We start from the raw sequence: 70,526 nt of genomic DNA, 5'->3' as shown, positions 1-70,526 counted from the left end.
AGAGAACAAGGTGTGCCCACGTCCTCCACTGACCCTCCCGTTCGCCTTGGATTATCTTTAACCCCTTCCTGGCCGCCGTTGCTTGGGTCTCACAGCTTTGCAGCCAGTGACAGGAAGAGAACTCCTGGCGCGAGGGCCTCGCTTGCCCCAGCCCCATATGTGTTCGCCCTGGATTATCTTTAACCCTTTCCTTGCCGACAGTGCTTCAATGCCTCTCACAGCTTTGCAGCCAGTGACAGGAAGAGAACTCCTGGCGCGAGGCCTCGCTTGCCCCAGCCCCATATGTGTTCGCCCTGGATTATCTTTAACCCTTTCCTTGCCGACAGTGCTTCAATGCCTCTCACAGCTTTCCAGCCAGTGACAGGAAGAGAACTCCTGGCGCGAGGGCCTCGCTTGCCCCCAGCTCCGTATCCAGTGACACTTCCTGAATCCTTCAAAGCCCCACTCTCATCCCCCAGGACAGCGCGCAGGCATTCCAGGCATTTCTCAGGGTGGCATTTAATGCAGCTTTGAGTCTCATATCTCAGCTCTTACTCCAACAACAAAACCGCCCATATTTTTAGCACTCGAGAGAAAGATGACCTGGAATATCTCTCATTCTCGCCTTTGTCCATTATGTCTGTGGCTACACGAGTGTATCTTCATTTTTGTCCTCACTTATTTTGTTCATTTGTTCCTTGAACACAGAACACATTCTAATGGAAAATCATTCTTGCATCATTTAACGTTTTTCGTTGCATATTTTTACATCATTTCTCTCCAACTCATGTTGCAAGTGTGTAATATTTCATATACCATTTATATACCATGTTGTTTCTTTTTGCATTTGTTCCATAGTAACAAACATAATACACATTACGCAAAGCAACCCTTTAGACGAAAATCGTGGATGTTATGTTAGAATATGCGTACAAAGCACAAATGATAGGAAATATTGACATGATATAAACACCCACCATTTACGCATCACACGTCACAAATGGAACTTCATCTTGGCGATTAAATTATGAGTGCAAAAATCATCTATCACAATACTGTTCATTTTAGCCATCCCAAAAGGATGAAAGGCTGAGCTCGAGCTGTTCAGCCCCTTGGCCTCCAGCCTACACATAGATCTGGGCCACTAAATTATTTATTTATTTGAAAGGTTTTATTTAGCGCTGACTGGACCTGTGGGTATCAGAGCACTTTACATGAGCATTAATCGTAACAGTAAAAAACAGCTGTTCAGTAGGATGAAAACATAGACGTCAGGATAAAAAACATTATTAAATTGACAAATATGCAAAAAGTTAATTACATGAGGAGGGGTTATCAAGAAAGATTATTTTACATAAAAACACTATTAAACTAACAAAAAGGCAATTTATATGAGTAGAGGCTATCAAGAGGAACTGTTTTTAGTAAGATGACGAAAACACAGTATACAGCTCATTGTTGAGGGCAGGGGGGAACCAAAGTTCGAGGCTGGTTGGCGGAAAGAAGAAAAAAAATGCTCGACCCCCTTCTTTAGGCTAACCCTGCTTACCAAGTGAGTGCGTAAATAGGTACGCCTTGAAGGCCACACGGAATGTTACAAGGCAGGGACTCCAGTGGTTAAAGCTTCTACCGCATTTATGAAAATCAATTTAAAGACAGCAGACCATGTGTGAGAGTGAGTGAAAGGCACTAAATGGCTGTGTAATATTTCAGTGTGTTTTGGTTCCTGTATTTCATGTTCTCTTACATGCCTTTGTCAATCTGCTCGAAAAATCCATCTCCTTGTAAGAAAAAGTGGAATGGGGGCACAGTCCTTGTTAATTGTACATGAATATTCCCCAAATGTTGCAATTTTATCCCCGTTTTAGATGTTTTGGGGCCAATTCACAAAGAGTAGGGTAATAACAACACAGGGACACACTCGGCGTCCGGACGTCGATGACGTTCATAACGTCACTCACGTGACGTGGCCGCTCCGGACCCGCCGTTTTCATCAGCCCACTGCCCACGTCCACAACTACAAGCGCGAGAGGTCTTCCTCTGTCTGTGTGCACCTGACAGAAGGCCACGGACTGGAAGGTCGGGCCCGAGGCTGCATTTATTGATGGCCAGTCTGAGCTGGGAAAGATTCCAGGGCCGACGAGGATGAGGAGTCCGCAAATTGTATCTGGTCAGCAGAACTAATTCTCCCAGGCAGATGAAGGGGCTGGGATGGGAGTTGCTGATGGGCTGCACCGCGAGCCTGGCCGGGTGGGAGAATGAGCTGTGCACAGTGCACCACCACCCTGGAGTATCACCCACACACCCGCAGGCAGTGGAACAGCGGGGCCATGATTCGGGTAAGCAAAGATGCAAATGTGGACAAAATGAAACTGTGTGGCTTTTTAGGCGGGGCTACTACTGAGGTGAATGCTCTTAGAGTGACCCAACAAGGGGACTCGGAGGAGGTCCATCATGGATTCATGGGGTGACACCATGATACCCGCACTGGGTGACACCAACCCTAGTGACGCCGCTGTGCTGAAGGAGAATAGGGCAGAGGTCTTCAAACATTTTTTGCTCTGAGCCCCCCTAAGTTAAATGTTTTGAAGTCGGCCCACACTCCAAAACTTTATAGCAACTATTGGGTGGGGCAGCTTTGAGTGCAGGCAGTGGGGCATGTGAGTTCATATCAGGGGTATTTTGTGTGTAGCTTATAATCCAAACTAAATGTGAAACTTATAAAACAGTGAAGGCATCAAACAAAAACAGACCTTGATCAACAAACACTGCTCCCCATAATTAGGTTGTTACGAGCCCCTGACACTCATGCACCCCAATGCAACAGCACCTTCTGCACTGATGATAGCTGCGAACCTGAGTAGCAGGCTGTCTCTTCTGCCTCTCTCACTCATTCCCCACCATGCCTGGCCATCGCTCCAATCTTGAAACAGGCTCTCTGTCCCTTTCAGAAAATTAGCTCCCATATATTGCCCTTCTCTTTGCAGAAAGAGTGCATTCGACTATAATGCTAGCAATGAATATGAGCCCCGATGCCCCTTTCGTAAAGTAAAACAGTTATATTTGTAAATCAGTGGGCCCCTCACACATCTGGGCCGAATGCCACTGCACCTGCTTCACTGATGATGCCTACTAGCTACTTATTTACTAGCGGGCCGCCTCTACTGCCCTTTGTTAAGAACATGGGTCCTCATTCTGCCCATCCCCCTCCACGCTATTTCTCTAAGGCCCTATCTATGGTTTCTCCTCTGCATCAGTATTCCCCTTCCTTGGGCCGTTGTTCCAAGACCCAAAGCAGCCAGGCACTGCAAGGTGCCTGGCCCTATTGCAAGCAAGGAACAATTGTAAAAAAGTCATCATTGTGGTTTCCTTGGCACTTCACATCCCTGAACCCGATGCCACTGCGTCTGCAGCACCAATGATACCTATCGGCTGTACTCTCTGTCCATTCCACTGGGCCACCTCTCCTAGACCAAAGACACAAAGTAGGCTGTCTGTCGCCTTGTGTAAAATAAAAAAAGGAAAATAAAGCTCCACATCACACATCTCTTACGTTTGGGTCCTGACCAGCAAGCCTTTAATGCAAGCTATGAAAATCTGCATGTAGCCAGAGGTGGAAGCAAGAGGACCCATGTGCCCATGTCTTTTTGATAAAAAAAAACCAGGTTCCATACTTTGTTAAAAAAAACATTCATACCATCCCTTAACGGTTAATGCGGCCCTTGAGGAGCTTCTTGCTGAAAGATAAAGAAGGGGGCTGGTCTCCTGTACTATAAAGCATAGGGAGGACAGAGAGCTAAAGAACAGACCTTCCTACTAGGATGCATGCAACCTGAAAGAAATGTAAATGTGTGCAATTGATTAGTCACCTAATGTAAATGCTGCTTGTTAGCCAACATAGGCCTTAATTGATGTAGTCTCTTGAAGCTTCATGGAGACAAAAATGTATTAATTTTGAGAGGTAAGGCAAGAAAGTTATGAGCCAAGTTCTGCAACGCATTCTTTTAATCGACAATTATAACATTGTTGGTACTAGGTACAGTCTAATTATGTATACAGTCTGATTATGTATTACTAAAATATATACTTTGAAAGCACTTGTTCTATGTTACACACTAAGGCCCAGATTTACCAAGCGATCATGCATCACAGCGCAGCAAGTAAAGTTGATGTGCTGCGGGAGAGAGCAGAACAACACCATATCTATTATGATGTGCTCGCCTGCTCTCTCCCTGCACTGGCGCACTTTATGCTGCCATGTGCCAATGCCAAAACCCTTTAGCCATAGTTCAAGGGTGTCTGCGTTGTGGTCAGCATAGATTTTGTACATGAAATTGTTTCTTCGTGTGCAAAAGCTATACTTTGTATATGTGCTATAGAATGCAGCACACATACAAAGAGGGAAAAACGAGTAGAAATTAAAACATTATTCATCATTACGGGTGCCACAACTATTTGTAGACAGAGATTTGTGTCACAACCCATGTGGAGTTGTAGTGGAACGTCCATGCACCACCCATGGAATGCTCCCTTGACGCAGAGTAACGCAAAGCAGCGCATTGCATAGCTTTGCTTTTCTTTTGGTTACAATCCAACACAAATGGCAATATGCATTGGATTGTAAATACCAACACAACACTTTGCATCTGCATTGTGTTAAAAAAGTAACACAAGCATTGGCATAGCCAATAGGTCTCGCCTTTGGGACCTTATAAGTATTTAATTCTGCAGCACAATATCTTTGGTGCAACATCAACTGTTGCATGGCCAAACACTTATAATGTCCCAAATGTGAGACCTATTGGCTATGCCAATGCTTGTTTGTTTTATTGTTCATAAAGGGCAGCAATGCCTTACCTGACAGATTGCAGACGCATTACAAATACAACCACAAATGGCAAGCTTAAAACGATGTATGCCATGGTGTAATTCCAAAATATTAAAACAAAACCTTCACATAATTAGTAAAAAGAAAACTCTGCCCTTCCATAAATCCAAAGTTTGCAATATTTAGGTGTGGGGTGAAACAGCGGGCCGAAGAGAAAACGGTAGTACAAGTGCACAAATGTTCTATGAATATCAGTAGATTGAAGAGGCCACTCTCCTCTGGTAGGGAACACAGATTAATGGGATTAGGGTGTGCAAAATTGCAAGATCTTTTCACAAAACATCATAGAAATTTTTCGAAATTACACTTTTTACATTTTTATTTGTTTATTTTCATTTTGACATAAGCAAGTACAGAGCAATCAGCACGGAGTGCCAAACAGTACAGTAGTTAAATTATATTCGTAATTAAATACATGAAATAAAACCGAAACAGAGGCATCATATTTGACAAGTACACGTGGGAAACATTATCGCAAGCTGCACAAGGCATCATTCATCAAGGACATGTTGGAAGAATTGAGTTCATAAAGATGGTAATGTAAGAGCGGCACAATTTACAGGCATATAGTGGCTCATGAGGTCAAGACGTGATCAGTGAGTGCCTTTAAATGGGATGCAGTGGGGATCTCGGAGACTTTTGTGATGTCTGTATTACGAGAGGGCAGCCAGGCTAAACAAGCAGGAAGTGGGATAATGGAGGGGGTACGGCACGTCGCGCCCTCTAAGGGGAGAGTGGCTTGCAGGCTGGCAAATGGTGTGCACTTTTGCGGCCGCTTTGATGTTCTCAGTGGCCGCGCGGCTCACTGAGAATATCAAAGTGGCTGCGAAATGATCACGCAGGCTGCCAAATGGTGCACGCGCCCGGCGCACATGCACTGTATTTGGAGGCCTGAAAAGCACTAGTTTGCACTTCCAAATCCCCCCGTTTACTAAAGCTCTCGCTGGTTACGTCAGTGAAGTGTGGTAAAGTGAAGGATTATGTGGTAAAATATATGTCCGAAAAAATTGGCAAATAAAAAAAAAGATGAAATATATGAATTTGAGAGAAGGAGCAAGTAACAAGAAACCGTCAGATATAATCGCAAGGGTTCAGCAAAGTGGTCTGATCCCTTGAAGGCATCAAAAGATTTTCACAAAGCTGTGATGTTGAAAAATGGCATACTAGAATATAGGAAGGATGTCAATTTGTCACAATGAGAAAGTTGATCATGTTAATTATACATAATGGGGACAATGTGTTTACAGATTAGAGGAGAGGTGAAAGTTTCAAGGAATAAAGGGGGGGGGGGGCTGAAGAGGAGATGCCGAATGTTCCTGTCATATAAAGTGCCTGAAACTGGCAGAGTGTGCGCAAGTGGCACCTCCAACAGCTGGCGACTGTGCCTCTGCTCCGTTACTGGGTGCTGTGATTTGCTTGCCTTTGAAGGGGGTTTCAGTAGCCACAGTCCCTCCACTTCTTGTCTGCAGTACTAGCCCCTTGCGTGCTAAACATTTTCAAGAACAGTACTGCACCTCCCAGAGTTGTATTCATTAAAGACATTAGCTGTTCTTCTGGTGAGTGGGCCAGACCTTTCAATGCCTTCCATTCCTCCATTATGAAGTCTCCTGCATCCTCTGTGGAATCAAGCTCAACCGTCGAGAACAGCCTGAGATCTTCTGATCTAGAAATCCAGAGGCTGCAGGGACCGCCGCGCCCATCATCAGTGCAAAAGATCATGCGGCACCTTGTGCTTCTCCCTCAGAGCATGAAGCCTGAAATGTGTCCTTCAGAACATTCCATGGACACTATTAGAACTATGCCTGAGATGATGGCAGTTACATTACCATCCCAACTGCAGCCTTTTGATGCAGACAAGTACTGTCGACGGGGTCAAAAAGTTGAGCGCTGATGTGGGTAAATGCCCAATTGATCTGTGGCATCCCTCACATTTTGAACAGGTGCAGCACCAAGGCTCTGATTGCACAGCACCTGGTGTGTGCGCATTCAGAATACATATTCAAACCTTTTTTGAAGAGGGTGGCACCTGTGTGCCTCTCTAGAGCATAGATGTTTAGGCTGTGGCTGGGGTGTTGCAAATACCTAATAAACAAGAGAGGGAGTGAAGAGGTGAAAACAGAGGTCAATCGCACTACTGAGGACATTCATTGGACGGTCATCGAACAGGTAAACAACGCGGAAGCGCTTTGTGAAAAGGAACAAGGCTGGGTGTTCCGCTTGGGAACGCATAGCTCAGGACTAGATGATGATATCCCCTGGGGACAACTCACGTAGGATCCCATCCTAGACCTGGTTCCAATTGCGATCGCAGCAAGACATTTTTGGATAACTATTTTTTGATAAACATATCTGTCATACATAGTAGGTGCCACCACACTAGGACCCCTGATGGGCATTTAAGTTGCCACATTTACATACCCTGGTGCACGCGTTATTTATTTATGTGCTCCTTCAGTGTACAGATTTAGTGACAATGTTTTCCCTAGGGATACTAATACATTTGGCATATAGGCGTCACAACCGAGTGGATGCGCTCTTATTTCGAAGTGATCCATCTTTTCCGCCCCCTCATTTTTCAAGGTCCACACAGTAGACATGCAGCAGACCAACCTTTTACTGCCCTCCTCCATCAGTTTAGACATGCCATCATAGTGGTTGAAAGCGGGTATCGCACTTGCCCGCACTCCCATGGTAAGGTGACCCACTGGTAGCGCCTTCATGCCCTTCAGGTCTGCGTTATTACAGGTCGGCGGAGCAACTCATTTTTCACAACTCTATGCCACACAAAACCATCATCATTTTGTGATCACATGTAATGTTGAATTTAGTGAGGGTCCAATGCTATTGATAAACTCACACACCGATGATGATTAATAAAAATTTATTGACGCGGCAGCTTGCGCGTTTCATTATTCTGGTTTCCGATTACAGGTGGCCATTCTGTGTAAGTTTACATTCTAGCAGAGGCATGGGCCGTCACATTGTAATAAGACGGACGTAGCCGATTCCACAGGAAGAGTGTGCCTTCACGGGTGGGCATTTTGGGTTATTTTGACTTTCTATCTCTTTTTATCCATTGCGCGCACGGAGAGGTAATGTCTAGGCCTGGGCGGCAAATTCCGTTCCGCTTGCGGAATTTGCAGAATTTCGCGTTCCGCGGAGAACGCAAATTTGCCCAAAAGTCTGCTTTCCACGATTTAGCTAAATTTTTTGCTTGTTCGCGTTCTCAAAATGCGTGTTCGCAAGATATTTCTCCCCGAGCACGCAAACAGCGATTGTGAACAGGAAAAAAGCATCGCGAACAAGCAATTCTGCGTGTTCGCGGAATTTCTGCGTGTTCACAGAGATTTTTTACCGTTTCGCGGAGATTTGCGTAACGCGATTACGCGAATTCCGCCCACCCCTAGTAATGTCCAGAGCAAGCGAGAAGCTTTGATGTAGTAAGTACGGCATAGCCAGCCCCCTTAGACAACACACATTTTTCTCAAGATTTTCCCTCTTCAGACACGATAAATATTGCAATAACTACTTTTCCATTTCCTGCAGTGTGTGACTATAAGCGCTCCTGCGATAATAGGTCATGGGGCTATAGTGTGGTAATAATAGTGTATGTTAAACTTGTTTTTCTACACTTTTACTTGTAGGGGAATCACGGTGCATTTCACCCGCATTTTACGATCAGGCAGTGGCTGCCTGAATTTAGGATATTGACCAACATACGGGTTTTTTAGAGTGTGGGTTTTATGTTGTGATGTTAAGTACTGTAAGTACTGGATTGTATGTCATTTTCATGGGCAGCACGGCACCCACTTAACATAGAAATTGCGGTGCACTAAGTGAAAAACATATCACACCTGTAAAACCTTCAACTTATACGGTGATGTCGTCCAGTAATTATTAAAGTACTGCAATTGACAATGTTTTTTATATCCTTCCAGATTAATTTAATCAACAATACCTGTCAGGGTACAGTATTGAATGCATGCTATTTGTGTGCATTATTCCTGCTTGATTGTTATAGCAGTACATATTATTGTTTTATTCTAAGAGTGGTGTAGGGATCATTCCTTTGGTCCTTATGAGAAAAGGGGATGGCTTCGAAACATGTACACTAGAGAGGTGGTAGCCCATCACAGCATACAACCTCCACTCCCCTTTTTTTAACAATACCAGCTAGAAGGAGTGTTAAATATTAGTTTTCCACATAGCCAGGTATTTTTTTACTTCAGTAGTCTCACTCTGATCCTTCCACTCTCACATTCGTTGGTCGTCGCACACCCCGTCCCACAGCGGGGCGCGAAGAACCCAATGATGAAGCATTTCACCAAGGGACTTTTTGGCGGGTCAGTGTTATTTTAACAACACATTGTGTTTCCCTATACATCGGTAGGGAACACACATTTCATGAACATTGGTAAGTATACTTTGGAAGGATGTTATCATTTGATGTATTTAGGGTGGATTCTTCGTGTTCCAAATAACAACAACCTGCCTGGTTACAGCTATTCTTAATGCATGAAAAACTAAAGAACACAAACTGCTGGTCTTTAAATTATAGCAGCATGAGCACGGATGCTGATATGGAATATTACTTCAGGGAGAATTGTGTCAGATCTTGTATATTCACTAACTCATCAACCTATACATTCCTCTAAGTTCATTACTTATTCTTTGTGTTATGGAAGGCTGCCCTGCTGCTGTTATGTTTTACTTATACTGTGCTGTGAAGCTTTTTTTTATTTTTTATTTTTAATATAGTCTTTATTGATTTTAGTGTAATAAACAAATATTTGTATAAATCAAAGAGCAGCTTACAGAGATCGAGATAAAAGTTTTTTGTACAGCATGTTATTGTTTGAGACCTCAAAAATAAATGCATATAGGTGAGACAAGAGACATGGATGGATAAGGCCATGTATACAATGTTTCCCTATGCCCCTCTCTAGGCCTTCTTAAATGACATGTACATCTTCGTCTCTTCCTGACTCAAGGCCCAGGTCCAGGCCATGTAGGTTTGCCATCCTGCCCATATCTTCTCCCATTTTCTGGGGCAGCACGTCCCTGGTATATTGGCTTTTCGTTAATCATGCACCAATCCAAGTCCCGCTCCCAATCACCCACCCGTGGAACTTCGACCCCACCCCCTAAAAACGTGATATGTGTCGCTTGGCTACTATGAGGCCCAATGAGAGCCAAAGCTTGGCATATTTTGGTGACGGTTCCTCTCCCCAAATGTACAGGATATATTTCTTAGCTGTTGTGGGGGGGGGGGGGGGTTCCTTAGTCACTTCCCCCATTATGTTCTGTAAGTTGATCCTGAAGGTTTGGATCTTCGGACATGACCACGGCGTGTGGAAGAAAATTCCCTCCATTCCGCAGCCTCTCAGACATAGGTCTGAGGCAACTTGCCCCATGCATCTAAGAGTTGTGCGTGGATAGTATGATTGACGGAATATGCTTAAAAAAATCAATCTAAACCCTGTTTGTATGGCAGCCTCCTGGAAGGTCCCCTTTGCCTCCTCCCACTCCCCGTCGTCCGAGTCTCCAATATCGTCCTCCCACTGGGCTCTTAGCTTTGCGAGGAGTTTGGGAGAGTCATTGCATATTTTTTTGTATATAAGAGAGACTGTCTTCCAGGGTAGTGCTTCCGTGAGGATTCTATCTTCCAGGAGGAAGTACTCTGGCAGGGGGTCTCCCCGGGGATATGTACTCTGAGGGCGTGTCGAAACTGAAGGTATCTAAAGGCCTCAATGTCAGTCAGTTCATTTTGGATACGTAGCTCTTCCCACGTAAGAATATTACCATTCTTCCAGATGTCTCCCAATGTGGAGATGCCTATTAAGTCTCATGGTTTAAACCCCGGTAAGTCACGTACATGTGAAAGTACATCGCTATACCAGAGTGGAGTCATTTTGGTAATCTTACCTTTCCATCCCAAGAAGGAAGTGGCGGTATGCTCTATTTGAGCAACTGTAAGTGTCTGGGGAAATACATTTCTACTACCGGGTGAACTGTATAAGATGGCTAGATATCCTCTGGGTCCCATGGAGAGTCTCTCTAATCTTTAATTCGGGTCGTTCCAGGGGGCAAACACCCAATCATTCACTATCGCCAATTCCACCACCTAATAGTACTTTTTGATGTCTGGAAGGCCAATGCCTCCGTCATACATCATGCATTAGTTTGGCTAGTGCAATCCGGGGTAGGGTCGCGTCCCATAACAATGAGCTGAGAAGGGATTCAGTGGTGAGGAAAAAGCTATCTGGCACTCGGTGTGGGGTGTTTTGCTAAATGTAAAGCCTACTAGGAAGCTTCATCATTTTAAACATCGCCGCTCACCCTAATACAAAGAGCGGCAAAGTCTTTCAATGTTTCACATCAGCCTTAAAGCATTCCAGGTGGGGGGCTCAATTCAATCGATAAAATAGGGCAGGACCCACAGTGACGTGAATATCTAAGTACTTAAAGTGGCCTGAAGACAAAGGCAGCTCCACACTTCTAGGAAGTGTGAGCATGGGACCAGATATCAGGTGCATGAGGGATTTTTTCCAATTTATCCTGTAGCCAGAGTACTGTCCGAATGTACGGAGAATGTGTATGAGACGGTTAATCATGGGGGGGAGAGGTTCGACACATAGATAAGGATGTCATCTGCATACAGAGAGATGCGCTCTTTCCTTCATTTTCCCCATGTGATTACCATTACAATCAGGTCCTGTCATACCTATGCCGCCAGGGGCTCCAGTGCCAGTGTGAATATTAAGGGGGAGAGGGGGCATCCCTGCCTGGTTCCTCTCCCCAGAGGGAAACTGCGTGAAGTGATATTATTTACCTTGACCTGGGCCGTTTGGGCCGTGTATAGCAGTCGCAGCCATCTCAGAAAGTTTGGTCCAAACCCTAGACGTTCGAGTGTTCCAAACATATATGTCCATTCGAGGGGGTTGAATGCCATAGAGGCATCCATGGACAGAACCATTGTGGATATTTTATCATTTCTAGAACCAGCCATTACTCCATACAGTCTGCGCAGATTTAGGCACGTTCCTCTCTTGGGCATAAAGCCCGACTGGTCTGGATGCACTAAAGTAGTTATGACTCTGCATAGCCTAGTAGCCAGGAGCTTGGCAAGGACCTTTACCTCCACATTAAGCAGAGATTTGGGTCGGTAAGAACTGCATCTCTCTGGTCGCTTCCCGGCCTTATGAATGACTACTATCGTAGACAGGCGTTGATCTGGAGGAAGCAATTGTGACTCCCTCGTCTCCCTTCACATATGAAGCAGGCGGGGCGCTAGTTTTGACACAAGACGTTTGTATAACTCGATAGGAAGGCCATTAGGTCTCATTTCCTTGCCTGAGTTCAGTGTTCATATTGCCTGTTCTACTTCAGATGGTTCGATGTCTGCTTCTAGATAGTCTCAGTGTTCCTCCGAGAGGGTCGGGATTTTATGTGATGTGAAGCTTGGTATAAAACTTTCTACTGCACAATGGGAAAAACAATTTGCATTGCTAGTGCTTGTTTTAATGATTGATATGAATAAAATAGTGAACACTCACAAAATATGTGAGCTACATTTACTTTTGGCTGCATGTGCGAAACAAGCAGTTTTTTTTAAATGAGCTGACAAGTGCATACATGCCAACATTTTAGACAAAGAAAGTGAGAGATTTTGAAAAAAGAATTGGGGAATAAATGTTCCCCATTGACTTCTATTGAAGCAGAGACAATTTCAGGCCTGTATGCGGGTAGTTCCATGTGATGTATAACACCTTCTGCCTATTCCAGTATTTAAGCCAATAGCAAATTGCATGCTGGGGTTTGAGCCCATAATGAAAGTGTTTAAAGTAAAACTACAAGCCCCACAATGCACCATCATGTTGGCTGAAATGTCAGGAATGGCTGACGGTTTCACATTTCATAGTTCCCCTGAGCAAAATAAATTCAGCTCCTGACTTTCTGCCTTTTTTCTTGTAGTCAATCACAGTTTAAACAGCCCAGTGGGGGAGAAGGTAGAGATACCCTTTTCTAATGCAAAAGAGGAGCATCTCACTGCTAATGGGCTAACATTAACATTCCTTGAAAATCCAGCAAGCTGAAAAAGATGTTACTGTGCGAGCAGCAGAAGCTGGCGATGTCTAAAGTGACACTAATAAAAAAAGAAAAACAGTGTGCTGGCATCCTCTTCCCAAACACAATGCGCAAATGTAAGGGAGATACCCTAATCTCTTGGAAAAGGGACGGGTATGCAAAGCATAAAATAAAACAAATTCCCCTTTCTCCTTGATTGAAAAGAAAGAACACATGTTGTAGAATAATACTACCTAAATGGATCTTGTATGAGATCTCTTAGACAGAGTAGGTATTAAATCCAACCTACCACATTTGAAATAAGGAACAAGATGTATACATTTATAAAAAATACTATGTAACATTAAACAGTACTTATTTGTGAACAAGAAAATGTAAATGAAACCGACTGTGTACTGTGAATATTATAAAAACATTTTATTATTAAAAAGTCTTTTAGTTAAAAACTCCATTGTCATGTATTTACAAACATATGACAGAATCATAAAGAGACAATTTTTACATTTAAGCATTAATATATCAAGACATAACAACAAATTCAAATTCATGAAGCAATTTATTAAGGGTTCTGGGAACACTGTCGACACGGCGTTTTGGTGACACTTCACCTTCTTCAGGACAAACTGATTTTTTAAAAATGTTATCCGAATAGATAAAAAACATCAAAATGAGTCTGTGTTTATAGCATATAATACGCAACTAATAATACACAAATAGTACTAATGTCTGTGTTGTAAACATGCCAATCTCTGTATCTCAACAATGTGCTTATATTACATGATTACTAAAGATATACCTAACTGATATCTAAAATAGAGATAAGCAAAGGATAAAAACATACCTAATAATACAAATGGAGAAACAACGTCTTGTTATCTCCTGTTTTCAATTGTCAAGGTCCCAAAGCAAGTGACCAGATATTTTGCATAAAATAATGTTAAAAGAAAAGGTATTCGTACAATGAATAAATCTAGAAGGTTTAACACTAACTCTATTTTATGAAAATCATCAGAGGAACCCACCTATATCGCTCATTTTTAATTTAGCTTGAACTCAAGGATGTGGTACATGTGTTGCACTTCAAATTTTCACTTTAAAAAGGTTCTATAATACAAAAAATGAAGCATCCATTACAATTGCTCACCTCCCTCTTGTCTCTTTTTAACTCACAATGGAGGGGTTTAGAGAAAAGGCGGACTTCAGCCGAAATTGTTTATATTAATTTATATATATTTGTGCTTAAACTAAAAAGCTTTATGGTTGCCCTTGACCAAATTTATACTGGAATGGTGGACCTCAGAGCAAAATTTTAATCAAAAATATATCAAAACTTATATTACTGGGCAACAGGTGGCGGAGCGTCATTCAAACATGCCCCCTACTTGCACCCCGTATCTTACCTGGCAACCCGAACGGTGTTGCCTGTATGTATCCTGGTTTTTCAATTTGCGATATACGACTCTGCCTTAGTCAGTTGTGGGCTAGTGCACGATATTATGGACTGCAACATAATGTCAACATTTATAGTTAGAGATATATTTTATTACATCTATTAATTGTTATTAAATATACTGATGCTCTCAACTCAACAGCATTTTGTTATCATTTTATAATTTCAGAGCATTTTAAAATTAGTCGCATCCATTTCTATCTCAACTCGCAGGCTGTTTATTTTATGTTACGCTTACGTAGTGTTGTTTTCGGTATTATGGTGCTGAACTGCACAATACTTATTAGTTGCAGTGGCGTGCCTTCAGCAGCACTGTGATGTGCTTTGTCTTGAACAGGTGCCGACCCTGAGGGCCGCTAGTGCTATTGATGTTATATGCACTAAGGCATCCAAAGGGCGAACTCCCTAAGATCCATAGAAGCCAACTTCCACCCCAGAAGTGGGTGCCCAATACCCATGCTTTGAAAACCAGCAAAAGCATTTGATCCCTTCAGACAATACGGCAAGAGTTCAGTAAACCTCAGAACACGCTCGAACGTGAGGTGCTCCATGAAAGGCGCAACTAGGGCAGAAAGCAGGGTATGCAAGAGTACTCAATCTAGAGCAAGCACAGGAGACGGCTACTATGCAGTTCACTCCAGTGGGACAAGTCATGCAAGTCACCCAGGACAACTTGGTTGCTCAACTCACTATTTTTACAAAAATAGCAGTGCAGCATCATTGGCCTCCATGCTGAACCTGCAGCATCAACTGGCAATGGATGTACACAAAGTCAATTATTTCCAAGCAGCAAAGACAAGCATGATCCAGATGAAATTTGAAAATATTGACTTCAGTTTTGAAGCCGGTGTGCACTGTATGACGAGCGGGAGCCGATCGTCTCAGAGACGGGGGATCCACAATCCCAGATGCAAATCCAGGATTAAACCTTCACTGCAGATCTTGCATCCCTAAGATTGAAACTTGAAGAGCTGGAGAACCGCTCTTTTGTTCAAATTTAGGATTAGTTGGTAAGAGAGCTAAGCCATGTACTATTATTGTCACCCTCCAAGATTCCATGCAAAAAAGATCAAAGTCTATCAAAATTTGTCCACATGAAGTCAATCTAAGTCAACACCAAATGTACTTTTTCTGTTTATCGTAATGTTTGTAATGACAGCTCACGCCGTAGATGGGAGTTGAAACAGAAGAGAAATGTCATCTCTCCGATGTCTAGACTCAACTGATGCACCGCGCTAAATTCAAAGTCCTATGAGATGGCTGCTCTTTATAACTTAACATCAACCCAAGTCCTTTCAATTGAAATACCCTACTCTCCGAATGCCAGTCCTTCCCGAAGCACAGCTAAGTGACCATTTTGAAAGATACCTGAATTTACCAAATTTGACCACTTTGACCTTTTATTCTTTTTGGATTTATCAAATTCCAACCAATGCCAGAACCGCCACAACAAGAAAAAAAACCTTGATTACATTTCTGAATCTTTGCCAAGCCATGGTCTACCTAATATCAATTATTGCAAAAGTGTATTTGTGCTTTTCATGTGGACACCATACCGCCTCAGGTGGGAATAATTTTCACAGAATAATCGGTGAGATACCCACCAAGCTCATCAATTTCAGTGCGACTTGACAGGCTCAATAAAATATACCTAGATGGACGTTAGATACAACTATTTTGTCACATCAGTAGAATAAAAATTGGTTACTTTTTTCTAATAGTGATAATAAAGCAGACCCTAAAATAGCATGGGAAGCTTCCAAGCAACAATCACAAGACTCCTTATCCCGAATAGGTCTTTTAAATTTAAGATAAAGGCATAACAGCTTTCACAACTTAAAGATAAATGAAAAGCTGCTACAAATAACGTATCTCAAGATAACTTACAGGTTTCATTTTCTAGATGGAAAAAGCAGAAATTAAACATAGAGAACTTTCTTTGCAAAGCGAGATACAGAACAATAGAACTTTAAGATGCAAAGAATCTGAAGGAGAGAAAGCAGGTCACGCCAAGTGAAAGCAAATCACAATTTGATCACTACGATCAGGGATCCTGACTCGAATCAACCAACTAGCAAAGTAATAGGTGAACTATTTTAACGGGAGAAGAGGAGTTAGTATTTCCATTAGTAGAACAATTTGTAGAGATAAGTGCCTACCTTCAAGAGTAGAGGATTTTATTGTCAGTTTTTGAGTCACAGCTGTTTTGGGCTTAATTTTTAGGTGAAAGCCTACCAGACAGTGCAGCTGTCTGGTTTGCTAACAACATCTTGGAGACATTTGGAAAGTTTCCCTGGGAATGCTTTCCGGCCATTGCTTGCTATTGGCTTTGTGGTTTGTAACTCACATTGCCAGCTTTATTTGTTTTAGGCTGCCCAGCCTGGGTTTGTCTCTTCCCTTGCCCGAACTTTATTTACTGTATTCTTCCACCAGTAATGGATTTATGTAAACAGGCCTTTAAATCTTGTTTTTATCTTGTCACATTTGCTGTGCAGGCAAAAACAGAGGTCAAATGTCATGCACCGTCTTCCAGGGAGCTTGGTGTTTACTTTTCTTTCTCTGACTTCAAAGTGAGAGGATTTATGTGACAATCATGCTTGCTACTGAGGGTGTGCTGGTCGGAGGGCTATAGGATGTTATTATTTTTTTCTAGCACACAACAAAATATATGTGTCTGTAAATGAACTGCACAGATATTTTAGAATATATCAGAATTAGGAAATCACAAATGAAGCTCATTTTGGGGAAATTCTGAAGTGTGGTGGAAACAAATATTTTAAAAGGATCAAAACAAATCAATTCACTAGGTGATGACATTTTGACACATTATCATTTGTGCGCTGTATTCTTTCATCAGTAAAACTGTATGTTTGTACAAATGTAATGGTAACTTCAATTGAAAATGTGTTCTCTGTAATAGCAGTATGCTGCCACACCATTTATACTCCACTTTACCCTACTCCATTCTACTCTGCACCACTCCATGCTACTCCATTCTACTCTGCACCACTCCACTCCACGCCACTGCACTCTACTCTGTACCACTCCACACTGCACCACTGCACTCTGATCTGCACCACTCCACTCTACAACTCTCTACACCAATGCAATCTATGCCACTACACTCTCTGCCGTTCTACTGTGCATCACTCCACACTACGCCACTGCACTCTACCCTGCACCACTCGACTTTGCAAAACTGCACTCTCCGTCACTGAACTCTACGCCACTGTGCTCCACACTGCACCACTCTACTCTATGCCACTCTATACCAATGCACTGCACACCACTACATGCGACATTGCTCCACTCTACGCCACTTCAAGCTAAACCAATACACTCTAAGCCACTCTAATCTACTATGCACTACTGCACTTTATGACACTGCAGTGTACAACATTCTACTGTATGCCACTGCACTCTACGCAACTCTATTCCACTCTGTGCCATTCCACTCTACGCCACTCCAATCTACCCTTTGCCACTCGACTCGACTCTTCGCCAACCTATTCTATGCTGTTGAACTCTATGCCACTCCACCCAATGACACTGCACTCTACGCCAATGCACTCTACACCACTTTACGCAAAACCAATGCACTCTATGCCAATGTACTCTATGCCAACCTGCTCTGTACCATTGCGCTGTGCGCCACTATATTCTACTCTGATACACTGTACTATACACCAATGCACTCTACTTTACTCTACTCTACATTACTGCACTCTACAACACTCTACTCTGCAACACTGCACTCTGCCACTGAACTCTAAGCCACTGTAATCTTCACCACTCTACTCTGCGACACTGGACTCTATGCTACTGCATTGTGTCACCTCACTCTACTCTGCACCACTCTACTCCACACCACTCTACTGCACTCTACACCAATGCACTCTACCGCCAATGTACAACACGTCACTACACTATATGCCACTACACTCTACACCACTCCACTATGCTGTGCCACTCTACTTCACTCTAATCTGCTGTGCACTACTGCACTCTGTGGTGCTGAACTCAATGCCCTATGCCTTTCTACTCTACACCACTCTACCGTATGCCAGTGCACTCTACCCTACTCTACTATGCACCACTGCACTCTTTGCCACTGCACTCTACACCACTCCAACCTAGGCCTCTCCACTCTACTCTGCTGGACTCCACTCTATGTCATGCTGTGACACTCTACCCTACTCTACTATGCACCAGTGCACTCTAGGTCACTCCACTCTACTCTGCAGGATGCCACTCTGTCATGCTGTGCCACTCTACTCTGCCACACTGCACTCAATGCCACTGCACTCTACACCACTACTCTATGCCACTGTCCTCTGACCTGCACCGCTCCACTCTACACCAATTCACTCTACTCTGAAACAATGTACTCTACGCCGCTCTACTCCACTCTGTGCCACTCCACTCTGCACCACTCCACTCTATGCCACTGCACACTTTGCCACTGCACTCTACCCTACTCTACTATGCACCAGTGCACTCTAGGCCACTCCACTCTACTCTGCAGGACTCCCCTCTGTCACGCTGTATCACTCTACTCTGCCACATTGCACTCAATGCCACTGCATTCTAAACCACTACTCTATGCCAATGCCCTCTGACCTGCACCACTCCACTGTACACCAATTCACTCTACTCTGAACCAATGTACTCTATGCCACTCTGTGCCACTCCACTCTGCACCACTCCACTCTACGCCACTTCACTCTACTCTGAAACAATCTACTCTACACCAGTCTATTCCACCCAGTGCCACTCCACTCTACGCCACTGCACACTTTGTCACTGCACTCTACGCTGAGCCACTCTACACCACTCTACTCTACTCTGCACCGCTCTACTGTATGCCATGGTGCTTTACGCCAATGCACTCTACAACACTTTACTCAAACCAAATGCACTCTACGCCACTGCTCTCTACCCCAACTGTTCTGCACTACTGCACTCTACACCTCTATACTCTACTCTGCAACACTCTACGCCACTGCAATCTACTCAACTGCATGCTATACCATTCTACACCAGTGTGCTTTACTTCACTGCACTTTACACCTCTCTACTCTGCACCACTGCTCTCTGCACCACTATACTCTGCACCCCTGTACTCTGCTCCACTGTAATGCATTCTACCTCAATGCACTATATGCCTCTGCACTCTACAACAATGAACTCAGCAAGACTTCACTCTCCACCACAGAACTCAATGCAGTCTACTCTGCACAACTGCACTCTGTGCCATTTCACTCTGCTCTGCACCACTCAACTCTACGCCACTCTGCTGCACGCTATGCCCATGCACTCTACATCAATACACTCTACATCACTCCACTGTAATCTATCCTGCACCACTGAACTCTATGCCACTACACTCTACTCTATGCCACTACACTCTATGCTGCTCTACTCTTCACCTCTGCACTCTACCCCACTTGACTCTTCTCTGAAACAATCTAGCCTACGCCACTGTACCCTATATCATGAGCTTTATGCCGATCTATTCCACTATGTGCCATCCCACTCGATGCCATTGATCTCTATGCCACTGAAATCTACACTGTACCACTCTACTCTATGTCACTGCACTCTATGCCAATGTAGTCTACACCACTTTACTCAAAACTAATGCACTCTATGCTATTGCATTCTAGGCCATTCTACTCAGCACCACTGTACTTTATTCCACTTCACTGTAGGCCACTCTACTCCACTCCATGACACTACACTCTATGGCTCTCTACTCCATTATACAATACTTTACTCCACTCTATGCCACTCTATGACACTACTCCACGTTGTGATGCTCTATACAACTCTCATTATGCCACTCCATGCTACTTTACTCCACTCCTTTCCATGTCACACTACTCCACTCTGCTCAACTCCAAGGCTCCTCCCTACGCTGCTCCCTTCTATGACACTGTTTGCCAACCCACTCTACACAACTCAACTCTACAACACATTTCTACATTCTATGCCATTCCACTCTCTCACACTACTCTACTCTATGCTGCTCCACACTACCTCAATCTACTCCACTCTATGCCACTCTACTGCATATCACTCTACTCCACTCTAGGCAACACCCTCTATTCCACTCCACTCTCTTCTACACTACTCCACAACACTCTATGCCATTCCACTCTATGACACTCTACTCCACTTTACTCCACTCAACTCTACTCCACTCTACGCCCTTCCACTCTATAACATTCTACTCCCTCCATACCACTCCACTCCACAACACTCTACACCACTCCACTCTATGCCACTCCATGACACTTCACTTCTATCCATTGCATGCCACTCAACTCTGCTCTACGGCACTCAAAACCACTACACAACACTCTACTGCACTTTATGACATACCACTCCACGCCACTCTCCTTTACCCTGCTAACATTTAGCCATGCTGGTGTACAACAGGGCTACAAACATATCGTCAAAGGCATTAGCTCTTGCATAGGTGAGACCTATTGGCTCTGTCAATGCTTGTCAATTAGGTAGTTAATGGTTTGTGGAGAAAAAGAAGGTAGAGTGCATGTAAGCCTGGGTGTGTGTCTTAAGGGGGAAGGTATGTGGTTGTGATACATATGTTGTGTAGCTGGTTGAGCGAGGTTTGCTCAGAATGTGGAACTGTAGGAGCCTTGAGGTATGAGCCGGACGGTGGAACACAGTGTTCGAACATTAGTACTCATTTGTTTTGGGCTCCTGGTTCATTAGGTAAAGCTTCGCCTCTTGCTCCATGCCTTTAGAGGTAATGGAATAAATCCTGCAGGAATCCGACCCCATTCTTCGTCTCATCTCCTCTGCTTGGATTCTTACAGAAACACCTGGTAGATTCTGTTTTGATCCAAAGGTCACTTCCACCTCGCATATTTCCAGGTAATTCATAACCACACCTTCATCCTGAGCTGCAAGCAAGGTGCTGCTGTTAAAACTTTCCGCTGAAGCTGCAACTCCATTTGCAGTCCTCTACTCACCGCTCAGCCATGTCCAACCCCTTCCTTTGGGATTGCGCTGTTCAGTTCGCAGGCATTTTGTGATGTGTGTAGGACAGCACGCTTGGGTACCCATCAAGAAATCTCCCTCGATGTTGCGATGAAGCAGATTGGCCGTTCATCCCTACATCTCAGACTTAGGTAGAGAGGCCCAGTTCAGGCACCAGGGTGGCTCATCCCGGAAGCAGACATCATGGTGCAGTGGGGACTGCTTCATCCGCAGGTGCCTTTACTGCCCCAGATGTGACATCATTTCAAGGGATTCTGACCGACTCTCACACAAGGTAAGTGTGCATTTCAGACTGTCTGCCTCACATTTTGGCTGATAGCTAGAGCTACTGGCTCTCATTTGGACAGATGCCACACTTGTTGTTCCACGCCAGTAGGCAGAAGCCACAGGGGTCATGGTGCGCCATATTGTGGTTGAAGGAGAAGTGCAGACACAGTTTTTATCTGGCTTAATTTTAGGAGGGTGATTTTAAGTCAGTCATATTTATTCATCCACATCACCAAAAGTAACTCACTACCCTTTCCCCTATGACTTTAGTGAACAAATGTCTACCTTTTTGCAAGAAAAAGCACAAGTGCTTTTTCTTTCTGGACCCTCACACACCCTACTGGTGTCATGCTTCATCATCGGTCCCAGTCCCTAAAAGCTGGGGTGGGCTCATCCATATTCCAGGGAGCACGTTGGATATTGCTCCTAATCTAACAGGGAGAAAAAATACATGTATTAAAGATACTTAGTTTGCACCCCAGTTTCTTCTTATTGTTGGGTGCCACTGGTATGATTGAAAAGGCAATTAGTCGGGTATTATCTAGGGGGAGGGTTACTACCCCTGCAACATATTGCGAGTTGACATGTTTTAGCCCTTCTAAACGGCCAAATATAGGTCCCGGGCGTTTAAAAGGAAAGCGTGGGATCAGTGGAAGAAAGTCCATCAAGTAACAGCAGAGTGCACATAATTGAAAATGTGAAGGAAAATGCGTGACTAGGGCTACCTGGAGGTTTAAACAGTGCAGTAGGAAGTAAAGATCAGAGTCAGCAGCCATTGTCTCTTTGGCATTACAAGAACCTGTTTCCTACCATTCCAGAAGAGAGTAAACATACTGGGGCAGATTTACGAGCCCCTTGCGCCACTTTGGCGTCATTTTTAACATGGGAAAAAATTCAAGGTGTAAAACAATGAAAGCCAATCCAAAGAAAGCCAATGTGGCGACAACTCATTAAATGCTAAGACTGATGATTCGGATTGGCAATCTTTTGTTAAGTCATAGGATGTATGCTGCTTGACGTGGGTTGAATCAGAAATGAATAAAGAATTAGCTTTGGACAACTTTTACACATTTTCAGTAGCAGTCTCACAAAAAAGATCGATGGCAGGAATAGCAGCCTGGGATTCTACGAACTACATTGCCAAGTACAGCAGCTGCCCATCTCCAATGCCCCATTAAACCTTCTGCACATCTGATTGACAGGTGAATACTTGCCACAAGGGGAGGCATCCTTTACAATGCTGTCTTTACAACGGGATGCCGTTACCCCGCTTCCTTTACCACACACTGCCTTTACCATGCATGTCTTTACCACAAATATGCCTTTACCACACATGCCTTTACAATGACATGTTATATATATATTTTCATTTAAGGTTTAGGGTTGGGTAAGGATATTGGGTGGCAAGAATGTTTTTAGGATTGAGGGGCGGGTAAAGAAATAGGGTGGTAAGGGTGTTTTATGGTAAGGGTATTGGGTGATAAGGGTGGTTTTGGGGTTTAAGGGTGGTAAGGATTTCTTTAGGGGTGAGTAGAGGTGTAGAGCGGTATGGGTATTTTTAGGGTTTACGGGTGGGTAAGGGAATATGGTTCTAAAAAAGAAAAAAAGCATTTTTATAATAATTAGAAAAATGGGGGGGTCTCCCCATGTAAAAAAAGAAAAGTTATTTCACATTTTTTGTGTTGCTAGTAACTTTACCAATGTTTGACGAATCTCTTCCAAACTTTCCAAAAAAGTGCTCTGTTTTGCCTCGTTTGTGCATGGAAAGTTTCCTGTTGACCCGTCAAGCAGGGGCCAAGTAAAAAGGAGTTTCCAAAAAGGCATTTTCCCCCATTAATTTTCCCTTAGGAACTTCAGACAGAGCTACAGCCTAAACCGCTGGACAGATTTACATCAAATTTGGCAGAAAGCTAGATCATGATCCAGAAAAAGTGCTTTGTGCATTTTGTTGCAAATCCGTTCAGTAGTTTTGGAGCAATTAATGCTCAAACATGTTGCATATCTAGGGACGCATAGACCCCGCAGATCCCGATGGATCTCAAGCTGAGATCTGATTGGCTGCCACCACATCAACAAGGTAGTGGTGGCAGCCATCTTAGGCCTTGGGACTCATTCCTGAGTCCTTAAAAAAGTTTTGAAAAAGACATAAGGGGGCAAGGTAGGGTTGTTCTGATCCCTTAAGCCTGCAAATTTGCAAAGGATCAGTGAATCAGCAGCAAAATGAAAAAAATACAAGTGTGAGCTCCTGTGCTTGCTTTTTATAAACCTCCCCTGGGTGGGCAGGGCCCAGGAAGGAGGACATGTTTATTATTTGGGTGAGGGAGGTGCATGCGTAGTTCTCTCCCCAGGCTGATTTCAGCCCCCGGGGTCCCCATCCCTCGAGGCCCAGTGTGTTTTTCAGAGGGAGGGGAGCATGCAGACCCTTTTCCCGGGCCATTTCCAGTCCGGGGACCCATCCCCGGGGCCCTGCGTGTTTATGAAGGGGAGGGGGTGCACAGGTCTCCCTCTGCAGGTGCGGCGTATTTTGTAAGGGGAGGGGTCCCCTTCCCCGAGCCTCATAAGGCCCGAGAACCACATCCCCCCAGGGCCGTGAATTAAAGTGAAAGGGAGGGGTCCCCCTCCTTAAGTAATTAGTGGCCTTAGGGTCCCCTTCCCCCATGGCTGGCTCACAAACTATGTCCTGGGGAGCCCAGCCTCTGGGACATAGCGGTTTGCATGTCTCCACCGACATTGGCAGGAAAACTTGTATTTGATCTCGCTTGGCAGGTGCATTTTCAAAACTCCCACCAAGCAGGGGCAAACACAAAGCCTGCTCCTAGCAGGCGAGAGCTTTGAAAATGCTCCCACCCGCTGGGAGGAGACTCTTGATCTGTTTCCCTACCTGCACTGAAGTGGGCAGGGAAACAGATGAAAATATTGCTCCCATCCGGAGGGAGCAGCAATAGTAGCTGGTCTCTCTGGGTAGGATCAATGCCTACTCCAGCTGCAAGCAGGGAGCTGACTGGGGTCTTGGGGGCCTTGAGGTTCCCCAGGCGGCCCCCAACAAGTATATGGTGGGTACCCTGGGTGCTCACCCTGGCACCCACCTTCAAAAAATGCAGGGGATGGGGTTCCTGGGCCCGAAAATGGCTCAGTGAGGAGGGCTGGGCGGCACCACTTCCCTTATGTTTTAGAACTGGCCCTGCGGGTAGGGATCCCCAGGGCCTAAAGAGGCTCAGGAGAGGGGCCACGTGGTCTCCCTCCCCTTTGATGAAAACAATGGCCCTGGGAGATAAGGTCCCAGGGCCAAAAATGTCACAGGGAGAGGGAGCCTCGCATTCCCCCTACCTTTTATTTTAAGTATTGCCCTGTGGGATGTGGTCCCCAGGGCCTAGCAAGGGTCGGGGAGGGGGGCAACATGCCTCCTATCCTTCTATTAAAAAATGGCTCTGGGGTATAGGATACCAAGATCCTTATAAGGCTTGGGGAGGGAGGCCACGCAGCTCCCTCCCCTTAACAAAAAAAAGGGCCTGTGGGATGAAGACTCTAGGGCCTACTGAGGCTCCAGGAGTGGGGCCACATGGCCCTCCTCCCTTTTAAAATATATATGGCCTTGGGGAATGAGGATCCGAGGGCCGTAATTGGTTCAGGGAAGGGGGACACGAGGTCCCCCACCCCTATAAAAAAAAAGACCCGGGGATGGGGTCCCCAGGGCCAGGCCTTGTGGCCACCTCTCTGCCGTGTACGTCTGAAGGTCCTGCGCAGTGTGGCGTTGACTGCCTTTACAGGGAAGGCCGGAGGGCCTGTTCAAAGGCCATGCTCTGCATGGGGTTGGCTGCATGTGGGGGGTTGGCTACAGGCTCCACTCTATGCCACTCCACTCTACAAAACGATACTTCTTTCTATGGCACTCTACAGCACTTTGCTCCACTCTATGCCACTCTACAACACTGCACTCCACTCCGCTCTACAACACTCTATGCATCTCCACTCTGTGACACTTCACTCTACAACACTGTACTCCACTCTATGACACTCCACTTTACTCCACTCCATGACACTCCACTCTGTGACAATCCACTCTACGACCCTACACTCTACAACATAAGGCTCCACTCGATAAGGCTCTACTCTGCAACACTCTATGTCCCTCCACTCTATAATACTCTACTCCACGCCACTCCACAAACACTGTACCTGATGACACTGTACTCCATGACACTCCACTGTACGACACTCCACTCCACTGTCTGCTGCTCCTCTGTACTCTATCTCATGCCATTCCACTCTACAACACTCCTTAGAACACTCTACTCCACTGTATGCCCCTCCACTCTACGACACTCTACAATACCCCACTCCATTTTATGACACTCAAATTGACACTCCACTGTACTTCACTCCACTCTATGACACTCCACTCTACTTTAAGCCGCTTGACTCTACTCTACGACACACCACTCTACTCTACGCCACTCCACTGTATGCCCCTCCACTCTACAACAGTATACACCAATCTATGACATGCCACTCTACTCGAGTGTTGAACAAGCCACTCCACTTTATGCCACTCCGCTCTATGCCACTGCAGTCTACGCCACAACACTCTACACCATGACACTGTAAATCATAGCCCTCTATGCCACGACACTCTATGACTCAACACTCTACTACACTCCACCCTTTGCCACAACACTGTATGCCACGCCGCACTACTCCACTGTATGACACTCTATGCCCTCCACTCTACGGCACTCTACTCCATTCTATGCCACTCCACTCTATAACACTCTTCTCTACTCTATGGCATTGTACGACACTTTGCTCCACTCTGTGGCACTCTACAACGCTGTACTCTACTCTACACAACTCCCTCTATGCCACTCCATGCCACTTTACTCCACTCTTCTCCACTCAATACCACTCCACTCTACGCCACTTCATGCTACTCCGCTCTACGACACTCTATGCCACTTCACTCTACCACCATCTACAACACTTTCTGACAATCCTGTCTGCAACACTGTACTCCAGTCTATGCCACGTCCCTCTACTCTAATCAACAACACTGCCCTATAAAACACTGCACTCTATGACACTCTCCTCTCCTCTGCTCTACTCTACGATACTCCACTTGATGACACTCCACTTTGCGACACTCTAATTCACTCTGTGCAACTTCCTATATGCCACTCTATGCCACTCCACTATACCACACTCTGACAGTCCACTCTACCACACTCCTCTCTACAACACTCTTCTCTATTCTACCCTACCACACTCCACGCGACGAGATCCCACTCTACTCCACTCGATGCAACTCCACTCTATAACACTCTACAACCACACTCTGTGACACTCTTTGTGACGACACTCCACTCGCCGACACTCCACTCGAGGACACTCCACTGAAAGCCACACCATTCTATGACACTTGACTCTATGACACTCCACCCTACTCTATGCTTCTCCACTCTACTGTACTCTATGACATGCCACCCAACTTTATGCCACTCCACTCTAGGACATTCTACTCCACTCTATGTCCCTCTACTCTATGACACAACACTCCACACTAAAACACTCCAATCTATAATACTCTGCCCCACTCCACTCTAGGAGAAAGAAACTAGCCATGCGGTAGTCTCCACTACGCACAGTGCTAGGGGTAACTATGACCCTTGATTATTAATCAACTTATCGAATACAAAGGAATCAAACAAATCAATTTAATTCAATGCACATATATTATTTCATATATGTTGGTAATTTTCACACATATGCATAGATCATTTTGTTACAAAATACATCACTCATAGTGCATCCTGATGCTAGTAAACATATGTCAATATACAAACAAGGTACATTTTTGGTTAACACAGTTAGTACACGAGAAAATAAAGGTGAGCCCAATGCATTTCGGGACCGACACGACTAATACTTATATGTTGCTTCCTTTTGATCCTACTGCCCAACTCCAAGATATGCTCAATAACCTCCTCAAGGCGGCACGTGACAATGATTGGATCAATGACGCAACACGTCTTTACCTGATGACCACCAACCCCCGGAGGCCTAAATTGTACATGATTCCAAAAATACACAAGGACCCTAATGATCCACCATTTCGTCCAATCGTGTCCGGATGTGGCTCTATTTTTGAGCCTGTTGGGAAATTCTTGGATTACTTCTTACAACAGTTCGTTCAGAAGTGGCGCACATATTTAAAGGATACAACACATTTTCTCCAGATTTTACAACAGGTCGTGATTGATCCTCAGAGTTCCATCTTCTTATGTACTATTGATGTAACAGCACTATACACTTCAATACCGCATGCAGCAGGTCTTGATGCGGTCGAATGGGCGCTTCTCCAAATGGAGGATATAAGTATTGAGAACATTTTTATACTCCAAATCCTCAAATTTTGTCTACATAATAGTTATTTTGAATATCAACAAAAATTCTTTGCACAACTCACAGGAACATCTATGGGTTTTTACGGAGAGGACATAATGGTTGCCATAGCCTGTAGACACTTTTATAGCTTGAAGCAGTTTTTCAGTCATTCCACAAGGTGGCGCTGTTCCCAAGTACTGGAAATGGCGGGTGCTGCTGTGGATTAAGTATGAGGCCAGAGCATCCTGAGGCTGAAAGAGAAGAGGGTAAAGAGCAGTGGGGAGGAAGGAGAGCTTGCAAAAGGTGAGGGGAGGGCACGTTCTTGGGCTAGGGTACCTTAGGAGAGCCATACAGAAAAGATTAAACAGGATACAGTGATGTGAAAAAATCTCCTGGGCTTTCCCAACTCTCATTGTTGTCTTTCATGGAACAGGTTTATGACAGTGAGCAACATCTGAAGATTACAGACGCAGAAGATTGCTCGTCAAGCAGTGAACGGGCAAGGTGCCAAGCGGCTCACAGATCTGCAGACCCGGAGCACGGGCTACCAAGATAAGACAAACCGTGGTGACCCTGAAGATGGGTTCATCTGGGAATTCACGCCAATTCTCCCAAATGACGTGGAAGACTCCTCCTTTTTTTAGCCAACATTTGTTGTATTTTATCCTTCTTCCGCTGATGTGTTCCCGGATGGTGGCATGTATGCCTGTGCGGACCGAGGCACTGGCCGCCTCTGAGATCCCGGGAGACCCATACTCTGTGTTTGTTCTGCATGAAGGGTATGTAGACACTGACTCAGAGGGCAATACAAGGGCTGATGGGACCATAACCCTTCTAAAGGGACCACAGATCATCTTGGTGGACACAGGAGGCCCCTGGGACCAGGAACTCCTCCTGCTGCGTTTGGCAGGGCACTGTGTGCAGCCCACCCAGGTCACCTACGTGGTCTGCACCCACGGCCACTCTGACCATGTCGGCAACCTCAATCTCTTCCCTTGGGCCACGTACTTAGTTAAATATGACGTGTCTAGAGGCGACCGCTACTTCAGTCATGACTTTCGCAGTGGCCAACCATTCCAGATAGATAGCTGGGTGGAGGTCTTTGCTACACCCGGGCATACTGGCAGCGATACCAGTGTGTTGGTGAGGAGCACCTCTCTGGGTACCGTGGTTGTGGCCGGGGACCTGTTTGAGCGAGAAGGGGATGACGGGAGCTGGCAGGAGCTGAGTGAGAACCCCACGCTACAGGAGGAGAACCGGCAGAAGGTGCTGCAGGTGGCTGATGTGGTCATCCCAGGCCACGGTGCACCTTTCCGCGTCATCCGGGGGTGAACAGTGAAAACAGATTGCAGGAGGCGAAAGGGACATTTAACAATGCCTTGAGGAAGGAACCAAAGATCATATATAGAAAAGCATTTTAAAGGTTGCCAACAACCTGATTTCCTTTTAAGGAAAACAGGCAGCATTACAAAAAAAAGGTTGCTTTCTTAAAAGGTGATCACCAACATTCCTGTGATGGCTGTAATTCGTAACGAGTCGCAAACTCATCTCATTAATATTCATGATGTAGTCTATTGAGACCCACTAGGAATCACTATCTACAACCTGTACACTTTCGTACATTAAGAATTGTGATTTCCTAATTGCTATATGGTAAGAAGTGCAATTAGGAAATTGCAATCCCTACATTTTTAAAAATATGCCCCAACACGTTATTTCATAGAATACAGTATAAATAATGGTCCTTTTTTTGCTCTTTGCTTTTGAAGTGGTTCTGTAGGCATGTTAGCTCCATTGTACAAGCTGGAGCCAAGGAAGTGTGTCAGCTTCTTTCCTGCAGCCTCTGCCACAGGTCAGTCTCTGGCACAGCAAAGGACATCTGTGCACATCACAGAGTCTTATGTGCAGAGTCCAGGCAGTGAGGTAAGACAGCCCATCTTAATATTACTAAGTTGTCCTCAAGTGTACCGCCTTCATTTCTTTCCCAGGGGACAGGTCTTTGTCCCATGTGTCTCCCCCCACTATCTTCTCTCGGAGCAATAATTCTCAGGTGCGACGAGTCATGCCTACCAGGGGCGCCTTATATTGCTTCAAAATATCGACGCAAGCCAATCTTGTGTACTGCACCCCTTCCCTTCACAGCACCAGCCAGACATAACTATTGTCTGTCCCCGTAACTGTGACCTGAGGAACCATGTCTCTGCTCCAGCCATACCTGCACCATTGAGTCACCCATCCCACTGCATCCAACTGGGGGTCTGTAGCCGCTCTTCCCATAACCAGGAGGACCGCGATGCAGTCGACCATCAGACCCCCGAGGATATGTCTAGCTCCTATATTTCTAGAGATATCAATGTTTGAAATCATATTCAAGCCAGACTCTAACTGACCATGTAACAATTGTGACTGTTTTGCACCTGTGGCTGGAGTGGGTGACAACTAGAGTGAGAGTGTCAGGCGCATAAAGGGAGTCACTTGGCCATCCTATTGGATATCAGCACTGGTGTGTCCTTGGCACACGTAGGACACTGCCCAATGGCCAATCTGCCCCAGGACCCCAAGAAAAGGCCTCACTGACGTGAAGAGGTGAAATAGTGGTCAAGGTTGTTTGAGGTGGTGTGCAGGATTGCGTGATATATAAATTGATGGGGATACCGTCAGGCGACTGCTGTTTTCTTTCTATAGTTGTGAATGGTTGCCTTGTGATTTGTTATGGTTTGATGCACTGGAGAGGATTTACTTGTAAGTGCTGGTGTGCCTCTTGCCCTAAAGACACCATCCAGGTGAGGTTCCATCCCTAGCAGTGAATGCGTGTGCGGACGCCTAAGGGGGATAGAAGGAGAGGGGTGTTGCTGGGTCTTGAGATTAACTCAGCCAATTAATGTGCCCTGGTGTTTTTGTCACCTTGAAATGATAATTCATACTAGAAAAGAAGGCAGCCATTGCTTGTTGACTTGAAGAAAGGAAATAAGGCCACACACATTTCTTGGAGAAGCCTTCCAAGAGAAAGATTATGTTGTGACTATGCAGGGCTAGAGGAGCCTGAGCAGTGCAGGGTTCAGTGGGACAGGAAGATGGAGAGAAGCGTGGGAACCGAAGAGAGGAGAAAGGATGGAAAGGGAAGGGGAAGGTAAGGAATGGGGCCTGTTCTAGTTTTTCTTTTCTCCTCCTATGATCTCTGCATTGCTTTGATGTCATCTAAAGCTAGTCTACACACCAATCAACATGACATGATGTGCCTCACGCCAATCACCTCTTCAATCACGCAGGGTCTAAGGTCTCTCAGCTCAGTCAGCTTCACTCCATGCCCCTCACACTGAGGTCTCCTCCCAGGACACCAGATCTGTCTAATTTAACCAAGCTTAGTCTATAGATCTCAGCTCCTACTGAAGCACATGTCTGAGCACTAGCCAGGCCTCCCTTGTGTGCCTCACCCCAAAGATTTACACCCAGGGAGCAAATCCAAGCAAAACTCACTTGAGAGCCATGTACCTGCAAGGGACCAGGTCTTCTAGCATGAAGTGGACTCCCCTCCGAGTCTTGTCCGACATCTTCTGGGGTCGGCTTCCCTCACTCTTCTATCTAAGAATCTTCCACTGAAGGTATAACCGACCCTTGCATTTCAGACCGCTGGACACAAACTAGGGCACGCTCTAGGTCTTTGGGTAGTGAAAGGGAAGGTTATTCACCCTTGATAACTCCAGTATTGTAAGGATATAGACTGCTCCACATTACAAAGCAAGTGGTGGTGCCAGAACCAGATTTAGCAGTGGTTGGGGGAATCAGAGCACATACACGTTTCTCTTCTTTGTGATTCACCCTCAGTTCTGAAATATGGAGGTTTGGTGTTTACAACACTGGGGAGCATCTCTGAGCTGTCCGGGGGTTGATCATAGAAAGCAGCCGTCGGACCGCAGTTATCAACAGACAGGTGACTCGTGTTTAGGTGTGTGTCTGGCTTCCTTCAGCAATGAGGGATACTCAAGTAGAAACTGCTGATCAGAACTGACAGAACAAGCCAAAAATCAAGCAAATAGACCACAAAGGACTGCATGACCTTAGTGGACACCTACTTTTTGCAAGCATTCATAGACTGGGTATTAATGAAAGGCACATGAAGCCGCCCATGTGGCCCTGTAGATCTTAGCAAAAGAAGCCTGCTCTGTGAGAGCCATTGTTGCTGCTCTGGGGAAGTGGGCTGCATCTCCTGCAGGGAAGGGTCATCCCCTTCTATGGCGTAGAAATGCTTGAAGAAAAATAATCTGCAGGAATGGATGCCCTTGCTGGCTTATGCCCCCTACCATTAGCAGCAAAGAGGTGCTGAAGTCCCTGGAGTGGTCATTTTATAGTATCTCAGCCAGAAGCATCTAAACTATAAAGAGTTGGGGTGTAGGAAACAATAGCAGGAGCAAGATCTCCTGGTTGACCAACTTCTACAAATAACTGATGCACACCCTCCACAACATTACCAAAAAGATTATAGTACAATTGATCTTTGGTTTAAGAAGGCGACACCATGTCATTTACACCAGGGAGAGACATATCGGTGAAGAAAGAGTGATCTTTCAAATGTCCTTGTATGCTGCACAAATATATTTTCTTGTCTTGAGTGTTCGAGATGGTCCATCCAAGGTCACGTTGGGTGACCGCGTACTGCTGAGAATGACACATCATGATGCTCGTTCTCCGAGCAGCTCATGAATGGAGAGGTCATGGACGGCTGGATCAAGAGTGGAATAAGTAGAATCAGCGCTTTAATGGAAGTCCATAGTGAACCACTCAGCAGGGTCCTCGGCTTGCAGAAGAAAATGGCAGATGTACTTGCTGATTTTATTCTGACTCTGCCCCTGTGAAATTGTACTTTTACTCTGTGGACTAAAACATGTATTTTAAAGTCATGAGCAGCACTGTCGGCCCCCACAACGCTAAGGATTCCTGGCCTCCCCCTTGAGGGTGCCCAGGAGTGGACGCCTCACAGGGAAAGTCAGGATGGGTTCCACAGCGGTATTCGTACAAGCGCCTTGAGACCCTTGCGGGTGAGTAGTGCGCTATACAAGTATCAATTTACATTTACTGTGTGATGGTGCTGTGGATGTTGTGTTTATTGTATGTTCTGTGTAACCCCTGCTCTACTTTAGAAGAGTTCATATTCTTTAGATATCGCTGTTCATTGTAATTAATCCTGGCTTCCCGTATAGTGTGTTATTTCCAAACCCCAGTCTCTGATGTTCCTACACTTGCTTTCATGAGAGTTTCTCAGTCAAGGAAAGTAAGGTTGTAAGACAGTGAGTGTGTGCAGCTGTGTGGCTTCAGGGCTGAGTGCCTTATGTCACAAAAAACACTTCTTAGGAGTTTTCCTACAAACTTCTGAGACTGTCAGATATCTCTAGCAGGGATTAGAAGATATTCCTATATGAGTCACATAAAGAGTAACCGACATGACAGCATCAAAAAGGGCACCCAGAAGGAGTATCTTCTTCAAGTCACATTTTGTTTTAAAGGGCATAGTAAATCCTTCAACGCAAGAAGCGGTATCAAGATTGATGTTTGGCTCTCAAATTTATTATGGAATTTGAAGTACTCGTTATGGATATAGCCAGGTTACCACCAAGGCCTAGTTAAGATTTTATGTCAGAGTATCATATACAGAAATATGGTCTAACATAAATATTGTGTCCTAAATATTATTAAATAAAGGAATCATCCCACTGGGTGTAGACTTACTATTATTAACTCCAAAGCGACAATATTTCTGTAGATGATATTTAGGACACACAATTTATCAAAGTTTCTAACAACAATAGTCTGCTACCACCTCCCAAGTCAACCCTGAAATATAGGTAGCATTGTCATAATCAATTAGCTTCAACTATCCACAAACCTAAGGTTATTTTATTGAACTCTGTGATGGTGTCCTTAAATTGTAATAATGTTACTTCTTTTAATGCGATGTACTGTACTGTGTACAAGGAACTGGATCAAACCTGAGGAACTGCTGTGATTAATAAAATGATTTTATGTTGTATAAAAAGCAGACCCAGGATTAAACTATGTTGTGCCTCCTAATGTTGTAAATAACTATAAAACAGCAGTAATTGATTTCTAGAAATGTATATAATAAATGTATCACTACCACTTACTCTTCTCCTTTAATCTGGTGGAGTCCTTCCTGGCTACATCAAGCTACTCAACATGACAAGCGCAAGCTTCTCCAGAACTAAGACTTCAAGTGCAGAGTAGGACACCTCTCATTCTTATTAAAGGGAGCTGTGTTACTATAGAAATGTGAGCGCCCTGCCCCATCAGCAGACCTGGGAACCAGATATGTAGGGTGCAGACACATTGATATACAACACAGCACATAGATTGCAATGAGGTTGCACACCATAACAATATCAGCTATATTTATTAGGCAATGCATTAATCAAGAATGGATTAACAAAGTTCATTCAAATAGGCCCACTGAAAATGTCCAGATCTTTCTTAATAAAATTTCCATTTTGCAATCGACTCCAGGAACTGAATCTCACTCTTCCTGCTGACACGGGTTTCGCCCTTTTGTTGTGTATCCTCTAGGACTTCCTCATGGCTTGTATTATGGCTGACTTAATCGACAATCTCTGAAGTTTGCACCCAATAAAAGGAACGTTGGATTATATAATGGCATCTGAACTACTCCAGAAATGATCTGTGACTGTCTGCTCCAGGTACGCATACCCAGTGGAATAGTCATGTCGGTTGGACCAAAAGGATGTCATTCCCATAGCATTTTGTCGCTGATTTTGCCCATGCACGTCAGACAGTGAGATTCAGTTTTGGAGATGACTTTAATATGTACATTTACATGAAGAATTACCCGGAAATTTGATTGGACGTTTTTGAATGAACGTAGTTAATAATATGTTCTAAAATGATACATTGCATAATAAATAACCGTTGACATTACAATTCGGCCCTCATTACGAGGTCAGGCAGAATCACTTCCGTCAGACACCGCATCAGTCATGGGACCAACCAACACCCGGTCGGCGGTCCCGACCGCCTCATTAGGATGCGATGGAGCACTTCATTTGCACTCCTACATTTTACCATGGCTTCATGCATTCCGCCCGTAAACCGGCCGTAATGCATGCTCCCATAGTAAAATGAGAGGTGCCATTCATCCCTGCACCTTGCGGCAGGCATCTTGAGGTGCCTGCCACAAAGTGCAGGGATCAACAGGTAGGCACCACAGGTGCCCCCTCGGCCTCCAACAGGAGGCCATGCACCCAAGGGAGCCCTGCAGGGGGCCCCCAAAGATGCTTTCTAATATGGTTTCTATGTCGGACAAACCGGCATGAAAACCATGTCAGAAGCCGTCATCGTAATCTCAAGGGCGGAAAGGCCCGCCCTTGAGATTACTGGCCGCATTCCGACTGGCAGACGGGCTCTCCCAGCCCATTGGAAGCCAGCCGGAATGACCGGCAGGTTTCAATTACGACCGGCTGTATCAGAATCAGCCGGTCAGAATTGAAACCGACGATGAGGCACGTAAAGTCTCCGACAGCAGGTAGAAGGCTTTATGGGCCTCATTGTAATCGGTCCCTTAATGTTAGGGCACAGTTGTGCTGCAGATTGGATCTCAGTTGGCATCAGAATACCCATGTTGCTTAGCAGCCATTGCTAAGAACAAATATGTTACACTTCTGTATTATTCAAGATGTGCAATCACTTTGCCCTGTGTTGCCAAAATTCTTCTTCCTCCAACACAACACTTAGGGCTTGATGTACAATGATTTTTTGCTGTAGCAAATGGCTCTATTCTCAGAATCGGGCCATTTGCAACTGCGTGAATGCTGTTTGGGATGTACAAAGTCCAAATTGCGATTCAGTGACTTGTTATCGAATCGCAATTTGGGTTTTGGGATGAGGTATTAGGACAGGGCGTAATGAGGACGCCCCTTCCTTATACCAAATTGAAATGGTATGTTCAAATGTTTTGCAATCGAAATGAGGTCACAAAATATTCACAATTTACCGCCATTTGAAAAACGGCGGTAACCCATTTGCAAATAGGAAGGAGCCCCCAAGGGACCCCTTTCTTTTTGAGAATGGTTGGCAAAATATTTCTTAAGAGCAGGCAGTGGTCCCACGGACCACTACCTACTCCTAAAAGTGAATCTTCAAAGTTTCATTGTTTTCTTTTTAAACACATCCCATTTAACTTTAATGAAAATGGGCTGCATTTAAAAAAAAAAAAAAAGAAGATGGCTTTATTTGAAAGCAATCACGGACATAGTGGTCTGCTGACCCCAGCAGGCCACCATCCCTGTGATGGCAGGGAATCGTAGTGGGTCGCAAATTGTAACCTACCTTATTAATATTCATGAGGTAGGTCTATTTACAAACCACTACAAATCGCTAATGAAACTCAAAAGAATTTTATACACTAGGAATAGCAATTTCCTAATTGCGACTCACAAACATTTCGCAATAACGTAATCGCTATATGTATTTTTGTACATATAGCCCCAAGTTCAAAGACTTGGCCATGGGGGTAGACTTTTTAGGCCTGGCATTAGCTAAAACTGTTTGAATTTATTAAATACATATGTATATAAATTAATACTTATAGGGGCTTTCAGCCAGCCCTCTTTACCCACTGGATTCTTCTTGTGTCATTCACATTTTCTTCCACCCACCACAGAATGGGGCAATGGGTCTGCTCTCTTCAGCCATTGGCTAACTACACTAAAAGTGATGAAATGTTTCTCTTTTACAAGGAGCATATCTGCACACAGAGTAGCTGCCTTCAGTGCCAGGGACTACTTTGGTAGTGCCTGCTTTTTGAGACCAAATGTTATTTTTGTTTTTCACTGCCTGTTGTGCAGGGCAGCCTCCCCTGGTGGAGTGGTACCAGAAGATGGCCCCAAGTGAGAAGGTGAGTCCACGCACTCCTAATACCCACCTCACCTGATAGACCTAAAGAGAGTCTATGCAGCCCGTCTTCATGTGACTATAGAAGACGCTGCCAGGCGTCATCCTCACTCCTACGAGAAAGGCCGTACTGATAAGAGACAGGAGCATCAAAGTCCACAGAGATACCAAAGTGCTGAATGTCAGATTGGAGCAGGCCCATTAGTCGACCTGAGGGAAGGGAAGAGGCGGAGGCTGGGTTCACATCATGGAAGGCAGATCGATTCGACTGCGCCCTGAGTGACCGCTACTCCCTCCTAGCACAGAGGAAGGCACAAGGCGCGATCCGTGCCGCCCGCCCCTAAGAGCCACCTTATCTCCTGTGCCTGACGCAGCTACACTTCACTCTCAAGGTTTCTTCCAGGTGCTTTTCCAGGTGTCAAAAATAGCGCTGCCCTTCCGCGTCCTTGATCAAGGTCCCCTGTTATGGGAGGTCTGTAAGAGAGGCTAGCGCTCTTTAGAATGGAGAGACGCTGATGGAGGCAGAGGAGAGTTTTCAAGATGAATTGTGCTCACACAAGATGTCTTTGAAAGGTTCATCATGGTTAGGGCTCCCGGTTTAATGGTATTTATTTTTTTAACATTTCTGTCTGTATTTATCCATATTTATTTTTTGGCCATCTGATTGGTATTTATCCATATTAATTTAGTATTTTGAGAATAAATGGAGTCATAAAATGGTATATTTCCACATTTATTTAATTGAAAAACATGCAACCATACTTCGCTGCTTTTCACGTTTTAGCAAATTAAGCAGCTAAATATAGCGAAAGATTACACCCACTGGTAAACAACACCATGCTAATACAAATATATGTTAACATATGCAGGTATTTAGGGATATCGCAACCTTTTTTTGTTTTTTAACTTCCCATGCTGTCTCATGCTCCCATGTTCAGCTGAAAGACAGCGAGGAAAGTCACCCACAAGAAGCACAATTTTCAGTATTTTTCCACTTATAAAAATAATTACAGACAGGAAACACATTGTTTTCTGTCTGTATTTATCTGTAAAAGTCAGTAAAAACAGAAAACTGGAAGCCTTACTCATGGTCTGGTCATTCTTGCAAATCACAAGATGAACTCTCATGAGTTCAGTCAGAAAGGGGGTCATTAGATCATCCCTCTCCTGATGGAAATCCATTGACTCCTTTTGCCGCCCAGCGCCATCTTCAAAACCATCTGCATTATAGACAAAGTGATCACGACCAGCAGACACACTCACCATCTCTGGTGGTTCTCAGCACGCCCACAGCCAGGACCCCAACTGACTGCAGACTAAGAAGTGTAAAAAAGAAAAAACAAGGCAGCAAGCCTTTTCTGTCAGTGCTCCCAGGGTCTGAAAGACCATCCCCCTATCTATTAGGACTATCTCAACGCTGCTCCAATTTAGGAAAGAGTTGAAGGCACACCATTTTAAAGAACATGCAGTTTTGTTCCAGAATCACACCATCTCACCTATCACTTGTTGGCTGCATGTTTGTCTTTGAGCCTGTACAGTGCTCTGTTGCTTTTTGGATAGGCTCAGGCTATATAAATATCACATATATACATACATGCATGCAAATAACTTTTGCTAACACCCGCAGAGCATCCCTTAAAAGAGAATGATTTTCGTCGTTAGTGTATCAGTGAGATCCACAGCAGAAAATGTTGTTTGGGGGTGATGAAAATTTAAAGAAAATTAGGCTGGCTCCAGCATTTCCTGTCGAGCTTCAATGAAAATGCTGAAAAGAAGAGAAAGTCGGAGACACTTTAAGTGAGGATGGGCCTCAGGTTGTGGGTCTTACGAAGGCACGCCTCCATCAACTCAGCCACATTCCTGCACACCTGGAAACACAGCACCTTCACTCCCCTGCTCAAGAAACCCTCTACTGACTCAGCCATGCCTGCCAACCATGGACCAATCTCCTTCCTACCGTACCTAGTCAAGGGGTTAGAGAAGCACATGAACACACGCCTCACTGACCTCGTCAGCAACCACCAGCTTCTCAACACCACACAGTCTGGCTTCAGACCCAAACACAGTACTAAAACGACAGTCATTGCTGCCACAGACGACATCTGCACAATGTATGCAGAGGAGACATGGCTGCCCTCATCCTCCTGGACCACTCTGCAGCATTTGACATGGTCTCACATCCATACTCATCATATGCCCACACGAGATTGGCCTCAAGGTCCCTCTCTCCACTGGATCTGCTCCTTCTTGACAGAGAGAACACAAGCTGTCAGCTGGGCATCTTACTCCTCGGATGCTCGCAAACTCATCCTTGGAGAACCTCAAGGTACGTCTGCCAGCCCCACCTTCTTCAACGCATACATGATCCTACCAGCCAGTGTCATAAGCGCAAACAACATCAACATCTTCTCTTACGTTGAGACGTAGCTAATAGTGTCCCCTCAGACAAGACCACAAACACATGAAACAACTCCTATGCCTGCATGACCGAAATGACCAACTTGATGAAATCCAACTGTCTCAAGCTCAACACAGACAAAGCAGAAGTAGTGATCTTCAGCAAGAAACCTCCCTATGGGACTCAAGCTGGAGGCGACCGGCCGAACTCAGACCCACACCTATGCCAGCACCCACGGCAGGAACATTGGAATTATCATTGATAACAAAGTAGACATGAACGCACAAGGGAAAACAGCCATTACAACACAGCTGTTTCCCTGCATACCATTACAACGCAAGCGTTACCACGCATGTGTTGTAACAATATGCAGTCATTACTATGCATTTTTTTACAACGCATGTGCATTTACCACGCATGCCTTTATAACAAATTTCATTGTAAAGGTATGTGTGGTAAAAGCACATACCTTGTAAAAAAAATATAGGCGATCCACATTGTTGTGATGAAACAGAGGCTCTTCTGTTTCCTCACAATGACGTGCACCGCCTCTCAGATGACCAGCGGGAACCAGGAACCACGAGGAGAGAGAGGAACCACGAGGAGAGAGAGGAACTACGAGGAGAGAGAGGAACCACGAGTAAAGAGGAATCACGAGGAGAGAGAGGAACCACGAGGAGAGAGAGGAACCACGAGGAGAGAGAGGAACCACGAGGAGAGAGAGGAACTACAAGGAGAGAGAGGAACCACGAGTAAAGAGGAACCACGAGGAAAGAGAGGAACCACGAGGAGAGAGAGGAACCACGAGGAGAGAGAGGAACCACGAGGAGAGAGAGGAACTACAAGGAGAGAGAGGAACCACGAGTAAAGAGAGGAACCACGAGGAGAGAGAGGAACCACGAGGAGAGAGAGGAACCACGAGGAGAGAGAGGAACCACGAGGAGAGAGAGGAACTACAAGGAGAGAGAGGAACCACGAGTAAAGAGAGGAACCACGAGGAGAGAGAGGAACCACGAGGAGAGAGAGGAACCACGAGGAGAGAGAGGAACCACGAGGAGAGAGAGGAACCACGAGGAGAGAGAGGAACCACGAGTAAAGAGGAACCACGAGGAAAGAGAGGAACCACGAGGAGAGACAGAAACCACGAGGAGAGAGAGGAACTACGAGGAGAGAGAGGAACCACGAGGAGAGAGAGGAACCACGAGGAGAGAGAGGAACCACGAGGAGAGAGAGGTAAGGGGGATTTGGCCTGGGTTGGGGGTTACTGTTTTAGGGTAAAAGGGGGTGGGGGGTGAGTGTCATGCAGGGTACTGTTTTAGGGTTTAGGGTAGGGTCGGGGGGTCGTGCAGGATAGTGTTTTAGGGTAGGGAGAGGACTAGGGATCGGGGGAAGGTCGTGCAGGGCAGTATTTTAGGGTTTAGAGTAGGGACGGGGGGTCATGCAGGGTAGTGCTTTAGGGTAGGGAGAGGACTGGGGGTCGGGGGAAGGTCGTGCAGGGCAGTATTTTAGGGTTTAGAGTAGGGACGGGGGGTCATGCAGGGTAGTTGTCTAGTGTAAGGAGAGGACTGGGGTTCGGGGAGGGTTGTGCAGGGGCAGTGTTGTAGGGTTTAGGGTAGGGTCGGGGGTCGTGCAGGGTAGTGCTTTAGGGTAGGGAGAGGACTGGGGGTCAGGGTAAGGTCGTGCAGGGTAGTGTTTTAGGGTTTAGGGTAGGGTTCTGGGGTCCAGCAGGGTAGTGTTTTAGTGTAAGGAGAAGCCTGAGGTTGGGGGAGTGTTGGGCATGGTCGTGTTTTAGGATAGGGAGAGGACTGGGGGTCGGGGTGTCATGCAGGGTAGTGTTCTAGGGTGTAGGCTAGGGTTGTGGGGTTGTGCAGGGTAGTATTTTAGGGTAGGGAGTGGACTGGGGGTTGGATGAGGGTCGTGCAGGGGTGGTGTTTTTATGGTAGGGAAAGGATTGGGAGTTGGGGGTCATGCAGGGGTAGTGATCTAGGGTTTAGGGTAGGGAAAGGATTGGGGCTCGGGGGGTCATGCAAGGGTACTAAATTAGGGATTAGGGTAGGGCACACTTACCTTAGATACTTTTACCAAGAGTATACCTTTACCACGCATGCCTTTGCATTGTTATGTAAAAAGAACTGTTGATGGACAGAATGCAGAACAATGTCATACATTCACCCCAGTACAGAGATCTGGGCCTAAATCCATAGTTTTTTTGCTCACTGTTAGAAATGGGGATCTCTGGCTGGCTAAGGCTTGCGCCAAAGCCAGGCAGAGACAACCACTCTAGTCAGGGCAAGGGAGTTACACGCCAAAGATAACCCCTGCTCACCCCCCATGGTAGCTTGGCACGAGCAGTTAGGCTTATCCCGGTGGCGATGTGTAAAGCATTTGCGCAACACACACAGCAACAACCTACTAGGCACACCCCAAAAGGAACTCCACACTAGGTTATATATAAAAATAGCCTTTGTATTATCATAAAACACATTAGATGGTAATCACACAATATACACTGTGCCAACTGGCACTGGGCAATATTTACAGGGGATTATTTACACATGACAAGGTCACGTGGGCCACTGTCAGAATCATCACTTGGTAAAAATAGTAAAAGTAATAACATATCATAAACGTTGACCACAACCAGTAATTACTGGCAACCACTATACTCATCATCCTCCTGTAACATAAATCATATCATGTACAGTATCACATAAGGCGAGAAATATATTCTGCGCCAACCTCATAAGCCTAAACATAGTAGACCATAATCTCCTAAACATAACTTGCATTAGGAAATAAACTTACTAACATAAACCGCAGAAGGGAATAAATCAAACCTAAACCACAGTAGAAGATAAAAATAAAACATAACACAGTAGGTAAAACCTCATAATCATAAAATCACATCTAGAGGCATAAATCAGGGTGCATAAAACATACTATATAAGTTACATTTCCTAGCACCTATATAAATCATACTAGGGCCTGGCGCCCTTCAAACCTACTAGTCCCCCTGGCCAACTGGCCATCTCTAAGGGGTTCAAATGCCCTCTGTCCAAAAGTCAGGGCACTCTGCCTATGCAGCGAAAGTCAAGGGTGCGCACTTTACGCAGGCCTAAATGTTGCAGCTGGCACTAAGTGCTGCGCAGCTGGGAGTAGGTGGGGGTGAAGGAGGGCGTCTCACTCCTGACGTAAACATGTCCCATAAAGAAAGAAAAACCTAAACGGTGCAGCTGCCCTCTACTTGCTGGGCAGCTGGAACTATAAAAATGAGGCGTAGGCTCTCAATGGCCCTTGTAACAAATCTGCCCCCTTTGTTGGAGCCACATGGGGCTCTGAAACAAATACAAAGCGTTGGAGCCTCACGGGGCTCTGTAAACAACTATGCCCTCTTTGTTGGAGCCATTTGGCTCTGAGATACTGAGGGCAATCGTTGGAGCCACATAGGCTCTGAAAAGTAAAACATGCCCCTGTTGAAGCAACCAAGGGCCCCTCTGGCCCTTGAAACAAATTATGACCCATGTGGCAGCTGCCCTCTAGCCATCGGGGCAGCTGGAAACAAAGAATACGGGCACGGCACCATGGTGCCCTCTGGCCCCTACGGGGCTTGGAAATAACTTTCCCCAAGTTGGAGCGGCCCTCTGGCAGGTGGGGCCACTCGAGACAGGTCCGACACTGTGCCTCGATCAGGCACTACCAATTATTCACACGGAGCCCCCCTCAGCCACTTCCACTCACCGGGCTGCTCACTTCTGGCGGGGGCTCCTCCTCGCGGTGGCAGCACTTCTCTTGCGGGGCTTCCCTGGACTCCTGGAAGCCCCGCACTGCCGTGGGTGGCCTCGACCGCCCGCACTCTTCACCCAGGCCCTCTCCTGGGACCCGGGGCTTTTCTCCACTCCGGCCGCCACCGCGGGGCTCTCCCTCCAGCATGGGAGCCCCGCGTCAGCACCTCACGCCGGCTTCTCTTCCTGCCGGATTGCAGCACCGCCCACGTCCCGGGCAAGGGCACCTGACTTCCGGTTTTGCGGCACGGGCCACGGCAGTGATTTCTCCGGCAGTAGAACGCGGGGAGGGCACCCGCAGTTTAAAAATAAAAGTCAATAAGGCGCAATGAGGGGTAGGCTCCCTCTGATTTAGTATATAAAGCAGGGTGGGCTTCTGCTAATTGAAATTTAAAAATAGCGGTTATGTGGGGTGGGCACCCACGAAGAAATTAGCGAAAGCGGGGAGAGTCCCTACGTCGGGATTCCCTCAGGACATGCTGCAGCTCAGCGCTGCAAGGGCAGTACACAGAGGGTCCTTCCTCAAAATAAAGTGGCTTCAGAAATAGCAAATAAAGCGCTCTCCATCAGCTGGCATTTCCAAAGTAAAGTAAAGCGCTCCCATGCTGCAAAGAACCTGGAAGCTGGGAAGAAAGGCAAAAGGGTTCCAGGGCATAGCTGGGCCCAGGGAGGCAGCACTCCTGGAAAGTCCTCCTGGGCCCCAGCAGCAGCACGCCCCGCAGGAATCAGGTTCCAAAGCGGAACTGAACATTTACATGGGGTCACAGCCCCTATATTTATACAACATTTTCCCTATGTGCAAAGGTGCAGGGTTTGGGGGAACCAGATAAAACTGGTTCAGGAGCACTTTGTGTACATGACTCCTTCCTTCTTTTCACAGGACAGGCCAGGGACATCAGACGCACCACAGGAGGTGGAGCCAGCATTGTGGAGGAGAGGCACAGCCCTATTCAGGTCCCAGGTGCAACTCCTCCCTCCCATCTGCATGCAGATCTCTCTATTCACCACTGGGCTGATTCACCCTGGCTCCTGAAATTCCCCAGCCCTCTCAGCTCCTGTCAATCACAAGCCAGACATGCAATTCACATCATGTAGGCAGACACACAGCACACAGAAATGCCAACTTCTAAAAGTGGCATTTCTAAAATAACCACAATAAATCTGCGCACACTATTGCGCAGCATTTATTCTCACAAGTTCGCACATACTAAACTCGCCCCTGCACTCCTCTCATACCAGGAATTAGCATGGACACACATATCCCCCATGCATTCCTATGGGAGGGCAGGCCAATCTCACCACACGCACTCAGAGAGTGCACGCACTTTACACTGGGCCACAGTGCTCAAGTGCGCAGAGGCCTAAAATCACTACCACCATGTCAGAGTTTAAGGCAAAAAGTTCAGGGGTGAACCTGCCAAAAAGGGCCAAGTCCAACACTCACCATGACATTCCAGTTTGGACCCAGCCATATGCAAATCAGTCTTGACCCTGTGCCCTATGGGAACAGTCCAGCCCAAACTGCCAGGCCAGGTCCTCTCTGGACTGGAAACAAGCATCCTAGGACCGGTTTCGGGATTTCACCCCTCTTCAGCCAGGATAGCTTGATTCCAGAGGCATGGAGAGCACGGGACTCACGTCTGAGCATACCCATCCCACTCGGAGTGACAAATGCAAAAAGAACTGTTGATGGACAGAATGCAGAACAATGTCATACATTCACCCCAGTACAGAGATCTGGGCCTAAATCCATAGTATTTTTGCCCACCATGCCATTCCAGTTTTGACCCAGCCATATGCAAACCAGTCTTGACCCTGTGCCCTATGGGAACAGTCCAGCCCGAACTGCCAAGCCAGGTCCTCCCTGGACTGGAAACAAGCATCCTAGGACCGGTTTCGGGGTTTAACCCCTCTTCAGCCAGGATAGCTTGATTCCAGTGGCATGGAGAGCACGGGACTCACGTCTGAGCATACCGTCCCACTCGGGGTGACAAATGCAAAAAGAACTGTTGATGGACAGAATGCAGAACAATGTCATACATTCACCCCAGTACAGAGATCTGGGCCTAAATCTATCGTTTTTGTGCTCACCATGCCATTCCAGTTTGGACCCAGCCATATGCAAATCAGTCTTGACCCTGTGCCCTATGGGAACAGTGCAGCCCGAACTGCCAGGCCAGGTTCTCCTGTCGCGGAGTTAGTAGCAAGGAATTAAAGTAGCCACTAACCTCGGAAGAGTATCAGCAGGAACGATGGCAGGCAGTAAGGTTCCCTTACTCCTGTGGGCGCAACCCCACACAGGGTGAAGCGAACACCACTATGAACGAATGCGCCACGGGGAAAAAGGGGAGAGGATAAAATAATAAACACTGCGGTCCCTCAGGTCGCTCCTAGATTTACGTCTGTGTATCATTCAGGCAGCATCAGGACAGGAGCGTGGGGGTACAGCAGAGACAACTGCAGAGGGGAATGAGACAAGAGAATGGGAATCAGAGAAACATAATGCTGGAACCCAATTGCCACAAACACATGGAAGACCAATCACAATTACATGCTCACCTTGCACACTGGCGTAGCTAGGGGGGGGGCGGTGGGGGCGGTCCGCCCCAGGCGGCACTATTTTGGGGGCGGTGGACACATGTGCAGTGGCAGTTTCTGAGCAGCCAGTCCGTCCCTGCATAATCTACTCACAGCGAAAGATATGCGTACAAATCAAGTTGTGCATCTCGACTCTAAAGAAGTGATCTTTAATTGTCAAACTCGAGCGTTCTGAACACCCGAATTTGTCAATTAAAGAGCACTTCTTTAGAGTCGAGATGCACAAATTGATTTTTACGATACCTATCGCTGTGAAGAGATTATGCAGTGACGGACTGGCTGCTCAGAAACAGCCACTGCACATGTGCCCACCGCTCCCAAAATAGTGTGCAAGCCGCGGCCTTTTAGCACATTAGAATAGGTTCTTGGTGCAATTTTAAAAGGCCAGGAGATCATACTGGAGAGGTAAACTGATGGCACATGATTCTAACATGGATTTTCATGTCATATCGTAGCTGTAGTCAGGGGCGTAACACAGGCCCCCCGCAGCCCCAACGGTGCGGGGGGGCCCCACGCTCCAGGGGCCCCCTCTGCAGCCACGGAGCAGCCAGCAACGCCGACAGTTTAAAAGGGGGTTAATGGTTGAGCAAAACCTAGGGACACAGGCAGTATAAAGAGAGACAAAGTGCCATGAAGTTCAGAACTGGAGAGGCGAGGCACGGGGAGGAGCCGCGTGTAACAACTTGGCCTTGGCGCCGGAAGGGGGGAGTGGGGACGTAAGGGCACGTCCTGCTGCCAGGGCGCAGAGAGTTAAATTTTGTAGGGAAATTGGAGGTAGAGGCTGGCTGCAGTGCTCGCTGGTTTGCGGGCTGCACCAGAATCATGGTGCTCGGCTGGCTGGCAGGCAACACTACTGATTGCACCGGCTGCCAGGCCGCCTGTTGCTGTGGGGCTAAATTTTCTATGGCTGCCCCCCTGCCAGCAAATAATTATTTCCGAGCCGGGCCGGTCGAAAGGAGAGAGCGGGAGCCGGAGATACAGGCAGAGTGAGGCTGCTTCTCTTCGCAGCTGTCCAGCTCTCTGTTCGATGACAGAAAAAGGGCCCATTAGTCCTGCAGACTCGAGCCTTAAAAAACACGGAGTAAAATCGAGACAACACCCACAGAGAGAAGCAAAGAGCAGGACGAACTGGGTGAGTCCGCCCCCTCCCCGTCCCACTCACAGAGCTACCGGCAGCAGGTGTGCTGACCTCATTATACCCCCTTTAGTTGGTAGATATGATTCTTTTTATAATAAAAATGCCTATTTGTTTAACAATAACCCCCTCCCATTGCAGGCTCAGGCCTCCTTCTGCATTTTCAATAACGTGTTACTGTGGAGCTTCTCTTATTAGGGGTCGGGTTTAACGGTGTCTTGTTTCTTCCGCTATTAAAAAGGTCGTGCTGCTGTGGATGGCTGTTTTTGGAGGGGGCACACGTGGGCCTGAGAGTGTCACTATTTTATTACTTTTTTTTTTTGCAGAGTTTTATATAGCGGGAACTTGACCCAAATCCAATCAGGTATCAGAGCGCTTTAGATAGCAGTTAAGTTACATGAGGACACACATCCATTGTTTTTGTTAGGCACGGGAGATTAAGTGATTTGCCCAGAATCACAGGATGTTCAGCGTCGTTACCGAGTCTCGAACCCAGTTCCTCAGGTCCGAGGTCGAGCGCCGTTAGGCCAACTCCTCTCCCCACTATCTGTCTAGGCCTGCAGAAACTGGATAATTAACACTAATTCACACTTCCCAGCGAGGAGAGATCACACTGCCAGTGATTCTCTGTCCATTTCGACCAGAGTCAGACTGGGACAGACATTGGGCACAGGCATCAAAGTAAAAGTGCTTCAATAAGTGAACGAGACCCATGCTTCCAAATAGTGCCAGGTTTCACTCATACACGTCATACAAGTATTTTGCAAGGAATAGAAAACATAATGAATTTAAACATTGCTATGTTTGTGTTAATAACAGGCAAATCAACAGTGAAAACCGGCACAGCAGACCACAAAACAGGCCACAAGCAGACAAAAAACCAGCGCACACACTGACCTGGCAGACCAGGCCTTCAGCACTGGCTAACTGCCCCTGTAGAACAGTCCGACCTTGGCTCTAAACACATCTTTCAGTTCCTGCATGCTTCTGCAGCCCGTGACCCTCCTTCCCAGCCTGGCCAAAGAACACACAGCTCAAGCAAAATAAATGAGAAAGGCATTCTTTTACATTAATCTCATTCAATTTTCGATTGATTAATACAATCTCCAAATTTTGTCCTTTTGGCGCAGTGGTGGATAGTGACTTCTGTATTCTACTGCTCCAATGTCCCATCTGCGACTCCGACCACTAGAATATGCACATTGCAAGTCTGACGCAGGTAAAAATTGGAGCCTTGCAAGTTCTGAGACAGAGGTGTGTGCATGGTTGAGAGGGGCAAGTGCCGTGGCCATTTTTGCCTCTTTATTTGATTTTGCTCGCGAGAAAGTGTCACTCATAGTCGTTGAATGTCACTCATAATTACACTGAAATTATAAAAATGTCACACATAAGCAATCTGAAATCTTGGCAGCTATGTGTCGGGGCAGAGGAGCAGCGCGTGCTGCAGGGGACCCCGTTCCTCAGACTGCACTGTCCTCTTCTGACAGACCGGGCCTCCTGAGCCCAAGGGGTCTCCGGCCTCTTGCCCCCTATCGCACCGCTTCGGGCACTCCCCTCAATGTGCCCCCTAGTGCTGAGACCGTGGCCTGCCCTGCAGGAATCTGCACCATGCTGAAGCTGCCCTTCCAGGAGTCACCGAAGGGCTTGGGCGCTGATTTCATCGGGGCACCCCTGGACATCAGCACCTCCAACCACCCGGGACCCAGGTATCAGCGAGCAAGGGTGCGGGGGCCTAGCTTCACTTAACACATGGGACATGTCTCAAGTATGAGATGTTATTTCACTTTATTGCACATCTAATTCTTCCACGCATGCAATTTGGCAAGCAGTGACTACGTCCCATGACAAATTCGAATTGGAAGCCAATACTTGAGGTAACATGCAAGTGAGAAACTTTATGGGTTTCCAATTCTGAAAGCAGAAAGACAGGCACCCAAAGGGATTTGTACAAAAGCGAATGAAGGGCATGACCCACCAGAGCGACATCAAAGGGCAATAAATGTGGACCTGGCTAGTACTCGTACTTTTGAGAATACGCCTGAGACTCCAATAAAGAATAAAGCATTTTAAAAATGAGCATTGGCAAAACCAATAGGTCCCGCCTATATGAGAGCTATTGGCTTTGGCAATGTGTTTTAGCCATGTTGTACACCAGTTTGGCTGCTGTTCAGCCAGGGGTGTAACACAGGCCCCTGCAGCCTCCACGGTGCGGGGGGCCCTCGTGCTCCAGGGGCCTCCTCCGCGGCCGTGGCACAGTCACCAACCACTTAGCACTCCACACATCTGAACCTTCTCGGATGCATTGCTGGGAGTTGCGTAACTTATGTTACGCTCGCCATAGTTGCAAGCGCGGCCGCCTCATCATAAATTAATTGATGTGCGTCCTTCACCCTTAGTGTGGAGCATACTACGGTTGGGCTCAGCTGAATCGAAGTCTGGTGACGTTCTGCCCCTGGCCCGTGAATGCCACTTCGCTCTCCCCGCTCTGGGCGCCACTGGCGTACCTACGCTCCAGGAATCCAACCTCACATGTTCTCCCCAGGCTGGCCGGTCCCATTAGCATGTCATGACTGGCGCTGACCGCCCGCCCCTCACGCTCCCTCCGCTTAAAGCCTCAGTATTTGCAAACTTTGTAGCAGAAGGCGCGCAACCAGGAAGCAGCCCGCAGAAGGAAGATCCCTCTTGGCGCTGCCGGAGCTGCTTTCATGGTCGGTCGTAAACTCAGAGAAAGGAGTTTGTGGAGCTCATGGGGTTGTGGCTTTCAACACCATGGGTAAGGACTGTCCATTGTCACTATTAATGGAAATATTGAACGATTATGCAGCGTATCACGCAAACCGTATCATGTTACTTCAGTATTAGGTGACATTGTTACCCATCACATCCACTTCGAAGGTTAAAGAGCCGAGTTGGTCCTGCCTGTTAAACATTACAACCCAGTGTTTGCTACAGGCGCACGCATAACCCCCCAATAAATGTATTCTATTTTAAATATTTGGGTACAGGTACTTTCAGTTGGGTATGGTGAGGTGTCTGTCGAATTTCACCTAGGATTTTTTACTACGGCACACAGACAAAAACATACACACACACTCTCTCTCTCCTCTCTGTTTTGAAGTTCTTGAAAATGTTTTTACTTTACAACATATTGTGCTTTGAGTATCCCTAACAATCTGCACTGCTCTCCTTTTCCACTTCCCCCAGGGGCGTAACAGGCCCCTGCAGCCCCCGCGCTCCAGGGGCCCACTTCGCGGTTGCGGTGCAGCCAGCAACCACTTAGCACTCCACACATCCGAATCTTCTCGAATGCTGGGAGTTACATAACTTACATTATGCTCCCTGTAGTTGCAAGCGCGGCCGCCTCATCATAAATTAGGGTGGAGCATACTATGGTTGGGCTGGTCATTCTCCTGCGCATGTCACTTTGCGCAATTTAAAGTGAGCGTGAGGTTAGGCAGCTGAGAGGGACCGTGCGGCCCAGGACGGACAGGTGCGGCCTTAATTTAATTATTGCCAATGCTAACGTTTCCCTGTCTTCTGCTGCCTGCTCGCGTCTGCCACTGAAGCTGCAGGCCAGGCCTCAGGTGAATCAGTCTGTCGCCTACACATTCTCAAGTTTGAAAAGTTGATTGTCTCAAACAGCATAATTTTTAACCTCCATGTCTTCAATGGAACCCATTTTCCCACTGCCATCAGCATGGGCTGGGACACGTGACCGTCATAGCTCGACCATCCATGCAGTGTTTAACAGATGAATCTTTTCTGGAATCAATTATTACTGGCAGTTTCAAAAGTCAGCCCTGGAGATTAACATTTTTATTTACAACATCCGACCTCATAACAAATCTCTACCTTATTATGAAGTTTGTACAGAAGCTAATGCTCCACCAATCGCTACACCGTCTTGAGGTCCCGTCCACCTACCCTCCACTAATTCCTGGATCCACCTCTAGGCATGGCACATACAGCACATGCACTGATACCCAGAAGTGCAGTGGCATAGAGTAGAGTGGCGTAAAGTTTCGGGCCATCAGCGCAGTAGTTGTAGCTCGCAGCTGTAGCATGGTTGCACCAGTTGCCTCATATCAGTCCTGCGGCCAGGCGGCCTGCCTCATAAATTAAATGATGCACTTCTGAGCCTCTCAGTAGTGAAGATGGGTTGGCCCTCTCTCTCCGGTTTACCAGCCCAGCATCATCGTCTTTGTTGTAGCACAATCTGATGACCAAGTTATAGATAGAGCTACACAACTATAGGGGGAGCAATTACATTTTATGGTACGTTATTTATGTTTATATAAAGCATTCTATGGAAAATATGGCCCACGCCGAAATGCCATGTCTGTGCTTAGTTAGATGTAGGCAAAATGTTCTATTTAATGTGTTGTGTTGGAAGTTTGTGTGTGTTCCATGCTATTGAAAAGTGCTCTTCGGGGCCACATTGCAGCCAGCTGAATAGCATATCTGCGCTATGTGGGGTGTATGCAAGGTCTGGCCAGAGCGTTCTGTTCGATGCTTGCGTGTGCTTGCGTGTGTTTTAAACTACTTACAATGCTCTTGGGAGCTGTGTGCCATCCATCTATATGGTATTTCTGAGCTATGTGCTATATAAGCTCTACCCAGTGTGCGCTATTCCATGTCTGCATGTGATGTACATTATCGAAAAGTGTTGTTGGGTGCTACAGTGCACCACAACAGTCAGCTGTACGCTATATCTGAGGTGCACAGTCAACATACCTTTGTGAACTGGTTACCAAGGCTAAGTTTTTTCCTGGTTTCAGTACCCCCTGGCCCCCCACTCTGCTTATTCCTTGCATTTGAAATTTACATTTACTGCTGTAGTGTGAGAATGCATTTCATGAAAAGGAATATAGAGTAGGGTTGCGAGAAGAAAAATACCAGCCATGTGTTTAAAGAGCCTGAAAAGACCTTGTCTTGGCACTAAATAGTGTTATAAATAAAAAAGTATGTATTCATTTGTAATGTGACTTTTCTGTCTTTGTTTCCTTTAATAATCAGTCATGGATCTCATCATTGAGGCAGCCCTAGAACACAATTAAAGTGCATTCTATTTATATTTGCTGTTCGAAGTATGCACAGATAAGTGCTGAACATACGGCTTTAGGTGACTGCTTATTTTTGTCGGTGGAGCAAAGTGGTAGGTGGTGGGCTGGGCCACTGGGGGGCCCCCTCATTGTGCTTTGCAGGGGGGCCCCCCAGTGCAAAGCACAATGAGGGGGCCCCCTCAAGTTTCGTTACGCCACTGGCTGTAGTGCTATGAAGTGACACCACATACCATCATGACTATTAAAATTCAGTTGTGGAATGTCTTTTCCTATAGTAAAGTACAATGGGGCACGTGCATCAATGTAAGGAATTGCGATTCCTTAAAAGCTATTTTTAAGGAATCGCTTTTAAGGACTCGCAATTCCCTACGCATGTAGGAATCGCTAAATAAATTGCGATTACTACACATTCCCTATTAGCGAATCGCAAATTATGATTCGGTAATTGGGAATGTGTTCCCATTCATTCCTATGGGCCTAGAGGCCCATAGGAATGAATGGGAAACCACTTGCATTTTCCGATTACCAAAAATGTAATTGCAAATTGCGCATGCAATTTCAAGGGTGATAGGAGGTCAAAAGGCCACCCTGATTTATCCACAAAACTGGCAAAGCGCCACATGGCACTTAGAAAAATGCAATTTCTAGGATTTTTCTAAGGAATTGCAGATTACTACCAACATGAAGTTAGTGGTTATTTGCGATTCCTTAATGCTAAGTCGCAATCTCAGATCACTTCTTGCATTGCACTTAAGGAATCGCAACTTGCGATTCCCTAAATGCATTCGCAAAATAGGTAATCGCAAATTTAGCAATTACCTATTTTGCGATTGGGTTTGGGCTTGATGCATCCCAAATGGCTAATTACCAGTCGCAAAGGGGCCGATTCTGCGAATCGGCCCCTTTCCACCAGCAATTAGCTTGATGCATATGCCCCAATGCATCTTAAAATGTGATGTTTAAGCCTTGTAGTGATGCGCTATAATCATCACATATTGGCTGTGTTCAGTGGCGTAGCTAGGGGGGGCCGGTGGGGGCGGTCCGCCCCAGGCGGCACTATTTTGGGGGCGGACAAAGGCATTTAGATAAGGCTCGGCTTGCTTTCGTGTACGTTCGGGGACGGGCAGAGAAGGAATAGGACTCGGGCAATGTCCTCTTCTTTTTTGTGCTGGCAGCTGTCCCACCCTCATCTTCCTATTATTCCCTCTCTTGCTGTCTTGCTCCTCACTTACTGAAAACCGTAACTTAAAGAAACGGTTCACAACCTCTCTTTCCTTCTTTCATTTAGTTGCTTCCCTGTGAAATGGATCCAAAAAAGAAAAACAGTCTTGCGGGAAATGCCCCTTTTCTGACATTTTTCTATTCCAAAGTGCAGCGGGATGGAGAGAAATAGAAGGTTTTAAATATGAAAAATAAATACATAACTAAATAAAGCAAGACAGAGTGGTTGCAAAGTGGCCAGATTGGTTTTATGCACATCCAAATACATCAGCCTCACTTTACAGAGTTTGCCAGTGAAGCGCTACTTTTGTTTTCTCGCCTTTCTTTGAACAGCATTGTTGTTCCCAGGTGGGAAAGTGTACCATTCCTGGAGGTACTGCAATACCTGGTTGATGGGTGGATTGGAAATAAAATGTGTACCATGGCTCTGTGTTTATGGATGTGGTCTTTGTAAACCATACTGCTTACGTTTTGTAAGGATATAAGCAATGGACATTGAAACGGTTACCTTCAGGGCCCTGTAGTCATGTCCTTAACTTTTCAGGTAAAATCACTCGCTGATTTCTGAATAGTGAGTGAGAGATCGTTAAGGTAACCATGTTGTTTCTGCTTACATTTCACATGCTTTACTTAATCTTGCATTCCCTATGAGTGTTTGCTTTTACTTTTTCTTTTTAGGTAGCATATTACTCTTATCAAGTGCATAATTTGAATTGAGCAACATCCAAGTGTTTATAGCGGGCACAATTAGGTTGTAGCTGAAGGCAGTGCGAGTTTCTCTCAGTGTGGCAGTATGGTGTTCAGTGGGGGAGAGGATGTGGCACTAGGGCCAGAGCTGTCGAATTTGGAACTGGGGAACTGGGTTCAGCCTTCATGACCAGTCCACCAGACCACTCTACTGAGGGAGCACATTCCCATGCTAGACATTAGAAGGCCCCACTAGACCTTAGAAGGCTTGATGTCTTAGCACAAGCAGGTGTACCCTAGTGGTGTCAATTGTGAGTTAACCTTGAAGGCCTGTGCACCACAATCCATACTGAAGTTCATCTCCAGTCTTGCTGGCAAGCCTACGAAGCAGCACACCCTAGAGCAAGAGTGATCCAGTCACTGTGACTCTGTCACTGAGGTCGCATGAACCTTGAGCAGGTTAGGGCAGTGTGAACGGTATGACCTCACTGGGAACCTATTTCGGGTGGGTGCGTAGTGTTTGCAAGTATATTATGGTTTAAAAAAACTTCTGCTGCCTCCTTCCTGGCCTCCAGCAATTTTCAGAAACAATAAAAATGTCATGATGACTCTGGTGATTAATGTTCTTCCTAGAGAGAGATCCGAGTTTTGTCTAGTGGAAGGGTTGACTCCTGGAAAGGTAGCACAGAGGGTTAATGTGCCTGCTGCAAAGAACATGTACCATGCAGATCACAAAGTGCACTGCTTTAATGGGGGGACCATGATGAATGGTCATTTAATGTCAGCCGTAGATGATGGATCCCTGAACAGTGTCATGCATGTGCATGTTTGCATTGTGCTGAGGGGATTACCAGGTAATTGTTCACGCAGCTCTTTGATGGATGTCACATGCGGTTTTTCTGAGTCCGCAGATAGATCATGCAGTCTGTGTGTTCCTTTTTGTACTGCCAGTCACCGGTGTATTCAACTCTGTAGCCTTGGACCGTGTCATGTAAGTATGTGCATGTAACTTGCATGATCGAGGTAACTATTAGCAGCGATACTACGTGTCTCTCGGTCCTCTTTCAAGTGCTTGCCGTCCTTTTTCCCCAACAACTCTCCCCCCCCCCCGGGGGCGGCAATCTGAGGGATAGCCCCGGGCGCCACAAGCTCTAGCTACGCCTCTGACCTTGCAGCAGTCAGTACAAAGAATACTTCAGTATGCCGCTGCCCGTGCATACATTAGCAGACGTAAGGTTGCAATCAAGAATTCCCGTAGGAATATATGTTGTCTCAATCACCACTTGTTTGTCCAGAGAACCAAAATATTAAAAAAAAAAGGAAATAAAACCCTGTCTTATATACAAGGACCTAATCCAAAATATGCGCTTCTGCGCAATTCTCCTCGCAACTAACCTAAATACCTGAGCACTGCGAGCGCAGTGAGCTACTGAAGTCTTGTCGCGCAGATCCGGAACCTCCTCAGTTGCTTCACTGAAGAGGTACTCTTGGCGTCTGGACGCTCGGGGGCTTTGAAGGGTGAATTCCCTTGTTTCACCGAAGACGGTCCAAGACTTAAAATACCCTGAGACTCGGCACTCCGGCGGGGAATACCTTCCGCTGGCCGAGTCTCAGATGCGTTGGATGTAGTGCGGTGGAGGAACAGTACGGAACCTCAGGGATGCGGAAGAACAGGGATGCGGGAAAATACAGGGCACCCAAACGGAGCTCCGCTCCGTAGTGCACCGGTAGGAAACCTCCGCGGTTAAGCCTCAGAGAGCGCTGGGATGTTTGTCAAGCCCCGATCCTCGGAAGAGGAGGGGCTTTGTAGTTTCGTGTTGCCGGAGCGCCGGAGTCGACTTCCTGCCCGTCGCTTTCCAGGCTTCTGGGGATTGTAGTTCCAGTCTTTCCGATTGCCCTCTAGTGGCCCTTCGCTAGCGGCGCATGCACACCCAGGCATTCTCTTTCTACTGTAGGGATTGGGAAGCCTGCTTAACGGTCTGTGTCCTTGTCTCTGACACACGATCGCGACACTCCCTGGACTGGAAACAAGCATCTTAGGACCGGTTTCGGGGTTTCATCCCTCTTCAGCCAGGATAGCTTGATTCCAGTGGCATGGAGAGCACGTGACTCACGTCTGAGCATACCCGTCCCACTCGGTGTGACAAATGCCAACATTTTTTTTTTGCTCACCATGCCATTCCAGTTTGGACCCAGCCATATGCAAATCAGTCTTGACCCTGTGCCCTATGGGAACTGGGTGGCATGGTGAGCAAAAGAATGATGGATTTAACCCAGATCTCTTGACTGGGGGAGAATGTTTTGATTTGTTCTGCATTCCGTCCATCAGTTGAGTGTCTTTTGCTTTGCATTGTAATGGCATGCGTGGTAAAGGCATATTCATAGTAAAAGTATGCGTTGTAATGGTAGGTTGTGGAGAATGACTATGCGTAGTTACACCCGCGTTGTAATGACACACGTGGTATTAGTACACGTAGTAACGTGTCCTATTCACGCACGAGTCAACACTTTCACAGCATCCTTCTTACTCACCCTGAAGACGATGAGGAAGATCTTCGAATGGCTCCCAAACTACACTAGAAAAACCATCACTCACACCCTTGTCACCAGCAAGCTGACTACGGCAACACCCGCTATGCCAGAATCACGAAGCAACTTGCTAGATGACTTGAAACCATCCAAAACCCGTCAGCCAGACTCATCCTCAACTTCCCACGCAAAACTTCCATCATACTACTCCCTCAGGAAGCTCCACTGACTTTCGATATACAAATGCACTAGGTTCAAACTCCTCAAGGCACTACACAACTTCGGCCCTGCCTACCTGAACAGCTGCATATCCTTCCACTAATCACCCACACATCTCCTCTTCTCCGAACTTCTACTCGCACATATCCCACGCATACACAGAAACAGATCAGAAAAGACAGGCCTTCTTGTACATCACCCACCTAGTGTGGAATGATCTCCCACTACACCAGTGCCTCTTCCACTCTTCTTCAATTCTGCAATTAGCTGAAGACCTGGCTTTTCGATCAACCTCCCCCGCCTCAGGCTTGGAGAGACACGCACACACACCTGCTCAGCACCCGGATACCCTCTCGGGTGATGGTGCACTCTACAAATGCACCTAACATAACATAACATGCAACAGGTTGATCCTGGCTGTCTGACTGCGCTTGAATCCTGCAGTAAGACTTCTGGTGCCAGCTACGATGCAAGAGTGATCCGCCTCTTGGTAGTGCTGAGCTACTCCGGAAGGTTTCTGTGGAACCCAGCCCTTGCTGCTATCCCTTCTCCGTTTTATCTCCTGGTGCAGCAGTAGGATCCTTCCGGCATGTTACTCCAGTCGACTGGCACAGACTCACAGGGGAGCGCTGTATAGAGCACAGCCACATGACCACTCAAGACTCACCAACAGAGCCCGGAGGCCCTGAATAACTATGTGCTTGCTTATTCTCAGTGCATAATTTGCATAAGTAACCGCATGTGTAGGGCACCGGCACTCATTTTTAGGTGCCCGGGGACGTATTTTTCATCATCAGACTTTGACCCAGAGCAAGAGAGAGAAAGGCAGAAAAGAGGGAAAGAAGGAGTCAGAAAGGGAGAAATCGGAGATGAGAAAGAACCTGCACGAGTGAGATAAAAAAGACCGGAAGTCGTGTGGTTGTAAAAGAAAGAGGCGTGAAGTGCAGGCACAATGCAGCACCCTTGGTGTTTGGCAACTCCAGCATTCGGCAGCACCACCAGCGGACTCCATCCACTACAGACATGTACATCATGGACCCCGAAGAGCATCAGAATGCCTGGGAACTCTGAAGCTTTGACCAAGTTCCATGGAGAGACGCATTTTTCTCAGGGTCACCAGCGTGTCTTGAAATACATCCAAGCAGCACTGAATTTCCATCTGTGCTTCCTCTTTGTAGGTTTTTAAACCCGCCTGAATGAGATTCATGACAAAAGAACAGCTGAATGTGTCGTACACATTTCAATAAACCTCACATTTTGTTGTGAAGGTTTATGTTTTGGGGAAGGGGTGCAACTGAACGCCTCTTACCCAACACTCAGTGAGGTACGATGAAAGAATGATGCCATTGTATAATTTGGGAGAAGGCCCTAAACATGTCATTTAGGGTGAATGCCTCGTGGCAGGGGCGTGGCTTCCATTGGTGGAGCGGGTGCAGGGGTACCAGGGCTCAGAAGTGTGGAGAAGTGTGGCTCAATGATTAGAGTGGCAGACCCTGATGCAGAGGTCTAGCCCGGGACCAGGGTTCAATTCCCCGCCTCGGCGGGTCTTGGGCTCAAAAATTCCACGGACCTGATAATTCTCGCCTCGGTGCCTATTCCAGTCATGGAGTCCCACTCTGCAACTCTGGGCAATAGCTTGCTTAATCTCCACAACGCTAAGGATGCCTGGCCTCCACCTTGGGGTGTCCAGGAGTGGACACCTCACAGGGAAAGCCAGGATGGGTTCCACAGCGGTATTCGTACAAGCGCCTTGAGACCCTTGCGGGTGAGTAGTGCGCTATACAAGTATCAATTTAGAAGTCTGCAGGACCCAATGAATCCTGATTATTGCTATATTTTATTATTCAAACAACAGTGAGGGGCACTTTTCATTCCTTGTCACTTTGGCTACGCTACTGCCTCATGGATCTATAAAAACTTAGCAGAAGTGGGTTTCTCAAAAGGGTTTGCCCCTGTGCCCCGCAGAGTTTCCAGCGTCCTGTGAGACCCCTGCTTCAGTCAGTTTTATGAAATCACCTCAGAGATGTCAGCGCAGGGCAACTTGCAAATATAGCAGGTGCGAGCATGTAAATCGCAAAGTGTGAAAAAGCGGTGTGTTTCATTCTCTGCTGAGTTCCTCTGTCTCCTAAAAACGTTAACTGTCAGAAGTTGTCGGGGTCAGACACTGAAACCTGCCCTCGAGTCTCCATTGTTCCCCAGGGAACATTGGCCGCGCGCCGGAGCTCAATGCAAATGTTTGTGTAGAGGATGGTGGCACCGATAACACGCAGCAAGACATCCCTAGAACGTCACTCACGAGTCACGACATCTTGGGGGACCTTGGAAGCCCAGCGAGGGCGGCTGAGGCCATCTTTAGGGGGATAAGAAAGAGGGGGTTCGCCCCTCAGCCCCGTGTTGACACCCAGGCCACAAGTCCTAGAAAAGGGGCAATGGCCCGAGGACAGGTCGCGAGCTTCCGCCGGCTCTCAGCGCGCGGGCGTGGGCACGAGCGCGGTTAATGGGTGAGCCATTGCTTGTCTTCCGGCCGTCAGTGCTCGGGAGCGGCAGGGGTGCGGGGTGACGTCACCGAGTCCAGGCGCTGCCTGGTACTGGGCAGTAAAACCCTGGTGTGAAGGGAAAGTGTAGTCACGAGGTGCGTGAGTGTGACTGACCCTGCTTCGGTTCATAGGTACGGTGAACCCACCCGAAATATTTCCTAAGTACTTCCTTTCCACAGGGCCTATACTTATGGAAGTAATTATCTAGTGTAACTGTAAACTCATTCCCCTTGTAAGAGCATCTCTCCACAGCCCCCAGATTTCAGTTCTTATGGAAGTGGTGTCTCTTATAGCAACTCGCTCCCGAGAAGAACTTCTTTTCACAGCCATAACCTGTACCATTAATATCTGCAATAATACCTTGCTTCTATAAAGCGCTTCGTATCTGCTGCTTCTAAGCACTGTAAACGACATGTGTTACTATAAGTCATTCATTTCATAAGGCATTATTCGGAGCAAAAAACAATGTCCATATAAGCACATACATAGTAAAAATTGATAGCATTACAGATCGTCACAGTGGTCAGCAAATAATTAGCAAACAAACATATAAAGCAAGACGAGGGGAAGATAAAATACTTAAAAACTCATACTTTTCCTGATACTGATAGCTTTAAGTAAAAATATTGCAGTAAAAAAACAGATATCAGGATGATGCAAATTAAAAAGTAATTTAAAAGAATCGTGGACTGTCCTAACACCAAATTTTTTAAAAATAGGTTTTAAAAATGTTACACGTAAGTTCCCATACAAAGGGCATATCAAAAGAAAGTGCATCGTGCTTTGTGCTGTCGAATTATCACAGGGGCATGGGCCAACGGGCTGCTTATTCACAGAAGGGAAAGCGACCAATTTATGCACCATCCCCATTCTAAATCTAGTTAAAACAAACTTATGGGAAACTCTGTTCACCAGGGTGAGATACGGCTGATAACCCTTCAGTTCATTCATATTATTATATTGCACACAGGTAGATAGAGTACCAGAATTACCAATCCTGTTCTCAGTTTTACACAGCAAATATGCTTCATTTCTGACTTGGAAATTACTGCGGCCCCACATCTATCAGTTTTGATATCAATACCATAGATCTCCTGGAAACTGTTGACAATATACCTAATCCAAGGTATCTTTAAATAATTGTCAGCAGTAAGGCAATCATTGATAATGGCTCTATTTAGAGACGTCTCTTCTTTCAGCCAAATTGACCGCCACAACAATAATGGCCTGAGGAGAATCGATTCATTTAGAAATGGGATACCAAGTTCACTGTGGACTAAGTCATTAGAGACAGATTGAGGTAGATACAACAATTCTTTCAAAAAGACATTCTCCTCCACCTGTAAACACCCAGCCGTGGTGAAGCCCCAAATCCCCGCCCCATAGAGCGCGATAGAGAGGCAACGTGACTGAAAGATCTTGAGCATATCACTTATTCGTTTGTCACCTAGTTTATTTGCAAAGGTGAACACCCCATTAGAACTTCTGGCCATCTTGGCTCTAACACTAGTGTGCTCATTAGCCCAACTACAATTCTTAGAGAAAATAATTCCAAGATAGTTAAAATTATCGACTGATTTGACCCTGTGTTGATTGATATAATAAGAATGAGGCTTAATCTTTCCTGGACCGCATTCCATGGTATAGGTTTTGGTTTTGTTAATCACAAGCTTTCTGGATGTAATGAACTGTGAAAACCTATCCATTAAACGTTGAAGACCTAACGGGGTCCTTGACAATAAAACGGCATCGTCCGCATAGAGTAAAACCGGGATATTGATGTTATTAACTATAGGGGCGTCAGCCGCTACTGACTGTAGGACAGAGTCCACTTCGTTTATGAAAAGGGTAAAAAGCAGGGGGGCAAGAACACATCCCTGCCTTATGCCCCGCCCGATCCTGAATTTAGTGGTACACTCCCCATTAGAACCATACCTAACACTGGTTCGAAGTTTTTCATATAGACGGGCCAAGAAGAAAATAATACCCTCAGGGGCCCCCATTTCTATCAACTTAGTCCAGAGAATAGCATGATCCACCAGATCAAAGGCGCTACTTAAATCTGCAAAGCAGAGATAAATAGAGCCCTTTCTGGCCTGGGTATATTTCCCAATTAAAAGTTCAAGATTCAAGCATTGCTCGATCGTCCCACGGCCCTTTCTGAACCCATACTGGCAATTTGCCAGGATGCCATTGGTTTCTACCCATTCTTCCAGCCTAACCAGGAGTACCCTGCTCATTATTTTTACAGAGGAGTCCAACAGGGAGATGGGGCGGTAGTTCTTCACATCCCCCTTGTCACCTTTCTTATGAATAGGTATGATAATTGATTCCTCCCAAGTTGGGGGCACCCCTAGGCAGACCGCAGCATTAAAAACCTTAACCAGTATGGGGCCCCAGATCTCCGGAACTACCTTGTAAACATCAATGGGCACTCCATCAGGGCCCTGGGCCTTACCACCTTTACTTGAGGCAATGCTACCTAAAACCTCAGTGATATTAATGTTCAGGGGCACTATGGGCCAGCAATCATTTCGATTGAGCGATGCATTACCTGAATCAAAAATTGTGGAAAAATGGGAAACCCAGGAATCCATACTAACCATTGAGGTTAATTCCGGAACCTTCTCGTCTTTTAAAAAGGGGCAATTAACCGTGGCCCAGAATAGTGAACAATCTTTCAGTTCAGCGGCCTGTGACAATTTATCCCAGGCCTCATGTTGTAATTCTATCTTCCTGCGCTTAACTGTGTTCTTATAGTTAAGTCTGAGCTGACACACCTGGTCCCTATCTCTAGGTTTGAATGCCAGAGCATCTTTAAGCTCTTTAAGAGCGCAGGTACAGGCACGATCAAACCAACCCCTTTGTTGTTTAGATTTAGCCTCAGATGATTTAGTAAATTTTTGGTTTATAATAGAGTTAATTCGGGCAAAATGTTGGACAAGATCGGCAGTGACGTCATCCTGCACAAGAATCTCGGTGATTTCGGGTAAGCAACTATTAATAATAAAATCAGACGTCATTTCTGATTTGTCACCTTTCCATCTTAACCTAATACCATTTGGTCTATGTGGTTCAATGTTATCTATGATCTCTGGTATGGGTACAGATTTTTTGTTCCACAAAACAGCCTCGACAACAATGCAATTATGATCACTAAGCACGATATCCACGACCTTAGGTGCCAAACTCCATGGGACAAGGCTTGAAGACATACAAATAAAATCAATGACAGTATTTGCCCCCCTCCCTGTAAATGTCGGAATACTCTCATCTTGATCATTCTTTCCGGTATCCAATATTTCCATGTCAAGGGCCGCTAGGAGATAATTCAGAGAATCCCCATATTTATTATGAGAAAAATGAAGATCCCCATCCCCAAAGCGGTTGGTAATCCCACACAAACTATGACTAGAGAGGGGGCAAGCTACAGTATTAAAATCCCCTGCGAAAATGAATTCAAAAACAACTTTGGAACCATTAATAATATCTTCAATTGCACTACTCAGTGCATCTACCACCAAATACCTGGTGCTATCAAAAATGTTATTATAAAAATTAATTAAAAGAATATTTCTTCCATCCTTCTCTGAAAGCCATACAATCTGTGAGTGGGCCCCCACTAAAACATGTTTCTTGACAATAATGGGGGTTTTGATGGAAATTAAAACCAAAAGCCCTTCCTTAGCTCTACCAGAAATGGATGCGGTTGCAGGTAACTGGTAAGAGACAAAACCATTATAACCTGAACATTTTTTACACCATGTTTCTTGAAAGCAGCAAATATCAAAGAGATTAATAAACTCAGACCACCCCAAGCTAGCTTCTTTCGAAGCTAGACCAGCAATATTCCAACTAACAAAAAAGCTACTAAACGAACCAGAGGATGATTCGATGCCTTCGACCAGGGGGGAAGTACTTGGACTCAAGCAGGGATTGTCAGTTGCATGAAATACTCCTATAACCCCCTCAATATCATCTGCAGGACCGATATATGGGCAGAGGTCGAGGGGGATACTAACATTTCCTGGCGTCCCGGGAGTCTTTCCTTCTAACGCCGCCCCACCGAGTACTACCCCATCTTCGCAGGGCGCCACAGCAGGAACCAGTCAGTCGTTATAATCTAGATCGCTCAAACATTGAAACCGATTGGATGTGACCACCTCAGACCTATTGGACACATTAGAGGCGCTGCCACTACCCCTTTTAAAAACATTAGAAGTTTTCCCGATAGCATGTTGATAGAAAAACCCCAATGGTCTGAGTGAAATACCCTGTTCATTCAAAGGGCGAGAGGTGGCTCTAAGCAAAGTAGTGGTAGCTAATTGTGGATCGTTAAAATTGACGATCACACAATCGCCATCAATACTTTTGGGAGAATTCCCTATCCATTTAGCTCTAGTTGTAGTTAAAATTTGATGAGACAATGCTACTGGATATCCACATTCTCGTTTTAACCAAGCCACCGTTTTATTCTTTAGGGACTCATGGGTTTCTGGATTACTACGGGACCCATTGTCCTGAAGTGGAGGAAAATTTGTTAAGACCACCACATATGGTGCACATTCCGGGGGTAAATTCGGTCTAGAATAGCCATAACTTTTAGGCTTAATAACGATGTTCCCTGGCTTATCCATCACAATAGATGTAGGTGGTATTTTTGGGCCCACCGCTAGATTCGGTATGGCTGCGATATTAGGGCAGGAATCCTCATTAGGAATGTTAAGAGTTATCGGTTCCGATTCCTTAGTCGTTAATGGGCCCTCTATATTAAGCTTGGTCCCTGGGTGGGAGTTTAAAAGCCCGCCCAGCCTCTTAATTTCTTCTGAAAGAGTATCAAGTTTATTCATTAAAGGCAAAATAATCTTGTCAAGCTTCGTATCAATTATACTAACCAAAAACTCTAATTGCTTGGAATCTAATTTTACTTGGGTATTTTCAATTTCTATAACTGGATCACTCACAACACACTTAGCTGGGGGGTCTAATCTTTTTTTAATATGGTTGCCCCCCCGTTTTGAAATAGTTGCCCTGGCAGCACCTTTCCCTGATCTTAGCACTCAATGCAATCTCGGAACCGGAGAGCATAAAGATAATGATACTTGAGGTGGTTCTAGCGTGGTCAAGGTAGTCTCTGTTTCTAAAACGGAAATCATTATAGGTTGTTCAGGGCATTCTAGATTGTCACTACCATCCCCTGATAATATAGGCATTGAAATGGGTAGGTTGGGAGTACTGGGCAAAGGGTCCAAAATACAATCCCGACCTAAGGAAAGTCGACGCTCTTTGTTAATTTTATCAACAACTTTCACAAGGTAATTGTCAAGGGTGGCTATATTAGAACGTACAATCTCCTTATTGGCTGTAGACATGGTTAGCTCACTAAATGTACAATAAGAATAATAATAAAACTACACACTCTGAATAGCCTTACTCTGGATCTACCAGAATTTCTGAGTCACTAAAATAGTAAACGAATACACAACAAAGAACTGTCCGTATTAACAGTTGTACACATGGGGCCAGGTATGGATGAAAGCAATCATTGGAAATGTCACTGGAACGAAATGTAGCCCAGCCCAGCCGCAGTCAGCCCCGGACGGCCACAGACGGCCCGCCCTATGCCCGGGCTCAGCCCGGCGCTGCCCGCGCGCGTCCCGCGACGCGGAGGGAGCCGCTGGTTATGAAGCGCCTCCGGGCGCGCTGCTGGCCGGAAGGAAGCCGGAAGCCAGAAGCAAAGGATCACGGGAGCTGTAGTCTCCCCCAACTGCGGCCAGCGATTGAGTATGGCGGCGGGGGAGACACACAGCGTTAGCGTCCCGTATGCAGTCCGCCGTTCTACGCCAGGTAAGTCCGCTGCCTGTGACCAAAGGAAATGCCCCCCGCTCCACCGAGGGAGCCGCTGGTTATGAAGCGCCTCCGGGCGCGCTGCTGGCCGGAAGGAAGCCGGAAGCAGGCGCGTAGCTAGGGGGGGGCGGTGGGGGCGGACCGCCCCAGGCGGCACTGTTTTTAGGGCGGCCGCTCAGCACTGGTGGCCCGTTGCGGCTGCGGCGGCCTTTATAATTTATTTAGGGACAGATTTGACTGTCCCTAAATAAATTATAAAGTCAGCCGCGGCCGCAACAGCGCGCGCGGCCGGCGGCCCAGTTAAAAGTTAAACGTCTTCAAGCAGCGCGGTGAGCGCGCTGCGCACTGCACGCACCTGACGCTGACCAGCAGACCTACTTGTTTGTGGTGGCCAGTGCGTCAGCGCCTGCTGCAGTGCTGCCTTGCCATCATGACGTCGGTCGGTTCCGGTTCGCCAAGACTAGAGCCAGGACTTCGTATTGGTCACCAGCCTGCTCCAGGGCCTCGCGATGAGAACGTTACGTAGTGGTGACGCGTCACGCGCTTCACCACTACGCACTCGTGAGGACCCAATTCTGTGCTGCAGAGGTCGGAGTCGGATTGTCGGAGAAAATACGTTTGTTTATTCCTATTCCCCTTTCCTGACCCCTGCAGCTGCTTATCGCATCAGGCTGTGACACAGAGTTCGACTAGTAGGTAAGAGAATGTGTTACTATTTTTTTTCTTTTAAAAATATGTGCAGGCCCAGCAGGACACATACTTCTGTGCACGTCATTTAAACAGTTTTTATCCTTCTCATGGCCGATGCAGGACACAGTATGACAACGCAATTCAGAATGCCCAGATAACGCTAGTGATTAATGATCCTGCTGGAGAGCAATCGTTTGTCTGTTGGTAGTTTTTAAGTGCAGATGAACTGTATTTTATGTGGATAGCTCAGTGGGTTACTGCCTTTGTCACAGAGATCCTTGTGTTACTTGCAGTTCAGAAGTCACAATCCTAACATAGGACAGTGACCAATGAACTGTCATCAAAGAGCTGCATACAAACATGAATGGTATCGTTTTTTTTGTTTTGTGATATAGTTAGAGCTTCCTCAGTCTTTCATCATTCTAATGTTGCTAAAATGAGTATGTTTGAGCAGAGATACATTTTTATCAGTAAAGCTGATCCCCATGGAATACTCTTTTAAATCCTAAGGTTGTGTTTCCCCAGACCAAATCCTCTCAAAATATACTGCCCACCAGTATGGATGACATGTGATTCCTACACCTTGTAATCCTCATTGGCTTATGTGACATTCCCTGTAGACTGATTTACATACTTGTATGATTGATTGTCTCTGTATAATGTGTTTGTGGTGTAAAGTGCTGACACACTACACTACACTGATATGAGTAGCGCTAAACAACAAATGCATATGAGAGAGGGGCTACGGAGCGATGAGAGGCACTGGTGGAGGGTGGCAGTGAGGGAATCTGAGGAGGAGGTAGTTGGAGGGGCTGTGGAGCGATGAGGGGCACTGGTGGAGGGTGACTGCAGGGCTCGAGTCGGGGTACCAGGCGGGTGGACGGTGTCCCCTCACTTATTTTAACGGGAGCTCGATTACTGGAGCAAATGGAGCCACACATTTACTCTTTGGCCTCTCTGGGGCGAGATTGGAGCTCATTCAGAACGCTGCTCACGCGCTGGCTTCTCTGATGCAATGGCATCTAAGGGGTGAGCGAGGGGAGGCAATGAGTCTGATGGTGCAAGCCACTTTCGTGACATTACTTCCTGTTGTGACGTCAGCGTCCCCATACTTCTTTTTTTAGGACTTGTGCCCTGGGTGACAGTGAGGGAATCCGAGGAAGAGGTCATGGTGTGGAGGGGGAGCTAGGGTGAGATGAGGAGCACTGGTGGAGGGTGGTAGTGAGGGAGTCTGAGGAGGAGGTCATGAGGGGGAGAGGCTGCAGAGAGATAAGGGGCACTGGTGGATGGTGGCAGTGAGGGAGTCCAAGGAGGAGGTCATGAGGGGGAGGGGCTATGGGGAGATGAGGGGCACTTGTGGCGTGAGGCAGTGAGGGAATCTGAGGAGGAGGTCACTAGGGGGGCCATGGAGGGACGAGGGGCACTGTTGGAAGGTGGTAGTAAAGGTATTTACAGAGAAAGAGGTTATTAGTGTGGCGCCAAAAAAGACTTTCGCATCAGCGCTAAAGCCGGCCCTGTCATGGCCTTTCTGTTTTTGTTTATTTAATTAGCAGTCGGGTCATAAGGGCTACTGTGGAACATGCTTTAAAGTGCTGCTAATTATATTTACTGCTATATTCAATGTTTTAAGTTTTAAGGTGATTTTACTAATGTTTTTACCGGGAAAAAGCAAAGTGGAGCTCGATAGTGCCTGATATGGGGCTGGGGCCCAAGGACAGCTGTGAGATAAGGTGCACTGGAGAGAGGAGAAGTGGATAATCAAGCCTGTAAGGGAGAGTGTTGCCGAGTCCGGGGTCAGCTGGAGGTAGTAATGAAGAGGGATCCTCCATGAAGGCTCAAACAGATGGAGCCTGAGTAGTATCACTTGCCTGATACTCCCACCTCAAAAAAATCCTCTTCCCATCAAAGGAACATTACATGGAAAAAGCACTTTTTGTGAGTGATAATATTTAGAAAGAGATTTGGAAAAGAGTGAGTTTTACTGGTCCTTATAAGGCTAAGAAGAGATAAAGGAGGGCTCTGAAGCAGGCCTGCCCAGACATATATGCGACAAATCGAGCCCGCAGTGGCCCACCCAAATGCACCCTTGGCCCACCCAAATAAAAATTCCTGGAGCCAGGCCTGATGTGTGGCAAAAATATTTGTGCATGTTTGTTATGTGGCATTGCTCTGTGGTGGTGACTGTTTTTAAGCTGCCTCATCTGGAGGCATCCGACTGGGCCTCAGTGGGTTTATCCTGCTGGCTACGATGCATGCTAGTATTTTACAATGAACATTTATGTGCGATGGGGATAGTGATATGTATGGTTAGGGTTGAATGGCCACACAGTGTTAAAGATCCTCAACCCTTTACGTTCAAAGAATGGGTGAGCACAGCTCTAAACGGTTTGAAGCTGAAAGGCTCTCCACAGAGAAGAGGTATGGGGCTTCAAAAAGCATTCCATAAGCGATCAATGACTGGGTGTATAATAATGTTAACAGACAAATCTTGTGGTTCCAGCAACTGAGCAGTACTTCCAAAATTAAGACCCATTACACACATTAAAATCCCACTCCACATTGAGGAAGAATGTAACAGCTTGGACTCAGGGGCTTAGTTGATCCTCGACCATTTACATTCAAACAATGGATGTCTGGAGCTGACAGCATGGCACTCCACAGAGCAGCCCTGCCCTGGCACTGCCTCCCAGCCCGTGTCTCTCTCGGCAGTGGCTCCCTTCCTGTGTCCTGGGTAGACTTGGGGGTAAGTTACAGGCTCAGCCCACAGGACAGGCGGCTCTCAGCTTCCCACCATTGGCTGCACTTCCAGCCCATTAGGAAAATGAAGACCCCTCTCCGGTTGCCCGAGCGGCTAATGCCGTTTTCTGGAAACCCTCCTCATTCTCTTTATCACTCCCTGGCCTCTCTCCCTCACACTGGCCCTCCTCATTCTCTTCCTGTCTCGCCTGTTGGTCGCCCCCCTAAGTATGTGCATCTACAGTCCCTCTACCAATTTGCCTGCCTCTACTCCTTCATTACCTCCCGCTGCTCTCTGACACAAGCCTGACCATGTAATTGCACGTTCTTTTTTCTTCCTGCATCGCGTCCTCTTCCATGAGGTTCCCTCCCTGTCCGGAGTGTGTCTTGCTGTGCATTGCCCTCCCAGGTTCTTTTGTGTCCTCCGTCCCCAGACGTGAACCAACCCCTGCCATAGAGACCCTGGCTCTGGCTGCCACCACTGTGGAGTGCTGCTGGAGGCTGAGTGAGGTAAGAGCTAAACGTTTTCAGAGGGGATATTTAGTGAGTGGCAGAGTGGCAGCATAGCTGCCAAGGTTTCAGATGTGTGACATTTTCTCAGAACTTCAGTGTAATTATGATTGACATTTCAACGATTATGAGCATAGCTCCCAAGGTTTCAAATTGCTATGTGTGACATTTTCATAATTCAATTGTAGTTGTGAGTGACATTTCAACGACTATGAGTGACACTTCTTTGCGAGCAAAACTCAAGCAATGAAGACGAGGGAAACATATATATATATATATATATATATATATATATATATATATATATCAGTAATTACACCCATTTGAGCAATGAGAAACTCTAAGAAGACTAAAACTGGTACAAATGTCTGCGGCGGCGGACTCATAATTGCAATAAAATTATGAAAATATCACACCCAGCAATCTGAAAGCTTGGCAGCTATGCACTTTGAGGCTGCTATTTACCAACTGACGTTGGAACTACTCAAAACAACAATGTACAGTAGAACTCTTCTTACTGTGTATCATCTGTGACTTGTCCATGCACATCAAGGGTTGGATCTCTTTGGCAGTACCCCCATATAAGTCATATAGATTGCACAATTTTCTTCTCTAATGTATAATTCAGATGTAGCTTACTCAAATTATTTTAACTTATGTTGGTAATAGATTTTAATGGGCACATATAACAGGGGGGCACAGTAGTATAGCACAATACAGCCCATCCCATAATCTCCATGATTATCTCATGTACATCCAGGGTTCGATTCCCTGGCTTTACATCCCTTAATTTTCAGTTTGATTGTTATTGTCTTCTTTAATTTAGCCATAATGTATGTGTGGTATTAGTTTGGCAATATATTTAAATAGACACACCTAACAGCATCTCATGTAAGTTTAGCATAATGCAGCCTACCTGGTATGCTCAAGACTCACCTCTGTACATCTACTTCCTTTAATCTAGATGCATTTCACTTAAATTTTAGCAGCTGACAATCACACTTAACATGCTTGATGTCGTCTTTGTCTTGTATCTATTTATTTGCCCTGCACATTTCTTTATTTCGAAACATTGACCATTCTTGGCCGACATCACTGTGGTTTAATATTTCTTGTTTCTTCTGAATATTCAAGGAGTGCCGCAGCGCCGGAACAGTTTGTCCCGGGTCTTGGATAGAGTTGAACAAGTCCCCATGGCCCCCACAACTGTGTTTAAGGATTGTGATCATAATGTGTCGGCCCTCCCTGTATTTTAGCTTTGGGCCCCCAGGCAGGCTGTGCACCATGTGTGTGCTGATGCTGCTGTGAAGGAGAGATGCACTATTACAAGCTGGTTTTGGGTACCAAGAGCACACGTCTTTTCATTCCCAGGGAGTTGGTTGCTGCTGCTTTGAAGTAATGACAGGGAGCGGCCCCTGGATGTTGCCTTTGGGCCACCAGAGTGGGCTTTGTATCTGGTCTGTGTTGGCAAGGTGGAGCTGACTGACCCCTTTGTGCTGCGTTTAGTTTTAAGGGCACACAGTGAGTCATTCCCTGTGAATAATTAATTTGCTGTTTTTGAAAGATAAAGAATCACAGGCTT

General features: G+C 46.2%; 1 pseudogene; it reads left to right on the top strand.

Moving 5' to 3' along the window:
- Positions 1-28,535: 28,535 nt before the first annotated feature.
- Positions 28,536-29,541, top strand: LOC146782634 (metallo-beta-lactamase domain-containing protein 1 pseudogene; annotated as a pseudogene).
- Positions 29,542-70,526: the final 40,985 nt, after the last annotated feature.

Source organism: Triturus cristatus, chromosome 12, assembly GCF_964204655.1.
Source record: "Triturus cristatus chromosome 12, aTriCri1.1, whole genome shotgun sequence".
Classification (NCBI taxonomy): Eukaryota; Metazoa; Chordata; class Amphibia; order Caudata; family Salamandridae; genus Triturus; species Triturus cristatus.
The sequence above is the reverse complement of the archived record's forward strand: the minus strand, read 5'-3'. Positions and strand labels throughout refer to the sequence as shown.